Source organism: Callorhinus ursinus, unplaced genomic scaffold, assembly GCF_003265705.2.
Source record: "Callorhinus ursinus isolate GAN/ISIS: 27379988/994484 unplaced genomic scaffold, GSC_fseal_2.0 scaffold16, whole genome shotgun sequence".
Lineage (NCBI taxonomy): Eukaryota > Metazoa > Chordata > Mammalia > Carnivora > Otariidae > Callorhinus > Callorhinus ursinus.
Genome location: NW_027397078.1, coordinates 41,493,995 through 41,566,083, shown reverse-complemented (window position 1 = coordinate 41,566,083; position 72,089 = coordinate 41,493,995).

Below are 72,089 nucleotides of genomic sequence, written 5' to 3'. Positions count from 1 at the left end.
AAAATACTCATGAAAGAAATTGAAGAAGACACAAAGAAATGGAAAAACGTTCCATGCTCATGGATTGGGAGAACCAACATTGTGAAGATGTCAATGCTACCTAGAGCAATCTACACATTCAGTGCAATCCCCATCAAAATACCATCCACTTTTTTCAAAGAAATGGAACAAATAATCCTAAAATTTGTATGGAACCAGAAGAGACCCCGAATAGCCAGAGGAATGTTGAAAAAGAAAAGCAAAGCTGGCGGCATCACAATTCCGGACTTCCAGCTCCAATACAAAGCTGTCATCATCAAGACAGTTTGGTACTGGCACAAAAACAGACACATAGATCAATGGAACAGAATAGAGAGCCCAGAAATGGACCCTCAACTCTATGGTCAACTCATCTTTGACAAAGCAGGAAAGAATGTCCAATGGAAAAAAGACAGTCTCTTCAACAAATGGTGTTGGGAAAATTGGACAGCCACCTGCAGAAGAATGAAACTGGACCATTTCCTTACACCACACACAAAAATAGACTCCAAATGGTTGAAAGACCTAAACGTGAGACGGGAGTTCATCAACATCCTAAAGGAGAACACAGGCAGCAACCTCTTCGACCTCAGCCTCAGCAACTTCTTCCTAGAAACATCGCCAAAGGCAAGGGAAGCCAGGGCAAAAATGAACTAATGGGATTTCATTAAGATAAAAAGCTTTTGTACAGCAAAAGAAACAGTCCACAAAACCAAAAGACAACCGACAGAATGGGAGAAAATATTTGCAAATGACATAGCAGATAAAGGGCTAGTATCCAAAATCTATAAAGAACTTATCAAACTCAACACCCAAAGAACAAATAATCCAATCAAGAAATGGGCAGAAGACATGAACAGACATTTTCCCAAAGAAGACATCCAAATAGCCAACAGACACATGAAAAAGTGCTCCACATCGCTCGGCATCAGGGAAATCCAGATCAAAGCCTCAATGAGATACCACCTCACACCCGTCAGAATGGCTAAAATTAACAAGTCAGGGAACGACAGATGTTGGCGGGGTTGTGGAGAAAGGGGAACCCTCCTACACTGTCGGTGGGAATGCAAGCTGGTGCAACCCCTCTGGAAAACAGTATGGAGGTTCCTCAAACAGTTGAAATTAGAGCTACCCTACGATCCAGCAATTGCACTACTGGGTATTTACCCCAAAGATACAAATGTAGGGATCTGAAGGGGTACATGTACCCCAATGTTTATAGCAGCAATGTCCACAATAGCCAAACTGTGGAAAGAGCCAAGATGTCCATCGACAGATGAATGGATAAAGAAGAGGTGGTATATACACACGATGGAATATTATGCAGCCATCAAAAGGAATGAGATCTTGCCATTTGCAACGACGTGGATGGAACTGGAGGGTGTTATGCTGAGCGAAATAAGTCAATCAGAGAAAGACATGTATCATATGACCTCACTGATATGAGGAATTCTTAATCTCGGGAAACAAACTGAGGGTTGCTGGAGTGGTGGGGGGTGGGAGGGATGGGGTGGCTGGGTGATAGACATTGGGTAGGGTATGTGCTACGGTGAGCGCTGTGAATTGTGCAAGACTGTTGAATCACAGATCTGTACTTCTGAAACAAATAATGCAACATATGTTAAGAAAAAAGAAAAAGAAGAAGATAGCAGGAGGGGAAGAATGAAGGGGAGTAAGTCGGAGGGGGAGACGAACCATGAGAGAGGATGGACTCTGAGAAACAAACTGAGGGTTCTAGAGGGGAGGGGGGTTGGGGGATGGGTTAGCCCGGTGATGGGTATTAAAGAGGGCACATTCTGCGTGGAGCACTGGATGTTATGCACAAACAATGAATCATGGAACACTACATCAAAAACGAATGATGTAATGTATGGTGATTAACATAACAATAAAAAACTTAAAGAAAAAATTGGTTTTCTCCTACAGTATATAAAAATCTATTAGAAGTAAAAGTTACAGCAGAAACTCTAGTTCCTCTGTATTAAATCTTTTATAACCTAAATTGTTTAAGTAAATTTAGGGCTTCCAATCTATGTTTGCAAAATGAAATTTAATCTACCATTGAACCTTGACCTGGTGGCTAAAATAAGGAAAGAGAATCAAAATCCCCATGTAATGTATAGAACTACATATAATATCCATATTAGTAGTAAACTAAATATATATATTGCATATTTATGTATATTACACATATATTATAACATATATATCATATGAGTATATATAATGCATACTTTAAAGATATATCAAATTTATTAAACAACACTTAAAAAATCAATATATATAGTTTGATACATATATGTATCATTATACACGTATTCATGTATGTATCATTATACACATATTCAAATAAATATCATTATGCATGTATTCATATATATCATTATACATGCATTCATATATCTATCATTATGCACATATTATTGTATGTATCATTATGCAGTACATTTATGTATCATTTTGCACATATCCGTATGTAGTCTTATGTATGTACACACATATATGTAACATTATTCTCACATTCATATATGTATCATTATGCAAGTATACATATATGTATCATTTTGCACACACGTAGCCTTATGTATGTACACATATATGTAGCATTTTACACATATTCATATATGTATCATTATGCAAGTATACATATATGTATCATTATGCACACATAATACACATATGTATCAAACTATAGATACAAAATATAATTTTTTAAAATATTGAGATCATTTTCTATGTATTGTACTGCATCCATAAGTATCCTACATGTCATATGCTTGGAACTATATATCCATGATTTTTAAAAATATTGTATCATGCCTGCTCTAACATGTTTCTCAGTGGCCACTCCAGCTTTTGTGAACTCCACTTATAACAGTGAGAACATCTGGCAGCACAATTTGGGAAATGAACAGCAGGGAGGAGTGCACGCTTGGCAGTGCTGGGAAATGATACTTTTGACTCAACAATCTTCTGCATCAAGGGCTGGCAAGCTTTTTCTGCAAGGAGCCCGGGAGTAAATACTGTCAGCTTCAGTCTTGGAGGTAAAATCGAGGATATTACGGAGGCGCTTACACGCCCATTGACGGTGTAACCATCTACCAACGGAAAAGCCACTCCTAGCCACGGCTCGCAGACCCTCATTCTGCATTCCCTCTGTGAGGTAGGGTTGGAGGAATTAATGCATTTTTTCCCACTCACCCAAGCAATTCTGCAGCTCAGATGTGTCCGCACCTCAAAGCAGCTTCTGCTTCACAATGAGCAAGGCTGTAACCCACAGACCTTTGGGGGCATCGGGACAAGTCACCTTTGAGTTCAGGAACAAAGGTCAGTACCTGGGAAAGTTTCTGGGGACATGAAAGGTGCTAGTCGTGGGAACAGATACGTCAGGAATGTATTTACTCTCTACCAGAGGTGAGCCCTGGATCCCGTGGGACAGAGTTCCCACGTGTCCCTTATTAACCCCATGGTTTATTGATTGACTTGTGTTTGTCATGCAGGAGACCCTTGATGACATGAACCCCAGATCGGGGGCCTCTCCTACGCAGGTGCGTGGACTGTTCTGCAGAAAGGGATTTAAAAACATAAACGACAGTTACAAACATTTTTTTGTCACTATTCCCTGGCTCTTAATTGTATCTAAACTTCTTCTTCACTCATTTTTTAATAGAATTTTTTTAAAAAGATTGTATTTATTCGTTTGAGAGAGAAAGCACAAGCAGGGGGAGGCGTAGAGGGAGAGGGAAAAGCAGGCTCCCCGCTGAGCAGGGAGCCTGATGCGGGGCTCAGTCCCAGGACCCTGGGATCATGACCTGAGCCAAAGGCAGACGCCTAACTGACTGAGCCACCCAGGTGCCCCTATTCACTTTTTTAAAACAATATTTAAAATGAGGCAGCACTCCTTCGTGGTAGCTCTGAAAAGTAAATGATCTAGCATGAGAGGCTTCTTTCTCTCCCTGAGCAAGGAGGACCTGTGACTTCACATTAATTTTGGAAATTGAGAATATAAGGGGGGTTGGGGCCCAGAAGGTAGCGTGAATAAAGAAGGGCTTTGTGTGGGGAAGCAGGACTTTATATTCAGGAGTGAGATTCAGGGAGATATCCAAAGATGAGGCAGGAATGAAATTGGGGGTAAGTTCTCATTTACAATTTTCTGTACCTCGTAAGCACTCAGCGGATGCTTTCTCAATCAATCAATCAATCAAACATCGATCAACCAGTACATGACAGATAATATAGTAGACATATGTCACTGGTAAACACGCAGTTGCACGGAAGTTTCAAGCTGGGAAACACACACTGATATATATTTCAGGACATAATGTTTATTGGCGGCATCTGGGAGGTTTTGCTATAGCCTTGACAAGCATCCAAAAGCTCTGAGTTTGGCACTGCTTTGGGAGAGGGTGAAGAGGGGCAGGGGGCGCCTGGGTGGCTCAGTTGGTGAAACATCCAACTCTTGGTTTTGGCTCAGGTCATGATCTCAGGGTCGTGAAACAGCCCGCTGTCGGGCTCTGTTCTCAGCAGGGAGTCTGGTTGAGATGCTCTCCCTCTCCCTTTTCCCCTCCCCTGCTCTCTCTCTCTCTCAAATAAATAAAATCTTAAAACATAACAATTAAAATGAACAGTTGGTTTGCATATGAATATTGACCTTGCATTTCTGTTGATACATCATGGAACCCTTCCTCTGAGTCTTTGTGCACAGCACTCCATGGTGTTTTGTAGAAGTTGCTGAGATAGAACCATTCAGGGGCAAGGTGGGTGGAGAACCGTTTCCCTATGCTGACATACGTGACTTTGGTCCATGATGCACAGAGCCTAAAACCTTACCACACCACGATATCCCTCCTGGAAGGAAAGGAGACAGTTGGGCTCTTGGAAACCAGCACCCAGCAGTGTGAAGGACGAACTTTGTTAACCGGAGAGAGAAGGGAAATGTGAACGGTCCAGAAAATACCCTGCGAAGTAATATTGCTTGTGTGGATAACAGCTTTTTGAGCTGTGAGTCTTTTCCGGCATGGCTATTTAATGATCCAAGTCGCTCTGGACGTGCGAGAGACAGATGATGGGCACGCCCTGTTGGGAAGTGAGGGTGCCGAGCGGTCCCGTTTTAGAGCACTTTGGTTTTCAGCCAGGACGGCCTGTGTGATGGCGGGCTTTACGGGAGTCATTTGTCTCTGAGGCTCTCTTGGCGCCGGTCCATAGCTGGATGGAGTTGATGTTGCCATGCCAGCCATCAAAGGCCCTGGCATCTCAACTCCCTCTGGAAAGCGTATTCTACTAAATGCAACTTAAGAGGATGTCTGCCAACTTCCTAAGTAGATGTTCCGTGAGATCATGAGAAGCTCTCTCCTGCAAAAGAAGAACTCAAGAACGTTGTGCCTGCGCTCTCAGGAGGCGGAGGTCCGAGGGTGAGATTGTTTGCATTGAGTTGAGTGAACAGGCACTCCATCAACTTCTAATCCCGTACAGTGCCCGGAGTACAAAAACACTATTACCGTTAGCAGTGTTCTTCTCCCATCAGATTTTTGCCTTCCCAAAGTTATGACATCTCACCGTGGTTTTAATTTAAATGCATGCTTAAAAAATGAAATAGCAGGGAAGGAAGGCATATTAAAGATTGACATCATGTGTCTAAGAACGTGGACAGATGCCCCACTCGTTGACACATGTGGATTACGGCTTCATCTGAAGTTTGAACGGCATACCCACAGGTTATAAATCAGATTTCTCCAAGACCCCAGCTACTCCCAGAAGCGGAAGGCAGGGGGTGATAGGAGAGTGCAGAGGTGGAAACATGCAGGGTGAGTTTCTAATACTCACTGAATGTAAGGGGACCCCGGCCCCTGGTGTTCCATCAAAATTTGTATTAGGGAGCACTCCTTGGCTCTAGTGAGGAGCCCAAACCACAGATTGGATGAATCCTAAATCTCTTAGCATGTCATGTGATGATCTTGTTTACAAACCAACCCCGTTCACCGTATTTATGGCTTTCTTTAGTTAAATCTCAGAATCACCCCAAATGCAACCCCATAAAACAAACACCACCTGTAATGAATGAGATTAATAAGTTTATGCTCTTGACATTTGTGTGTGTGTGTTCATTGTTGCTGTTGTTAATTAATTTATTTATCTTTTGCTGTTAATGTATAAGACTGTCAACACTGTTTGTCCTCAGCCACCCTCTGATCTATTCTGTACCCAAACGCGAACGCTCTGCTGAGGCTTGTGTTCAGTTTCGCCATCCCTGATTTTGTCATCTTAATTGAAAAATGTTATACCTGTGTGTATGTTAATGAGCATTGGTTTCCATAAAGTTTTTCTTTCCCAACATCTAACAGTGATGAGGAATATTGTTAGAGGTCATTTATGTGTTAGATTGTTATACCTGAATTTGTTTGCTCCCAAATGGATGGATATTATATAAACATATATTAAAAATATATATGTATAATGAAAGGAGTATTAATGGAAGGAGTATTACAACAGATGCTAATTTGGGGGGAAGTGTTGTGGGTTGAATTATGTTCCTGCCTGAAAAGATATGTGACGTCCTAACCCCCAGTCCTTGTGAGTGCAATTTTACTTTGAAATAAGGTCTTTGCAGACATAATGATGTTGAAATGCCTTCATCTGGGTTAGCTCTAATCCAATATGACTTATAAAAAGGGAATTCTAGACATAAGGACAAAATTCTGGACAGAAATATTATTAAGCTTAGGTAAGTTTTTGGAGTATATTATGTATTCTTCAACGAGTAAGAGTTTGGGGAATGTGCCAAAATCCAGTAAAATCTTAAAAGAAAAAATAACAGAAAACATGCTAATGAATGGACAATTAAGAAATTAAGACTTAGAGTCACATTCCTAAGTAACTTTCCAGTTCTGTCCGTTTCCCTTAAATTAAAATTTTAATCTGTGCACCAGCCTTAGTCTCATCAGAAGGTAGAGACGAACACTTCCTTGACTGGTCGTGTGAAGCAAAAAGTTGGCGTCATCCCCCCCAAAGGTGGTAAAACGTATGAATTCTGAGAGATTGTTTACAATGAACAAATTTATTTCCACATTCCCCACCACTGCATAATTCAAAGCCACTCTGCGCTCAATTGGATATTTTAATCTTTAAAGCGAAGAGGGAAAATATAACCTTTTAGAAGCAAATCTTCAGGTGGGAATGTTAACGTGGCTGCCTGAAAAGCCATTCATTTTTTTCTCCAGCAGGCAATTTGCAGTGGGAAATCATTTTCATTTCAGCCAGGAGATTGGAAAATGAAACTGTCAATGGGGGTTTTTCACTTGGGAGTCCTGGAGGTGAGATGTGGCCACGGTGGGTGGGGGGGAACGGGATGATATTTTGGCCGCTTTTGTAACCCGGACCTCATTTGCAGGGGATGTGTTTGGGCTTTGTGCCATGAAGCTCTGTGGCTCACAACTGAATCAAGACCCATCTTCCAACAAATTTAAATTTTGGTTTTGTGAATTGTGCACATTTTTTTTCCTAATGGCTCCCAGATTACTCAACACTCTTCAAATATAAATGGTAATCAGTTTATTTCAATCTGAAAGGAGTTAGTGTTCACCTGTGAGCATCCTGGCTTCATTGGAGGGTCATCGGAACACAACCATGAGTCCACCGGAGGTCCAGAAGGATGCCGTGTTTGTCTCTGCCGTGTGAAATAAAATTCCATCCGGCGGTTCCTTTCTGGAAGGTGCCCATTAGCGTATGTGTAAATGGAATAACCACTTTGGTTTATATAATATGCTGTCGGAAAACGATTGCTCTACCTTCATACAGAAATCTCTTCCCTATGTTTTCTTCAAAGTATGCACCTTGCTAATTAATGGTTTGAAATATGTTGAGAACATTTGTCAGAGTCAAGCTTTGAGTGAGAAGAAAGGAGCCCTCTAGTCCTCTGGTATGGGAAGGATGTGCCTTTGAGAGTTTTACGCAGCGATGTTCTTTGAACCTACAAACATTTACCTAGGGAACATGAGAGCCACCATGTGCAGGAACAGCCAGCAGCTTAGTTTGTAGAGGACCCCGAGAAGCAGATGAAGTAGGAAGACGTTATTCTGAATCTCGAGAGTCTTTGCCCCCAGGCAAGATGTTTCACATTCTCTAAAGTTTAAGCTATGTTGGTTGTAAAAAAAAAAAAGGAGATAAAATATTGAGATGTGCTTTAGATAGTTGAATTGCTACCATAATAGGTTCTTTTTGGAGATTGCTCTTCTGAATTCACAGAGGACTTCAGGTGGTCAGGATGAGGAAAGGCTCCTCTGGGTGACGTCTATAAATTGGCTGCCCAGCAGGACTGAAGTTCAAGTGGATGCTCACTAGCTGCTGAGGATCTGGAATTTTCTAAACCGAGAGCTGATTTCAAGGCTGCATCATCTTTTTTTTTTTTTTAAGATTTTATTTATTTATTTGAGAGAAAGAGGCAGAGGGAGAGGGAGCAGTTGACTCCTCACTGAGCAGGGAGCCCCATGGGGGACTTGACCCCAGGACCCTGTGATCATGACCTGAGCCGAAGGCAGACGCTTAACTGACTCGGCCACCAGGCGTCCCCGGGGCCGCATCATCTTGATGGCAGGCACAAAGCAGAGGCAATAACTCTCTCTTTGTCTCTCTCAGATAAAGAGAATAATTCGCAGCTAACACCGAGGCACTGCTTCTGTTCTAGGTCTTGGGGACGCGGCTATGAGTGATCGGGCAGCGTTCCCTGCTCGTCTGTTCATACAATATCTTCTTTCTCTGCTATTAGGCAAGGAAGAATCTACATTCCTTAAAATTAAAGCCTTCCCCTTGTGCATATGTGTGTTTAAGGTTTTTGTTTGTTTGTTTGTTTTTGAAAAGTAGCATTTTGTTGACAACGAAACAGAGAGGCAGGCAGGGAGAGTTTCCTCATGCCGCCTCCTCCCACAGACACACAGCAGCCCCCTATGACCAGCATCACTCACCAGAGATGGTGCTTTTCCTATTTAAGCAGGGATGAACCTCTACTGACACATTATAAGACCCCAAGTCGACAGTTTACCTTCCGGATTCGCTCTTGGTGCTGTGAATTCTGTGCGTTTGGACAAAGGTAGAAGGACGTGTATCTGCCGTAATAACATCATACAGAGTACTTCTCCTGCCCCCCAAATCCTCTGTGTTCTGCCTGTGCATCCTCCCTGCTGTTCCCCAACCCCTGGAGACCCCTGGTCTGTTTACCATCTTCATAGTTCCGCCTTCCCCTGAATGTCAGCGTTGGAATGTTCTCACCCAATTCCTAATATTTAAGATGGAGAAATGCCCGAAGGCATGGAGACAAACATAGGACCAGTAAATGCCTTGAAGGGGGGTGTTTTTGTTTCTTTTCCTTAAAATGTATTCATATCCACGGTGGCCAGCGCATGTATGGCATATCTTAGATGGGTCCTATATGGCTGATAAAAAATATGATCTGGCAACATGGTATGTGCAGTGGAAAATATTTCAAAATTCCACACATTTATAAAAAAGCATGCAGTACCATACAGAATCTATTGTAGATTCTGCTCTAGATAGAAATGTTGTTGTTTCTAACGTGCAACGTGAAATATTTGAGGACAGGTCATTCAAATATGTGAGGATGTACTGTTTTGCCCGTGGCTCTCCACCTTGGATTTCTGGCTCAGCGGATTCATTGCTCCTGGTCATCATGGATACTATAATTTTTAATTAGCCCCTTCAAGGACGTTTATGCATAAATCCAGAATTTAGCGAGCTCACGAGAGAAACTGAATATGCATGATTTGATGTTTGGTCCTTCTCCCCCAGGATGAGTAGATGATTTGCATTTGATCATGACATCCCCATCTCTTTTGAGACCACACAAGACCCCTGACTATTGGGTTAGTGCCAGAGATACATTTCAAGATTTCAGTCCAAATGAGGACAAAAGGAGCAAGGGCTTCTAATGGTCAAATACATTTTCCTCTCGCATCCAATCCTGGGAATCAGTTAGGAACCTTTGAATTTAACCAGTGAGATGTGCTTCCAAATTAACAGCTTACACTTTGGTCGAAACACAGCTAATGAAAGGAATGCTGAGACACTTAGGCAAGTATTCGACGTTGTCAGTAAAATCCATCGGTCCTTCTAAACAGAGGGCCTTGGAGAATTTCTCTTATGGTATTTGCAAAAAATACATTCCCCGCCATCAACCCAGGCACATTTCGCAAAGCGGGAAGATACTGCATGTGAATTGACGGGCAACAGAGGTCTCCCATCGCTGACTTAAGATTGCTTTTTGGAACTTGGCTCCCAGCCACGTTGGTGATCTCTCTAGAGGCAGACCCCATGAGGCAGGGGAACCTCACACCAAACCTGAAAATAGGAGAGGGCAGTCAGAGCAGGGCTTTGAGCCATCAGCAACATTATGCAAAACACAACCTGGATTGCAACAGCACGTAGAAAATTAAATGTCAGCTTGTCCGTGCAAAGGGCTCAGGCATCTTGACCAAGCGCGATGCATTTAAAAAGAAGGAGCCACTGGGCACACAGGGTCCCTAAACCAAAGAGCTCTGCCATTCAAAGTCCCTCCTCCTTGGGGAGGGAGCAACAGAAGGGTATGCATGCAGTTTGTGATGAGCGGCAAGCTGCCCGTGTGCACCTCTCTTCAAGAACGGGGAGCTCTGTGGGACTGGGAGTGTGCAATGCTGAGCTCTGCAGCAAGGGAGAGTCCCCCGGCCACCACAGCCAACGTGGAGCTGAGCAAAGTTTCCTTTCTGCTCATTCAAGTGACAAATGCACAAACAGCTCAGAGCACTGTCCTACAGAGGAGATGAGCATGGACCCATGCGTGTGTGTTGCAGGTGCAGGATGGATCAATCACTCGGGTGTTGCAGGAGACAGCATCTCATGCCCCTGCCCCACCTGCCCTGCGATCTATGCCTACACATGAGCGGTGAGCTGCTCTCTGGTTCAGCAGACTGAAAGCTCCACCGATCCCCCCTTTCTCTCCACTGAGGGCTCCTCCCCACCCTTCAAGGCTCAGGACATGTATGACCTGCCTGAGGGAAGCCTTTTACAAAATTTGCTCTTGCAGAGGTGGCGTCTTTTAATTCATTAAGGACCGAACAAAGATGTATCCTCTACAGAAGGTGTTTTATTGGGAGGGACCGTTGTATCGCCATGTGGCCCACCAGCAATGCCCCGTTTCTTGCGGACCCAATCAGGCAGGGGTCCCTTGCATTCTCTTCGGACTTCGCCAGGTTTGCAAAGAGGGAGAAGACCCACTCGCGGGGTTTGCTATATAAGCACACAGACGTTTCTAAGAACTTTCTTTAACGCAGGCCAGCAACGATGTGTTATTTCCCAAGCGTGGCAAAAATTGTAGATTTTAGAAAAAAAAATCATCTGGAATGTGGAACTTCCTACGCAGAGAAGAACAAGGAGTGATTCTGTCTTTCCTTTATTTTCATTTAACCACACGCCAAATATTTGGAGGGACAGGAAGGAAAGTCATCGAAACACTAAAAAAAAAAAAAAAAAAAAAAATCAAGTTGACCTTTTACTGAGGACTAATCTGTGCAGCCCAAAGAAACAAGCTCAGTGGAGTTTATTTTCATTAAATGAAATTATTTGATCATATGAAACAGTCAACCTTCATATTCATTTAACCTTTTTATGATTTTCTTGCCTTCTGGGCATGCAAGGAAAAATGCCGAATGCACAGAAAAAATAAAGGGGTTTTTAACTTTGACATGAAGCAACTGGTGGATAGCGTTTCATGCGATTATGGAAGGGCCAAGAGCCCAGTCATGTTATGGGGGAAAACCATGACAATGTCCACCCCAGAACTAATTATTTCTTAACAGTGGAAAGATTCTTAAAATAACGGTCCTTCTACCCTTCTAGCCATTGCTTTGCACTCAGCAGGTGAGGGGCTAGATGTCTTTCACTGTCTTTAAAACAACGAGTCCATTGAATTTCCATGGGGAGGTGGTTTGCCCAAAGTGTTGCGTTATGGATGTGGGTCTCCCTGTTCCAGTAGCTGCTATAGAAACAAGCTCAAGTCACCATGGCTTCACCAACAAGAATCTTGCTAACCTCATGGTCTTGCTAAGCTCATGGTTTCTGGCTAACCTCATGGTCTACCCCATGGGCAGTTGCTCACACTGGGGAGAGACAGGTGTTTCTTCAAAGACGAAGAGGGGTTTTACCTGTTCAAGGCAAGTCGAGGCCACCCTGGCCGTTGGCGTTCTGCCATCGGACAGGATGAAGGAGAGGGCAGGTGCGTGGAGCTTGCCAATGGCACCCACTGGTCTTGCCCAGAGCCCACAGATGAGAACCAGCCCCACATCTTTGTGTAAAGGCTGACCTGGGATGGAAATTTCGGGGGGTGACAGGGACCAGGAGACAGGGGACCCTGTGAAGCCGAGCAGCCAATTTCTGCCACGATTGTACTCAGTGACTGGCCCCAAGTAATGCAACATTTACTGTATTTTGTTTTTATCTGCCTATCACGGTGAGATGGCAAACAGAGTGACTTACCATATCCCCCACCCCGCACCCTGTCGTAAGGTGCAGGACCCATTGGTCATGACCCCAATCCTGACCCCTGCTCTCCAGTTCTATTAAATATCTCTGCTGGATTTCTCTCTCCCTAAATGTGGCCCAGCCTTGTGGCAGTCAAGAATCGATATTTCTTGGAGATATAAATGTGTATCAGGGAAGCCCGATTTGCCTTCAGAAACCAATGTTTATGACAATTGAAAGAGGAAGAAGGGGCCCAAAGAGGAGAGGAGGGTACATTTTTAATAAGGATGGGTCCTCCCATTTAGCAGGAAAATGCCCAGCACCATGTTAAATAACTGGTATCTTTACATTTTTTGTTACGGTGATGATGAAATCCTTGTATTATTAAATTCTACCTGGTTGTCATTTAAATTTAAGATTACATAAATACAGAGGTAGAATATATTAATGCACAATAATATATTAATTTTGTAGTGAAAAACTTAACTTTTTTCCTATTGCCAAAAGAATTATTTCGGATAGTTATGGAGTGTCTCATTTATGCAAGTATATGTACATGATTATGTATTTGTCTTCCGTAAGTGGGACACATGTTTCTTATGTTAAATTGCTTTAGTTTATCTTTCTTTTTTTAAATTTAAAATCAATTGGCCAACATATAGGGCATGTTGGGCCAACATGTGCCCAAGGTGGGGCACAAAACCACCTTGAAGATCATCTTTGATGATGTGTTCGGTGATGATGTAGTGTTCAGTGACTCAGTTGCCTATAACACCCAGTGGGCATCACATCTCATGCCCTCCTTAACGCCCATCACCATGTTACCCCATCCCTCCAACCCGCTTCCCTCCAGCAACCAGCAGTTTGTTTCCCAGAGTCAAGAGTCTCTCATGATTTGTCTCAGTCTCTGACTTCTTTTCCTTTCTTTCTTCTTCTTCTTCTTCTTTTTTTTTTAGTTTATGTTTCTTTTTTTTATAATTTCTTTATTGTTATGTTAATCACCATACATTACATCATTAGTTTTTGATGTAGTGTTCCATGATTCATTGTTTGTTCATAACACCCAGTGCTCCACGCAGAACGTGCCCTCTTTAATACCCATCACCAGGCTAACCCATCCCCCTCCCCCCTCCCCTCTAGAACCCTCAGTTTGTTTCTCAGAGTAGTTTATGTTTCTTATGTTAAATTGCTTTAGTTACTATGTCCATAACAATCTTCATGGTGTGATGGGGAATGTTTTTTCAATCAGTTATGATTTTATGGGAATGTCTCAAATTTTATTTTTTTATTTGAAAATAATGATGCAATTCACAAATGTCTTTGCAGAACCTATTATGATACATTTTTTCCTCTCTGAATTATTAATCTGGAAAACTGAATTTATCAGTTTGTTTCAGAACAAATTATTCTTTATTTCTGGTATGAAAACCCTACTTCATTGCATGTCTGTTTTAAAACGTCATGCTGTATTATGCTTTTTTGATGTTTTACGTAGCACTGTCTGTAAGAGGGATCTCTCTAAAGCTTTCTTTATAGAAAGCCCTCACATCTTTGTATCTAGATTTGCATAAAAATTAATTTTTCTCCATTTTCAGCATCTTAGAATAAGTTAAAATAGCACTGGAATTATCCATCTCTGTAGGGATCAGTGGAACGCAACCTTAAATCCATGGGCCATTGGGAGTATCGACAACTTGATTCTCAGACAGCTTGATTCCCTGATGGCAATGATTTTGCATAGTTTATTCTGAATTCTCCTGAAAGTCAGTCTAGAAATTGATATATTTTGCAGTCTCATGATGTAGAGCAGAATCCTGCAACATAGCTTTCCCATTTCTGTGATTTCTACTGCAGTTTTGCACGCACTGTGAGCTGGTGGTGGAGTTGCCTTCTAGTTTTATTGGAGATGAGATTCCCAGCTCTGTGTCCCATGGACCTCGGTGGTTTCATCTTCAGGGAGGTGATGGGTCTTCAGGGTGAGAGATGAGTGAGTTCACCCACCATCAACTGCCCATTCCTTCTTTCTGGAAATTTCACTCTCTCTGTCCCTTGAACATACATGTTTCTTGCTTCTTCCACCACGGTGACTGTTAGACGTAGCTACACACATTGGGGAAACCATCCATCATGGCGCTTGACGTTTATCTAGTAGGACTTTCCAAATACCAGCATTTCCCCCAGTTCTGGGGTTGACCTGCCGCCCCATCTATGCTAGATGCCTCTCTGCAACAATCTCAATCAAAGCACCTGGGACTGGCCTACCACCAACGCATGATCCCACCACGCATCCATACATTTTCCCTACCCTGAGCTTGTTTGTTGGTTACACTTGCTTATATCCCCACCAAAAGGGTGAGAAACCTTTATTAAATCAGTTTCAAATCCCCTTCCTAATATGCGCATCTTCCTATAACACCCCCAGATGGTACCAACATATCTCTAAATCTCCTTTACCACCTCAGCTTCAATATGATCACCAAGTCAGTAACTGACCGTCTGATGTTTATACTACTGGAGGGGTGTCTACAAAAAAAGCATTTTTTTCAGATGCTGATTTTCTTTCTTTATAACATTACTAGGGAGGAAAATCAAAGGAATTCCATAAACGCAGTGGATCTGGCAAACAGAGGTTTGAAAATTCTGTGATCTCGGTGGAATGCTGAGATTAGTATGGTTGTGTAGTTAAGACCACATCCTTGTTTATCACAGGAACGCTCCCAAGAAGCGGGGCTTGATGAACAAAAGGTGTTCTCCGGGAAGCTTCCAAGTTTATTTTGAAGCAGGAAAAGGCTCTATATTTCACGTTACCTTTCTCAAGAATAAGGTTTCAAGGAAATTGCAGTTTAAGACTTTTTATGGAGATATGTATATATTTAAATTTACTTATATATATAACGTGTGTCTATAACATGTAGCATGTATTTAATATATATGTATACATATATATTATATGTATATAATATGTCGTGTGTGTAATGTACATATTATATATAATATATAAATGTGCGTATAATATATAGTATATATGTATATATCTCATACACATATAACTAATATGTATAATTATGTTAATGTATTTGCTATATGTTTATATACAATATAATGTATAACATATAAATATGTGTTACATATGATTGCATTAAATAATTGTTATAATGTTATATGGATTTCATATATATCAGTATCCATGTGATGTGTGTATATAATTATTATAGTATATAATAGTTTACATGTGTAAACATTTATAATAAATTAAATGTTTTAGTGATTTAAAGTTCTTTCATACACAGCATTGCACAAACCCATCTCCAGCATACACAGACCCAGGTACCGGAATTAGACCATCCCAATTAGATGGTTGACAAAGCAATCGGCAAAGCTAGGACATTGCTGAGCTCTCCGTGATTCCACTGTCCGTTCTGTTGGATTGGACCACATCAAAAGATACAGTTTGACTTGTATGTATTAGCAATCATTTTCTAAAATTATATATATAATAAACTAATATATATATATTATTTTAAGAGAGAGAGAGAACATGTGAGTGGGGGGAGGTGCAGAGAGAGCAAACCTTAAGCAGGCTCCATGTCCACTGTGAAGCCCGTTGCAGGGCTCGATCTCAAAACCTTGACATCATGACCTGGGCCAAAATCAAGAGTAAGATGGACGCTTAACCGACTGTGCCACCCAGGTGCCCCTAAAATGATATATTTTCTTATTTGGCAAGGAAATCTTTTGGAAAGCAATATATGTTCTCTCCACACGACAGCTACGTGTCTTCTATTCCTTCTTTGTTTTGCTCTGTAATTTATCATCCACTCCTGGACCTCAAGGCGTGAAGAGGAAATGGGTGTCGCATTTGCCCATGCAGACAGAATCCTATTATTCCACCAACTGTTGGACAACTCTTGGGAATATTAATTCTTTGTAATCATAACAAAACTCAGATCAGCAAATAGAAGACTATATACGTGCCTCCTAATGGCAGAGAAGACATTCTGGGTAAGATTTCCAGCCAACAAGCAGTGATTCTATCACTTTTATAAGACAGAGATTACGGAGGGAGATGAAGAACTAATTCCTTAACTGTACTGTGATTCAAGGGATGTTCAGAAACCCACGAAAACTCCTACAGTCTGTTTTCAACAATCGCAAGAGCCAACACAGGTCAGGACGGACGGCAGGGTGTGTCTTCTGTCTTGTAGGTACAGATGTAGGCTCCATCTTGAATGTACCCAATGTTATGCTAATACTGTTCTGTGTTCTTCATCTATGAAGCATCATTCTATCATATATCATTTTCATATTTTCTTCATTTCAAAGAGCCTGCATTTTTCTCTCCACCTTTAATAAAACCCATGCTTAACTTACTTCCTAGATGTTCTTTGGGTGGTGGCCCAGATCCTATGAGAAGAAAAATAATGTATCAACATGCCATTTCCACATGGAATTTGGGCAAGCTGATTTTTTTTTAAATATTCTATTTATTTATTTGATAGAGAGACAGAGAGAGTGAGCAGGAGCAGGGGGAGGTGCGGAGGGAGAGGGAGAAGCAGGCTCCTTGCTGAGCAGGGAGCCCGACATGGGGCTCGAAACCAGGACTCAGAGATCACGACCCGAGCCAAAGGCAGGTGCTTAAACGACAGAGCCACCCAGGCACTCCTGAACAAACTGAGTTTATCTAAGCTGCTTCCTGAGGCAAAAACCCCTTCCAAAATCATTGCAAACACCACCATTCTCAGGACAACCAATCACTTTAAAAATTAACGGGCTTTATTTTTTAGAAATGAGAAGTACGGAGTTCCCACCTACCCCTCTCCCCGCTTACACAGTCTACCCTATTAATAACATCTTGCACTAGTGTGTTATATTTTTTTACAACTGAGGAACGAATATTGATACAATACTATTAACAAGGGGTTATGGTTTACATTACTGGTTCCATCCTGGTTTTGTGTATTATGGGTTTGGACAAGCGCATAATGGCATGTGTCTGCCATTAGTACAAAATAGTTTCACTGCCGTAAAAATTCCCTGTGTTCCATCTGTTCATCCCTCCCTCCCCCAAGTCCCTGGCCACCACTGTTTTTTTTACTGTTTCCATAGCTTTGCATTTTCCAGAATATCATAGGGCTGGAATCGAACAAGCTGGAGCCTTTTCAGATTGGCTTCTTCTCCTTATCAGTATGCATCTAGACTTTCTTCATGTCTTTCTACGGGTGGACAGCTTATTTCTTTGTAACACTCAATGGTACTTCATTGCAGGGAGGCAGCCTAGCGTGTTTACCCATTCACCTGTTGAAGGGCATCGTGGTTGCCAATTCCATTCTCAGGCAGGCAAACCTTGCTGGCAGCTTTAGTCTGTTTTCTGACTCCTTCCCTACCTGGCCACCTAGGAAAAATCTGAAGCTCATAGTTGGGATTTTTCCTTTCCTGGTGTAAACTTATAAACCTGAGTTGTAGAACGTGAATAAAATAATGACAATTCTCCCAACTGCCCATCCTCTTCCATGTGGCTAAAAGAGATGAGGTGTCTTCTTCTTTGTTAGAAATGAATGAAAATAGGAACCTCCATACTGTTTTCCAGAGTGGCTGCACCAGTTTGCATTCCCACCAACAGGACAAGAGGGTTCCCCTTTCTCTGCATCCTTGCCAACACCTTCTTTCCTGTCTTGTTAATTTTAGTCATTCTGACCAGTGTGAAGTGGTATCTCATTGTGGTTTTGATTTGTATTTCCCTGACGCTGAGTGATGTGGAACACTTTTTCACGTGTCTGTGGGCCATTTTGATGTCTTCTTTGGAGAAATGCCTGTTCATGTCTTCTGCCCATTTCTTGACTGGATTCTTTGTTTTGGGTGCTGAGTTTGATAGGTTCTTTATAGATCTTGGATACCAGCCCTTTATCAAATAGGAGACTCTTCTGTCCACTTGTACTGTAACCAAAGGCTTAGAAAGAGGGTGTTTTCAGTCCTCCTAAAAATGAGAGCTTATTATCGTGTGAGTCACCTGCGATTCTGGACCTGAGTGATTTCTCAGGTCGTGTCAAGAGCCCGCTCCTCTGCGTCATGGACTCTTGCTTGCAGAGTGAGAATTTCCCTATCGCGTGGCTTCTAAGAAGGAAGTAAGTTTGGTGTTATTGTATCCTATGAATCATAACAGATGCCCAGATTTCTGTGTGTGTGCGTGTGTGTGTGTGCCACCTATGTCAATTGATAAAGAGTGTAAAGAGTGGGGAGAAAAAAATGATCAGAATTCATTGAACTGATGACTATTAATTCTGCACTTGTATGGTGATGTTGGAAATGCTTGCCAGGGAAGGGAATGTGGGCAGTTAGCTCCGGTAGCATGGAAGTGTCTTTCTAAACTGCCAATCTTGGGGGGATGGAGAAATATGTAGGATGGAGATGGAAATGTTTCTGTATTCTCATCAAGTAATGAATGAGCTGTCATCTTTAATAGCCACAGGGAAGGGCTGGCAGCTCGAGCAGAATGAGTAAGAAAAGAGCATGATAGCCTGTCCCTGCCTAATGAAGCCGAGAGATTAAAGATACTCAATCATAGCATTTTACCAGTACACCTGGATTCTCTTTATTAAAAAGGCATTTATCTAATGATCCATGGCAAGCTATTACCAGAAATGGAGAATGGTGTTATTGGTAGAAAGAGGATAAAAAGCCATTGAAGAAGGAATATTTCCTCACTGTAATAAACCTTGATAAAGTATTGATCTTTAAAGGAAAATTGTTGGTTTTGCGCTTTGCACTGGGCTGTCAAGCTTAGTTATAGAAAGAATTATTTAGCTGAATTCCCAGCACTTAGTGTTAATGAACTCAAGAGGTTTTATTTTTTTAAAATCAAGTAACTTTTATGCAAAATTGTAGTTCGATGATTGGGACAATGGTGAAAGAAAATTCTGCGTTATTAAAAAAAGGAGATAGTACTACTCTGAGATAATCCATTACCCAATGGATACCTTATTCTAGATTTTGTCAATGCGTCTGTTTAAAGTGATCAGTTGCAATTGTTAAAATCATCTTGCTCTTTTCCACCACCATTGGGAGGACGGGACAGGGGAATTCATGCATCAAACTAATTCATAATACTCCTAAACTGTTAATGGATTATTAAGCAATTCTGGGGGAAAATAAGCACAGAATGTCTTGGTGGTGGCATTTACACTTAATAGAAAAACAGAGAGAAGTGAGAAAATATGAGAAAGAGAGCAAAATAGACATCTGGAATTTGGTTAGAAAACTTCAAATGTGCTTTGGTTTTAGTCTCTGTTAGTTCATTGCTGCAACTGCTGCACAGAAGCTGAAACATAATATTCTTGGAAGCCATGTTCAAAACCACAGAAGCCTACTACGATGGTCATGAGCAACTATCAACCGTGAGGTTTGAGGAAGTGTGATTCTAGCATATTAGCTCAACATAAGGAGTATCTATTTCTGTGATGCACACAGAAATTGTACACACAGTGTCCTGCAGCAGGGGTGTGGTCCTAGCCTCCCTGCTGGAATTAATCATAATAGGACATATTTAAACTACAGTAAAGGAAACATAATGTGAAGCGAAAGCAGCCAATCACCAAAGATACAGTGTAGGAGCCCCTGTATACCAACTGCTTTGAATATGCAGATGTATATATAGAGAGAAAGTAGATTAGTGGTTGCCAGCTGGAGAGCTGGAAATCAGCAGGGACTAACCACGTGTAACAGGTGTTTTCAACAGTGCATTCTACAGTATATGAATTACATCCCAAACAAGCTGATAAAAAACATGAAAGGATTCCGTACCCTGGGTATGATGCCAACGTGTTCACATGGGTCCATGTCAATAGGTGGAAACCAACAGGTGTGCCTGGCTGTGACCATAAAACCTTTAAAAACTGAGAATCTAGGTCCCTGTGCCTCAGAGAATGGTTCTTGAATCAGCCACCTTACAATGTCGTGGGTGTGAATTCCATTGCAGAATCTCGGGGGCTGAATCAGAATCTGCATTTTGGCAAAATCCCGAGGGGGTGCTATCCACACTCACATTTCTGCGAGATCCCAGGGGATGGTGTGCATGCTCACAGTTACACAGATCCCAAGGGGGTGTGCATGCTCATTTATACCAGATCCCAGGGGGGTGGTGTGCATGCTCACATTTACCCAAGATCCCAAGGGGTGGTGTGCATGCCCACATTTACACAGATCCAGGGGTGGTGTGCACACTCACATTTACAGAGAACCCCGGGGCATGGTGTGCATGCTCACATTTACACAGATCCCGGGGGGTGGTGGTGTGCATGCCCACATATACACAGATCCCAGGGGGTGGTGTGAATGCTCACACTTACACAGGTCCCAGGAGGGTGGTGTGGATGCTCACATTTATGAAAGATCCCAGGGAGGTGGTGTGCATGCTCACATTTCTGAAAGAGCCCAGGGTCTTGGTGTGCACACTCACATTTACATCAGATCCCAAGGGGAGTGGTGTGCACATTCACATTCACACAGGCCCAAAAGGAGGTGGTGTGCATGCTCACACTTACACAGATCCAAGGGCTGGTGTGCACACCCACATTTACACAGACCCCAAGGAAGGAGGTGTGCATGCCCACATTGAGACAGATCCCAGGGGTGCTGTGTGCATGTTCACATTTACATTTATGGAGTCCTGAGATATACCCCATGACATGCAGGGATCGTTCTGTTGCATTATTTTCTTGTGGTTGGAACTCATGGGTTTCAGGTTCATGTTTGAACTAGAGGCACCACCTTTAAGAAATAGAACCGGAGACCCTGTCTTTCGCTTTCAGACCCCTGGCCACTCTGTGACACCAGCTGTATATGTTAACTCAACTCTCTTCGGAGGTGAGTAGGTTTTAATAACCCTGATGAGTAATAAAGTCTTAAGATGACATCAGTGGCACTTCGCTATGCAAGTGTTGTGTCATCCATACAGCTACATCTGTACAGCTACCCTCGTGTTTAATGTTGGAAACATGCATTTTGTGTGTACACCAGTGCAGCCACTGTAGGAAACAGTATAGAAGTTCCTCAAAAAATTAGAAATAGAATGCATGTGCCCCTTTGAATCACGTTGTTTGTATCCTTCGGATAAATACCTAATGTTCAGAGCAGCAACGTCCACAACAGCCAAACTGTGGAAAGAGCCCAGATGTCCATCAACAGATGGACGGATAAAGAAGATGTCGTATTACAGACAATGGAATATTACCCAGCCATCAGAAAGGATGAAATCTTGCCATTTGCAAGGACGTCATGGAACTGGAGGGCATTGTGCTGAGTGGCATAAGTGAGAGAAAGACAAATACTGCATGAGCTCACTCATATGTGGAGTTTAAGAAACAAAACCCATGAACATCAGGGAAGGGAAGGAAAAATAAAACAAGATGGAATCAGAGAGGGAGACAAACCGTAAGAGCATAAGAGACCCTTAAGCATGAGAAACAAATTGAGGGTTGCTGGGGGGAGGTGGGGGGAGATGGGGTAAGTGCATGATGGGCATTAAGGAGGGCACGTGATGGGATGAGCACATGGGTGTGATATGCAACTGATGAATCACTGAACTCTACCTCTGAAACTAATAACACAGTAAATGTTGATTACGCTGAACTTCAATAAAACATTTAAAAACCAGTAACACCGCAATACATTATCGGTGACAGATAAGGACTACACGTAGCGTGGGGAGCACTGACGAATGTAGACAATTGTTTAATCGATACGTTGTACACCCGAAACTAATATAAAATTGCATGTGAATTATACCGTCACTAAAACAACGAAGTGGAACCTTTATTATTTATTTATTTTTAAAGATTTCATTTACTTATTTATTTGAGGGAGTGAGAATGAGAGAGAGAGAGAGAGCACATGAGAGGGGGGAGGGCCAGAGGGAGAAGCAGACTCCCCGCTGAGCGGTGAGCCTGGTGCGGGACTCGATCCCAGGACTCCAGGATCATGACCTGAGCCGAAGGCAAGAGCCCGACCAACCGAGCCACCCAGGCGCCCAACGAAGTAGAACCTTTAAAAACACAACTGTAAGAAAACCATGAAGAGGAAGACTACCCCCGACGAGCTCAAACGCATGACTGGATGCACATTAGCCAATGGAAAGACTTAGCAAAAGTACAACCTTGTACAGAGATGGTATAAAATGATTCTAGGGTTTGTCTGTGGTTTCTCTCTCTCTCTCTCTCTCTCTCTCTCTCTCTCTCTCTGTGAATTTGACAAGTTTCAGTATTTATGAGCCCCCATTAGTCTTCTACAGATTAGAGATAATGCCCATGGCCTCCTTCCTTCAGAAAGACTTTTGATCAAAGAAACTAAGGTGTGTGAACATGTTCCATAATTCTATTATGATATAAAGATGACTCACCTTTTATCAACAAGGCTGCTGCATTCCAAACTTATAGTTTCTTTGTGGCCAACGCTTCGGACAATGATCTTGTGCTCACTTGGAAAAATTTCCTGCCCTTCCTGTTACAATTAGCTGGGGACGTGGAGTCTCCTTTCTGTATGTTTGTTAATTGGGATTATGAATTACCGCCTTGAAATTTATTTTCTCTAAGGTTTATTGTCTCATTTTTCATTGTGTTTACGTGCTCTATGGCATTTAGCTTTTCTTAGCTATCCCATGGGCTGGCTTTGGCAAAAAAGAAAAATCATTTAAGTGAAGTGGAAAAAAAAATCCTCGTGTTGTATATAAAATCACTACCCATAACCACCTTTTTCTTAAAGCTGGAACAATTCGTCTAGCTTGCCTTGCCACCTTGTACCAAAGTCTTCCTTCTCAGCTTTTCCTGTTGCACGGTGCAATCCACTTTATTCTTATGATGTATTTGCAGTTGCCCAAATGGGTTTCTTCAAGACGCCTTGGATAGATTATCTTCATAAATCCTATCAATCCTATCAGCAAATGTGAGCTTGCTTATTCCTGAATATAATCAGCCCATATTCATGGTGCATCCAAATATCAAGACAGCACAGATTCTCAGAAGGGTCTATATGACTTTATATCATAGGAAGTAGTACATATGATGTTGACGTTTCTTTCATTTATGCTTCCAGAAATATTGCTTAAGCCCATAGTGTGCAGTACAGTGTCTGATCTATTCTGAGAATACACAGGCAAACGGGAAGGATGGAACCTCTTCTGTTTTAAACATGAATACAGATTAAAAAAAAAAAACAGAGGTCTTTGTGGAAAAATATATTCAAGTGCAATATATTTGTGAAAAAATTCAGATGTGCAGAAAGCATAAAGGAAAATCTGAAAGTCTTTCAATGCTCTCTCTTTACACGCATCCATTTTGCAACAGGGCAATTTCAGTGAATAATGAACGACATCCTTCTGTGTCAGCCCGTGCAGAAAACCCTCACTTTCTTTTATAGGATCATGATCATACTCTTTCAGGTATTTTTAGACAGTCATTTGACTTTTTATAAATTTAGTGTGGTACTTGCAATTCCTGGCTTCATGGACGTACATACGTTTCTGTTTTAGCTTCTGGGAGCTGAGCACAGGTGAGGGTAGATCGGTTCATGGTGGGAGAGGTTATGCAGGCTGAGATATAGGTGCATCACGACGTTCTCAGGACCTGGGGACAAGGGCAAAGGGATGTCCTGCTAAATGCGGTGTTTCCAGTCTCTACAAGCCTACATGACTTTGGTGTTATTTACCCTGAGGGTAAGCACACAAATGAGGGTCTGGATGCAGAGGCTAATTGTGCACACGTTCTTCAAGAAAAGTCACGATTTCTCATGTTCTTGGAACCGAAGAAGATATCATCGTGAGTCCCTCCACGAGAGGCAGCCATAGAGTGCGATGTGTCACTGAGGGTGGGGTAGGAAAGGGAGGCACCAGGGCAAATGGGCATCTCTGAGAAGCCGGGAGGGCACAGGGGGGTCCCGACTGGGTGGGAGAGTCCCCCGCTTATCACTCTGTCCCCTTGTGACCTTCTTGTGATTGATGCTGGAACCCCGTCTGCTTCCCAAATCTGCACCGATGGCTCATGCTGAAGGCTGGAATGTAGGTCAAGTTGCATCAGGGTTCAGCACGCTTGAACTAAGCCCCAAGCCACCTGCATCTGAGGACTTGCTAATCCCACAGGGACACTGGCACCGGGAACCCCTGGGTTCCAGGGACATAGCACCCTCTCTTGCATCCCCGTCATAAGGGCACTCTCCCTTCGATCCAGCCGTTCCTGGAGTTCTCTCTCTGCTGGCCTCTACACACAGGCAGGTGTTTTGGGTGTATGCATATAAAATTTACCTTTTTCACCATTTTTAAGTGGACAGTTTGCTGGTGTGGAGTACATTGCCATTGTGTGCAACCAGGCCCATCCTCCATCTCCAGAACGTTTCGATCTTCCCCAAGATCCCATGACATGCTAACTCCCTATCCGTGTCCCCAGCTCCTGAGAACTACCCTTCAGGTTTCTGTGTCTATGATGGTGACTTCTGTAGGTTCATTGGAACTGGAATCATACAGAACTTGTCCATTCATAAGGGGACTATTTCATGGAGCATAATGACCTCAAGGCTGATCTGTGCGATTGCAAGGCGGGACTTCCCGCCTTTTGAAGGCTGAATCGTATGAGGCACCACATTCGACAGTGTGAATAAACCTCATTTTGCTTATCCACTCCTCTGTTGGATTTTTGGGCAGCTTCCACCTTTGGGGCATTGTGAATAACGCTGCAAGGAACGCTGGTGCACATGGGTTGATGAGTCCTGGCATTCAATGTGTTTGGTGACGACTCAAGGAGTAGAACTGCTAAGTCGTATGGAAACTCCATGTCTAACTTTTTGAGGAACTGCAATGACTGAAATCTATGGTTTTGAGAACGTTTGGGGTAGGAAAGGCAAATTCCTCCTTAAAAGTTCTGAGGGAGCTGGGGCGCCTGGGTGGTGCAGTTGGTTAAGCATGTGAGTCTTGGTTTTGGTTCAGGTCATGATCTCAGGGTCGTGGGATCGAGCCCTGCGTGGGGCTCCGTGCTGAGTGGGGAGTCCGTTTGAGGTTCTCTTTCTCCCTCTTCCTCTACTCCTCCCCCTGAAGGACGTTTGCGACCAAAACACCAAACAGAAACAAAAAAGTCCCCTAACTCAGCCTCAGGACAACCAGCGGCTGGTTCCTGGAAAGCAGCACCCTACAAACCTTGGGTAGAAGGAGGGTATGATTGGGAAAACCACAAAGATTACGACACCGGTAAAGTATCCTGCCATATAAACCATCCACAAACATATTAAGTGACTTACTTCCGCACATTGGAACTGTTCTTGCATTTCAGTGGGCACTGAAATATATTCCAATTCTAGAATAAAGTTTGGCCTTTCTGTCCAATTTTCTAAGTTTCACCCTGGAATCTCCAAAGGGGTTCGAAACCAACGTCAGCTCTTTTGACCATGGCTACCTTCCCATACGGTCATAATTCAGCGTTAATTGTGCTTCCATACAAAAGCATTTGGATATCGCTATGACTGCCTGCTTGCTCTTGGGTCTTGCTAGTTGAGATTATGGATTCTGGAGAAAGAGTAACTGGGTCCCCATGGCTTGCTGCCTATCAAAATATGCTGTGGATGTTTGGTGTGCATCGCCCAGCGGACAGCAGAGAGACAGAGGCACTGAGCGTCTTCTGGAAGTGGGATCCCTGATATTTCCTGTCTTTTCATTCTTGCTACACAGCCGCCAGCAGCCAGACGTGAGTCTGCCGATATTGAGCAGATGTCTTACAAATCAAGTTGCTGCGTCCTTTTTTGTTTAATTCACTCTCCTTTGATCGAACCGTTCAGAAATTTTATTTCAGAAGTCGCTTTTGCTGGTTGCCATATGCTGCCACATTTCAAAGGAGTTCAGCAATCCAACTGGGCCACAAAAGGTATATCTCTCCATGCCAGCTCTGTGAGACATATTTAATATTCATACTCTGAGTTGGGTTAGACATGTTAGACATCACTGGCTACATCGGAGTAGTAGCTTCTCCGTAAGCACGTGTGTATGTGGCTTCAGTTCTTCCTTTCTTGTGTCCGTTGCTGCCTGAAGAGCAGCCAACATGGAACCCCATTGTGCTTCTGCTTTTCCTATCAGGGGTCTTGCAATAGATGGTGACGTCCTCAAGGACAGAGAGCCCTTGTTACTCATCCCTTGACTTCCATTTTCTACAGAAAGCTTTATAGGAAGAATGCATCTAGTGCACATTGCATACATGTAGGGATGAAGGGGGGACAGAAAAGGTGGGGAGGGTACAGGTGGTGTTTATGGAGCAGCATCAAACATCTTACAGTACATTAGAGGAGTATGCTGGTTTGTCACTGTTTGTAAGCCATATATTTGAGCTTGTTGAAGCCAGTGTGACATTATTCTGCCTACCAAGTTTGTTCCCTGAAAAGAGGGTCCAGAGCTCATCTGATTGATCTCTTCTTTTCCTGTGCCCCCTAGAAGGGGTCACTGGTTTTGACAAAAGGGTGGATTTGGCTTGCCTCGCTGCGGGGGCGGGGGGGGGTTTGTCATCAGGAGTGGCTCTAGCTTTCCAGGCGACAGAGTCCAGAATGCATCTCAAAGCCATGGGCTTGGTGACCTGAATGGCTGGTGTGAGCTCTAGCTAAGCACTGACCCAGTGAGACAGAGATTACCCACCCTATCACCCTATAGCTGGTGTCTTCTTGGCCTTTTGAGCTTCAGTGCATTGGGAGACTGAGGTACTCCACGGAACTCTGTTCTACAACTGGTCAACCCACACGTAGAGGATGCCATGTGGTACCATGCACTCCACTTCTTGGCAAGAACATCTCCATCTGTCAGCTCCTACTGGGTCCACAACAACACCCATGAGACAACTTTGTCCATGGGGTGATGGGTGCCAGGCGTTGGGATGGCTGATCAGCCACATTTGTTCTTCTTCCTGATCCCAGGCAGGGGAAAACCTTTCTCTTCCTTTTTCCTTTCTTTTTACACACTTACATCTGAAATCTGTGATCACAGTCAAACTGAATTTACAGATTTATCTAACAGTGGTGTCTCCATAACTAGGAGAAAGGAACTGTTGTGTTACTCAGGCTTCCCTAGAAAAGTGGAACCAGTGTATGCACTGCGGGGTTGGGGTGGATGGAGGGATGAACAGGCAGAGCACAGGGGAGTTTTAGGGCAGTGAAACAGAGATTACTCTGTGATAAGATATGGTGCATACGTGTCCAAAGTCAGAAGGCCCAACACCAAGAATGAACCCCAATGTATACTATGGACTTTACATGATGATGACATGTCTCTGTGAGTTCATCGGTTGTAACAGAAATCCCACGTTGGTGGGGGATGTGGATTAATGGGGGAGGCCGTGCATGTGTGGGGACGGGATAGGGTGTACGGGAAATCGTTCTATCTTTTTCTCAATGTTGCCGTAGAACTAAAACTGCTCTAAAAAATAAACTCTTTCAAAAAGAAAAGTACAAAAAAAACTCGATTTATTTTTAAAATACAAAGGGCATGGATTTGGGGCATTGGAATGAATTATGTGCCCAATACTTGTCATTCTGACATACTTTTCCCAAAATTACCCTTCATGCCTGCTTAACTGAGTTGTTTATGTTGTAGCACACTTACCATAAATAAATATTCTCAAGCCACACCCTGGAAAGTGGCATCCATAGACTTTTGCTGGCCTGTTGCAATTATTCCATAAAAAAGTTCTGAAGAATTTTAATAAAAATTTGGCAGTTCCAAGTTTTGACCCAAACTGTCCCTGTGATTGGACAGTGAGTCTGGTTAGCATGTTAACGGCCATGTTAAAATTTACAGTTGAATCCTGGTTATTTTGTAATGCACTGTCAACCAAGTCAAAATAAAATCCTCTGTTTCACATCATGTGTTTGTGTTCATGACCGATCCCCGAGGCACCAAATTAAAGGGCTTTCTTGGAATTTTTGTCATAGTGTCTGAAGCCCCAAGTCTAAATTAAAGGCTTCTGAAGAAGGAGCCTCTGACTAAAACTAAAACAAACAAACAAAAAAAAGGAAAATAAAGCCTTTAAAAAGTTCAAGACAATTTCAAATGAAATTCCTTATAGTAGATTTTCTAGAAGTCAGTTAAATTTTATTGTGCACATTATCATCTTTATAGAAGTCGGAAAATCTCTAGAGAAGTGAATTAAAGTTGGTTCTTTTGCTTGTAATAAAATAAAGAATGTCCTATTTTACCTAAGGGGATGTCTTCAAAATGACTTTTAAAGTAAAAATCATAAAACTTAAAAAAAAAAAAAGAAAAGAAATCCAGGGAGACTGTGTACATCATTCTTTCTTTTTCTTCCCCCTGCCCCAAGAAATTACATAATTAATGCTGTGTAATAAATCTTGGGTACATCATTTCTTCACCTTTCATGGATAGTATGGTGCATCCGATCACAGATCAGAACAGGTGTCGAGTCAGAAATCCACAGTGGGCAGCTTGTAGGTGTGTTTGCTAATAAGCCAGTAGGCACGGTGCTCCCATGTCATTCCCAGCACACAAAGGGTGGACTCTCACAACTCCTTCCCTGACTCATTCACAGAGTCCTTACCCAAACAGACCAAACCCCCACAATTTGTGGGCTCTGCTCTAGCTGGCTAGGATGGAAATGCAGAGTATAGCTGTCATTTTTAGGTTCAGAGCTGGGACTGTGGGTAAAGATTGATTTCTGACCATTTGCCTGGCACTGGTCAATGTGTGGTGTTCCATTTTGTCACGCCCCTACTGTCTGTCCCTACAGCCACAGAACAGTGGGAGCACCTTGGTGTCTTGAGCGCTTTAGAAAGACTGGCTTACTTTCATCTCCCTTGGAACGTTCTCCTTGAGTTATGATTTTTCACGATGGTGCAAGTCACGATGGAATGGTTTTAACACAGGGGCCGATATAGGCTGGTGTCTCTGGATTCATTGATACCCATGAGGTGAGAGAATAAATATTCATTTACTGGGGGAGGGGGGAGCCTGTGAAAATAGAACTGACTAGTGTAGAGGGTTAATGGTGGTTCTTTTTCGGTGTCTGCTGGGATTTGCATTGTTGGCTCAAATGTTGCATGGTAGAAGAGATGCAAATTAAGTTTGAACCTGCTTGATGTCTACACCTGTATCTATGGCTAGTGGGGTGAGGCTGGGTTCACATCTTAAAGACCCCACATCACCAGGAACCCCTGCATAGAATACCTTCTCCTCCCAGTTACCGATCCCTCATCCTGCTTACTAACTTCATGCTGTTTATGGTGATGTCTAGTGGTCTTACTATGTGTTTTTCTTCCTGCTTCCTGCCAGTCTCTGACCTTGAGTAGAAACTCAGTGAACACACAGACCTTCTGTATTCAGCCTCTTTGCCTGGGTAAACCCTGGTAAGTAGTCCATACGGTTAGATAAAAGAAAAAAATATATATATACATATTGGATACACAGTTGCCTGTTTGCCTGGGTAACCCCTGGTAAGTAGTCCATATGGTTGGATAAAAGAAAAATATATATATATATATATACATACTGGATACACGGTTGCCTATTTGCCTGTGCAAGACCCGGTCAGTAGCTGGTATGTGGTTGGATAAAAGAAAAATATACATATGCATACTGCTATAGATTGAATGCTTGTGTCCCCCTGACACACCCAAATTTGTCTGTTGAAATCCTAACTCCCAAGGTGATGGTGTTAGGAGGTGGGGCCTTTGGGAGGGCATTGGGTCATAGGATGGAGCATCTATGGTGGGATTAGTGTCCTTATAGAAGGGACCCCAGAGAGCTCCCTCGCCCATTCCTCTGTGTGAGCACACAGTGAGAACATGCCGTCTATGTACCAGGAAATGGGCCCTCACCAGACACAGGATCTGTAGGTGTGTTGATGGTAGGCCTCTAGTCTCCAAAGTGTGAGAAATAAATGTCTTTTATTTATAAAAGAATATTTTATATTCTTGGAATATAAAATGGAAATGCCTGCCCTTCATCATTAGTGAAAGTGACAACCAGTTCTACTGTGAATTTTATGAAGCTAAGTAGAGATGTTAGGCTTACACAGTAAGAAATGAGAGAATTCATTCTCTCTTTTATTATCCATTTAACAAATATTTAGTAAGAGTCTTCCATATGCTACAGAGGGTGAGAAAGAGCAAAACTGGTCAGCTTTGGGCCCCAAGAGAATAAAAAATTCAGCAGAAAAGACAAAACACCCCACCTCCCCCCTGGGCCACAGTATTCTCTTACAGAAGCTGGGAACGGACTAAAATGTATATAAGGTAGGTTGTATTTGTGGACGATATATTGATGCCCTTCCTGATTTCAGAAAGTCCCCGGAGGGAATAAAGTAGAATTATCTCAAAAGGCCAGCTGTGGTCATATCCACAGAGATTGTAAGGGAATATTAATAATGTTAAATGGTGGGTCGTGGAAAATGGAAATATTAGGGAGCCTTGTTTCCATGTTCCGCGGCTTGCATTCAAGAGGCTCATTTTATAGAGCCTGACCCAAAAGTATTGTTATATTTCCTGACAACGTAATTCAGCAAAACTTCCACTCACATTTATTTGCCTTCGTCTTTTGAACAGTCTGAGGGGCAGACTTGATCTCAGCCAGTTCCTAGAATAAAGAACAATATGGAAATGCCTGCCCTTCATCATTATATCTACTTTTACTGCAAGAACTTGGGAATGAAACAAAAGGAAAAATGATGCCAGTTCCTGAAATATTTAATCTGGTGTCCTTGCCTATATATGCTCATACTCAGTCAATTCTAGAACGTGCAGATGCTCCACAGAGTGTCCTGCTGGGAACGGGAGTCTTGTTGCAACTCCTACAGTTGCACCCCAGACGTGCCCGAGCTCTTCACAGGAGACCCTTTTCATGATAGAGGTTACGAGTTTTAGCTCACGCAAGGTAGGTGGAAATCATGGGTGCGGTTCTAACTCATTTGTCTTTCAAAGGGCCACGTTTGCCGGCTGATTTTTCCCCTTCCGTGTGCTAGCATGTCTATGTGATGGCGCAAACCATCCTCCCACATCTGAACAAGACACCTTTCCTTTCGTGAACACGGTGCAGCAAGATGAGGGGCCTATCCCGGATGATTCTGGATGAATCCGAGCGCAGGGCTTTCATTCTTCCAAAACACCCATCTGCTCAAACGGCGAAGCGCGAGGAAAAAAAAAAAAGAAAGTTTCACCTTGGTCGATCCACTGTTGTTTGGTCTGTGGACATACATAACCTCCAAAACCATTTCATGATGCGTCGTAAAGAGCAAAGTCAGACGATGTGTTGAAAGGACATCAGGAACACACAAAAGGGTAGTTTCAGAGTGGATTGGGGTAAGAACTAAGATCAGAGAGGGCCCGGGAATTAGCTGAGCCCTGATGGTTAACCCAAACTGTATACGCATTCATCTAGGCAACAGGGATGTCATTAATCAGAAGGAGAAACTGATTTCAGAAAACAGCGTGCCCTTTATACTTCTGGGTTCCAAATGTGTACGATAGGCTCTTATCATACAGCGTCTCTGATTCTGCACTCGTCCGTTTTGCCATCCTATTTAGAGATCTCTTCAAGGTATTCGGAGACCCAGGGAAAACTCTGCAACTAGCCACGGAATGCATGCCCAGGGATGTGGGCACTGGAAATAGCATTATTATCCATGGAAGTTTTAGGCAAAGCAAAAAAGAGCATTTTTCCCCCTAACAAGAGGTTTCCCCATATATTGAAGTGATCGTTTGGTGTAAGGATTTCCCTTATCGATATTTACTGAGGGGTTTCCTAAGCAACTTAGAGCAGAGGAGCGTGTCTCAGCAAACTGACTCGGCATATTCTGCACACCTGCTCTTCCGTGGCTGACTCTGTCGGAAGACGCAGGAACACTGCCTACCACACTCCCCGTGAACGCGAGAGGTTCGGTTTTGTTATCGTACCATCAACCCTCCATCATTTGACTCCCTGGGTGGCTTCTGCAAAGAGGCTGGGTCACTCCGTGAAAATGTTCGCAGTGCAGTACACAGGAGGGTGCTGGTTAACTGTGAGAATCTCACTGTAAACGAAAACCACACATTCTGAGAGGTGGGGCGGCGGGGGGGCTTCTAAAATCATACCAAGCCCCTCAATGCCTAACTGGAACAAGGCATGTCCTTCTCAGAGCACCTGATTCCCCGCAGAGCTGATGGCACTGTGTGTCTCAGTGAGCCCTCGAGGTGCGTGGGGAGATGGATCTGCCTGACTGATGGCATGGTGTGTCTGTTAACGAGACGTCTTAAGGTAAATAGGCTCCATGCTGTTCTGTTTGCCGCTATCGAATGTAAATAACAAAAAAGGAGAGAAGAAAGGTAATCTGAATCGCCGTGCATTAATTTGTCAGTCTCTGTGAAGCTCAGGGAACACTTCCCTTACATCTGAATGCCTCTCCTTTGAAAAGGGGCGTTAAGACGTAGCCCACGTGTTTAAGGAAAGAGGGTGCATCTCCTTATAGCCTCACCTTTGTAAAAAATCTGCAGTTACCGAATTCATGCAGAAGATCAGAACATTTATCACAGGTGTGTGTTAATCTTGCTTCTGTGGCCTCTGGCACAGTTTTTTTATGAAAGGATACTCAGGTGTTCTAACAAGTCGAAGGCCTAAGGACATAGTATTTAGAGGCTTTCTTAAATGCGTATCCTTCACCGAACGCTCATTTCAATGCACTTTCAAATCAGCCTATGAATATTCTAAGTCTCCTCTGCACTCAAAATAAACTAAAAAAAAAAAGTTATAGTTCAGTGATTTGCTTATGATTTCATGCGTTAATTTGTGGCCAAGGGAATCTGATGTCATTAAAAAATAAATAAAAGGCAGGGCTTCACTCCATATAAAAAGAATAAGATAGATCTCAAATTGCACATGCATCAGAATATGTTTTAGCTGAATTCAGTAAATCAATCCAACCGTTTTATCTAATCCATAGAGAAGGCGCTTATGCATTGCTCAGCCCAGGAGAAATGAATAAAAAATATTTGTGGTTTAGTTTTTTTTTTCTTCATGCCCAAGAGCCAGTGGGTTTATGATCTTTCTTTCTATTTTAGAATATATTTTAGAATGCATGGTAAGCCTGTCAAAATTTTAAATACATTTGTTAAAATGTAATTTGTTAAATTAAAATTTGTTACATTTTAGAATGAAAGTATAAGTTGCAACTAAGTGGGTCTATGAGCTTTCTCATGAATGCTCTGTGTTCATGGAGAGTGTAATTGACAGGTACCTCTTTCTGCTTGGGTCAAGGTTCTCAGTGTCCCGCCTTCAAAAATCTGAATGTTTTTAGGGCGCCTGGGTGGCTCAGATGGTTAAGCATCTGCCTTCGGCTCAGGTCATGCTCCCAGGGTCCTGGGATTGAGCCCTGCATCGGGCTCCCTGCTCGGCCGGGAGCCTGCTTCTCCCTCTGCTTCTCTCTCTCTCTCTCTGTCTGTCTCTCACGAATAAATAAAAAAATAAAATCTTAAAAAAATATTAAAAAAAATCTGAATGTTTTGAAAGAGATGCAGAAACAAGCACTGGTCAGAAAAACCCAATGCTTTACATTATAAGTGATTATTGTAAACTTTGATAGAAAAGGAAAGAAGAGTGATTCCAGAGTTGCCTCAGAGAAGATAGGTAGGAGCATTCCCCAAATAAAAAACCCAGGAGGAAGAGAGTTTCCAGCCACTCTGAAGGAACTCACTTGGGATGAGGCTCCTGACAGGCAAATGATGCCATTAGTAAAAAGTGGACTGTGATTGTTATAGATTGATGACTTTGAAATGGTTCCTTGGAAAAATTCTGGATTGTGTTTTCAAATGCATGGATGATGAGCATGTAGAGAGACTGCATCTCTAGCGGTCAGTAGGAACTCCCCCACAAAAATTAAGATATGCAAGTGAGATCAGACTGACCTCATTTTCCTTTTCTAAAATAAAGTTGAGAAATGATCCCTTAAAAAAAAAAAGAAGCTGGGCAGGGATTCAGATCCATCTGATCTGGATGGAGGTACGAGTCACTGCCATTATGATCACTTTCAATACGATCAACTGATGCTTATGAGACAAGAAGTGCATTTTTTAAAAAAGATTTTATTTATTTATTTGTCAGAGAGAGAGAGAGCACAAGCAGGGGGAGCGGCAGAGACAGAGGGAGAGGGAGAAGCAGGCTGCCCGCGGAGCAGGGAGCCCGACGTGGGGCTCGATCCCAGGACCCCGGGATCATGACCTGAGCCGAAGGCAGATGCTTAACTGACTGAGCCTCCCAGGTGCCCCCAAGAGGTGCATTTTTATTTCTCATCCATGTAAGGACCTGTCTCCTGTATATTGAATATATATGTTTGTATTTAAAGACTGTCGTTATTAAAATTTTACCCAAAATTTTATAATCCGTTTATAATTGAGAGAAGGGAGTGATGAGTTGGACTTTGACATCCAAAAGTTTCTTCTATCAAGATGTACAAGTGTTTTTTTTTTTTTAAATCAAACAGGTAGGAAAAGCACTACAGATGGCTTGATAAAGAAAAGGCTTTAAAATATGTGGAATATGCCCATCAAGATGAGAGAGAGAGAGAGTGAGGGGAGAGGCAGGGGGAGAGAGAGAGAGTCTCAGACTCCATGCTGCGTACAGAGCCTGATTTGGGGCTCAATCTCACGACCCTGAGATCATGACCTGAGCTAAAATCACTAGTCAGATGCTTAACTGACTGAGCTACCCAAGCAGTCCTGAAATGTGATATTTAAATATATACATAGGTATAACACACACATACAGAAATACATTTGTTATTGTTACATGCAAAGCTATGATTGTGAATGGATATTATATACTATAACTGTACCTTTATATGTAACAACAAATGTACTTAAATATACAAACTTCAGTTATGACACAATGTAATTCTGGTATACATAAACCTAAAAAATACACCCTGTCTGTCACAATACCAAATGTATTTATGGCCTCTTTCCTTACCTGCCAAGCACTGAACAAGGCTCCTGAAACATAATGGTAACGTGCAGATTCATTCTTTCATATTTGTCTGAACCATAGTAATACAGTTCCTTTGATAACGGATATGTTGAAGGACATTTTTTAAATTAAAAAAAAAATCTATTTTATAGAAATGTTTGATTTTCCCTGTTGTGTAAATGCAGTATTTTCACTTTGCATCACAACTGTTTAAATACCACAGTACCTTCACTTCCTGTCAGGTGCATACTTTTTAAACGTGGTCGTATTAAATCTTGGCTTCATTTCTACACAGCTGGGAAACTTCTGGAGGTCCACTTTGTGCTCTGGTTCACTTCTGGTTCTTCATCTGAAAAATAAAAAAATGGGAACAGATATCATGGAGTCGCAGAGTAATTAAAAAGATAATGCATGGAAAAAAATGTCCGTGAGATCAAGAGCTCTGGCAAGGGCAAGTGTTAATGTGGACATCCTTGTATTTGTGAAGACCCACCAGAAAATCGGCGTAAGGACACCTAACACCTATTGCGGGCAAAATATATTCTGTAGGAGTTATAGGCTGATGGAGCCCTGACTACGTGATTGGATGCTGACTCAGCATTTCACATTTTCCCGCCATAAATACAGCAATTCAATGCAATTAAGGATGAAGACTTTTAAAGGCAAAGGCACTGTGTCTTAATGACATTGAAACCAAAATTAGAAATAATTAGTCGAGGCATTCAAACCCAAGCAAAATAATCCATGTCACTCTTTGCACAAATGTCCCATAGCGTAAAAATAGTGTAAAAACTGCTGAGATTTTACTGGCCGTGGGCATGGTATCCTCTGACGTGGGCAAGTAGCAATCAATGAGAGATGGTGAGTGATTGCAGTGGGAACAGCTCTTTACCAGAAAGAGGGAGAGTTTGAGTTGACCTTGAAGGGCAAGTCGGATTTGAAGATGTGGATATGACGGGGTCCGTTCCTGGTAAATAAAAGGCCATAAACACTGTTCCCTGAAACTCAATGGTCTTGACTCAGTGGAGTACAAGTAGAAGTTATAGAATCGGGAAAGTGAATTTGAGTCCAAGTGTGAATCGTGTTCAGACTCAGTTACTGCTGAGCAGGGAGCCGGATGCCGAGACTTGATCCTAGGACCCTGGCATCATGACCTGAGCCTACGGCAGAACTTAACTGGCTGAGGTGCCCGTAGCAGATTAAAATATTTTGAGTTTGAGTGCATAGGCAACAGGCAAGGAGTAAAGGTTTCTGCAGAGGTGGCAGACACAATCACCACACATCTCACTTGGGGAGTCTGAGCTCCCTAAGCAGAAAGGGGAGAGTAAAACAAATGTGCTCATTCAGTGTATCACAATATAAAACCAAAAACCAAAAAAAAAAAAAACACCAAAAACAAAAACCCACCTGCATTTATATAAAGTAAACTGGGGACATCTGTTGAGATACTCCAAACCGAAAAGCAATGATTAAATTTTTCATTTGCAACCTGAAATGGAATTCTCAAACTCATTAGAGAAACTTAAATAACATGAGAAATGATAAAAAAAAAAATTGGCTGTTCAGTAGAATTGGAATTATGTAGCTACTGTTATTATCTTGAAGATAAAACTAACCGTGAAAGTGACAACCAGTTCTACTGTGAATTTTATGAGGCTAAGTAGAGATGTTAGGCTTAAACAGTAAGAAATGAGAAAATTCATTCTCTCCTTTATTATCCATTTAACAAATATTTCGTAAGAGTCTTCCATATGCTACAGAGTGTGAGAAAGAGCAAAACTGATCAGCTTTGGGCCCCAAGAGAATAAAAATTCAGCAGAAAAGACAAAACATCCCAATGAGCGAAATAAGCCGAATGTCAAGCGTCCATCTCATGCACGCGTCTATATGTTGGTTAGAAGGAGAAAGGATATTTGTTCTGGTGGCTGGAAGTGATTCAAAGAAGGAAGAGTTGGGTTTTTTTTTTTTAGATTTTATTTATTTGACACAGAGAGAGAGAGAGCACAAGCAGGGGGAGCGTCAGAGGGAGAAGCAGGTTCTCCGCTGAACAGGGAGCCCAAAAGGGAACTTGATCTCAGGACGCTGAGGTCAGGACCCGAGCTGAAGGCAGATGCTTAACCGACTGAGCCACCCAGGTGCCCCAAGAGTGTTTCCTTTTTTTAAAATAAAGTTTGTCTTTGTTAAGTAAATAAAGCAAATGAGGCAGGCAAGGGGCTGCCAGCAGGACTGGCAGAGAAAGGGAGTAAATCAGCGGTGATGCGGTTAATAAGGGAGCCCGAGAGATGACGGATGGATTTGTGCTCAAGGAGACCGTTGGAGAAACTGTCAAAAAAAAAAAAAAAAAAAAAAGACTCAGTAGAGTCATGAGGACAACAGCTGGGTAGGAATGGACTCCAGAAAGAACAAAAGAGAGAAAAGGGAAGGTAGTGCAGTTAAACAAGTGACGGGGGAAATTTTCTGTGAAGGCGAGCAGAGAAAGGTGGGGAAGGTTACCCTGGAGACTACTTTTAAAATGAGAGCTGGTCCGGGGGCGCCTGGGGGGCTGAGTCGGTTAGGCGCGGGCCTCCAGCTCCGGTCACGATCCCAGGGTCCTGGGAGCGAGCCCCACGTCGGGCTCCCTGCTCCGCTGGGAGTCTGCTCCTCCCTCTCCTTTTGTGCTCGCTCGCTCTCTCGCTCTCGCTCTCAAATAAATGAATAAATAAAACCTCGGGGGGAAAATGCAAGATGGTACAGCTTGTGTGATCGCAGGGGAGAACGATGAACCTCGGAGACGTGTGTTGTGTCGTTTGGAAAGTTTAATTGAGGGTGAACTGAGGAGCGGCCGGCAAAGACCTTGGCTAGGGGGCTGTTACAACTGAGCAGCACCAGAAACGGCCATACGGGGTGGTTATGCGGGGCACAGCGTAAGGAAGGAAAGAAGGGGTTTCACCCGGGCTTTGAGGCTGGTATCGAGGACCCAGCCCACGCCCGGCAAATGCTCAGATCTGGCGGAGTGGTTGCACGCTTGGTTGTCGTCAGCAAGACGCTGCTGGCTGACACACGGTGGGAGGTGGGCAGCTTGATCAGTGTCAGCCCTCAAGGATTCCAGCTGGACTCTGAACATGACGAAGGCGTGAGGACAAGAGGGAACCTGGTGAGCACCTTGGCATCGGCGACGGATGATTAATGAGTTTTGAGACTTGTTGACGTTGAGGGGCTGGAGGGGCACCTGGCTAGACGCATCCGAGGGGCTTTGGGAGATGTCGGTCTGGGGCAAAGAGTAGACGTCATGTTGCAAATATCTGATGAGGGAATGACCCGGAGGCAGGTGATGATTCAGGCTGCGGAGGTCATATCAGTTCCTAGTAACAGAAACCAGACACAAGCGGGCTTCAACACGAGATGCCCTTGATCACCTGAGCCAGCTGGGAAGTCCAGCGGGCCAAGGTGGTTTCAGGCCGGGCTAAATGCAGGGACTCGGGGCCTGAACCGAGTATGGATTCTCTATTCTCTCGTCTCACGTCTCTGCTTTTCTTTTTTATTTTGCTTCTTCCACTTCCTACTCCTCCAACAGTTCTGGAGACAAAAGTCAAAGCTTTGTCTTTGGGCTTTGGTAAAATGGAGATCTTGTGGGATGACAAACTTGGGGAAACCAAAAAGTCAACTCATTATATCAGATGAGAGTTTAGAAAGGAGGACCTTGGGCATGGTAATTTTTTTTTTTTAATTAAGTTCAATCAGCCAACATACAGTGCATCATTAGTTTTAGCGGTAGTGTTCCATGATTCATTAGTTGCATGTAACACCTAGTGCTCATCACAACACGTGCCCTCCTTCATGCCCATCACCTGGTTACCCCATCCCTCCACCCACCTCCGTTCTGTGACCCTCAGTTTGGTTCCTGGAGTCCTGAGTCTCTCACGGTTTGTCTCCTTCTCTGATTTCTTCCCATTCGGTTTTCCCTCCCTTCCCCTGTGCTCCTCCGTGCCATTCCTTATGGTCCACATGTGAGTGAAACCATATGATCATTGTCTTTCTCTGCTTGACGTATTTCACTTAGCACAATCCCCTCCAGTTCCATCCATGTCGATGCAAATGGTGGGTATTCATCCTTTCTGACGGCTGAGTAATCTTCCCTTGTATCTATGGACCACATCTTCTTGATCCATTCATCTGTGGAAGGGCATCTGGGCAGAGCAATTTTAAAATTAATTAATATAGAGATGGGATGTAAGATGTGAGGGTAGATACAGTTACCTAGAGACACAGTACAGTGAGGGGAGGGCAGGGAAGTCCCCAGCGAAGCCAGTCGAGCTCCCCCAGTGTTAAAATTTGGAAAGAGACGCCAAGGAAAGAGATCATACAGATGAACCATGGATGACATAAGAAAATGAGTTCCTGCTCATGGAAGGAAGCCAAGACTCAAGGAGCTAATGGAGAGCTGGGTGGAGTGCTCCTAAGAAGAGACAAGTCCTGTGGGTTTGATCCACAATTATCTTTGCAGACCAGGCAATGTAATATCTCGTTAGTGGCAGGAGTTAGGCTGATGTGGGCTGCTCCGGAATGATTTGTGTTTGTAAAAGCCATATAACAGATGACTTTCTCAAGAAATGTAGACATGGTTAAGAGAATTGGGGTAGCTGGTTGGAAAAGGAAAGGCATTCTGGGGGGGAATCATTTTATTTTAACTTTTTCTTAAATGTGTCTGCCATATGTCTAACATATTAAACCTCTTTTATATGTATACATTGAATGAATGAGCGAATGGGAAATAATCATTTAGGGGGCAAGTTTCAAGAATCCCTCTCAGTTTTCTATGACTGCTACATCAAATCACCACAAATTAGCAGCTCTAATTGGCAGTCATTTATTACGCCAGAGTTGTCGTGGGTCAAAAGTCTGGGCATGGCACAGACCGGCTGGATCCTCTGCTTAGAACCTCACAGGGTCACCATTAAGGTATTGGCAGGACTGTGCTCCTTCACGGAGGCTCTGGGCTCTATGGCTTCCACGTTTACTCAAGGTATTGGCTGAATTCAGTGCCCTGCAGGTGTAGACCCAAGCTCCATGTTTCCTTCCTGGCTGTCAGTGAGGGGCCCAATTCTGCTGCTAGACGCTAGCCATATTCCTTCCTCATGCTCTGCATGTGGCCTTATCCACTAATGGCAGGTTGAGTCCTTCTGATGCTTTGGGTCATTTCCATTTTTTTTTTTTCCTGCCGTATCTCTCGACCCTCTAACCAAAAATCAGGGGCTCTCTGCTTTGAAGACCTCACAGGATTAGACTGGATGGGCTCCCATAATCCAGGTCACTCTCCCTATGGAAGATCCCTGACCTTAGTTCCTTCCATCTGTAGTCCATCTCTTTTGCCATGTGATAGCACTTATTCACAGTTTGCTGGGATGAGAGCATGGACGTTTTCAGGGGAGCGGTCATTCTCACTATTATTACAGCTAGAGAAGAGTCAGTTTGCTTCCAAGCATCCCAATGCATGTGCTGTTCAGAGTAGAATGCATTTCACCTGTAAGGTATGGCCAAGACCGTCCATACTTGTTCTCAGAAGGCAGCCCTTTGAGAATGAACAAAGGCAAAGGGGGCATAGCTGGGGCCGAAAAGTCTGTGTTGAGGTTCATCCAGATGGTATTTGTGGTCTTTGAGGTGGTATCACCAAGGAACATGTGTTTTTCCCCAATTTCCTCACATGGTGAAACTATTTCTTTATATGCATACATATCACATATTATATATATATATATATATACCCACACATATTATATATAAACATTTGTGTACATAAATATATGTTTTTGTTTTTTTTTTAAAGATTTTATTTATTTATTTGAGAGAGAGAGAGAATGAGAGAGAGAGAGTACGAGAGGGAAGAGGGTCAGAGGGAGAAGCAGACTCCCTGCTGAGCAGGGAGCCCGATGCGGAACTCGATCCCGGGACTCCAGGATCATGACCTGAGCCGAAGGCAGTCGCTTAACCAACTGAGCCACCCAGGCGCCCTAAATATATGTTTTATATATATAAATTTGGTAGGGCTGCCATAACAAAGTATCACAGACCAGGTAGCTTCAACAACATATTTATTGTCCTAGTCCTGGAGGCTGGGAGTCTGAGATCCAGATGTGGACGGGGCTGGCTCCCCCTGAGGCCTGTCTCCTTGGTTGTGTAGATGCCGTGTTTTCCCCGTGTCCTCGCGTGGTCATCCCTCTGTGTGTGCCTGTGTCCTCACCTTTCTGATAAGAACACCGGTCCTATGGGATCGGGGCCCATCCTAATGACCTCATTTTACCTTAATCCCCTCTTTAAAGGCCCCACCTCCAAATACAGTCCCATTCTGAAGTCCTGGGGAGCGGCACTTCAACACATGGATTTGGGGAGAACACATTTAGGCCCGTACCACATCCTTACTTCTTAATTGAAGTAAGTCATTGAAAACTTTTAAAGATGTCGGCAAAAATAGCCATCTTTTATCAACTCATTTGTCTTTTTCACATATTGTACTTGGCAACCTGGTGCTCAGTGAAACAGTTAAAATAGCCTGTTTCTCAACTTTACATAACCAATTTTACCCATTTTTGTGGTTGACTTGTTATCTCATATTTCTTGAGCATAGGAGGAGCTGTGTCCAGTGGTGAGTCATGAGATTAGGCGTAAATCTTGAAACACTGCAACCATTATCCATCAAAAAAAAAAAAAAAATAGAGCAATAGTGGGGTAAGATTTCTCTGGGCCTCCTGTTCATATCCGTCCCGTTTTGGACAGGATTCCAAACATTGAGCATGAATGGTAAAGTCTGCCAGATTTCTTGAAAACCAACACAACCAATTTTTACCCCAGTCAAGGTATTTTGTTTCTCTGAGCTATCGTTTGACTCGTGCATAATGTGGCGTTAAGATTAACAGCTCCCGGGTAGAGAACAGACAAACACGTAACGTTTTTAAAGGTGTGGTAGGTGTTAAACCATGGTGGTCATGGACACAACACATTTTGTTAAGTACAACTCCGTCTCATCCATAAGACCATGAATTTGAAAGCCACATTCGATCTTAGTCTGACTTTTATGGAAGGTCCTAGCTGAAGAGAACACCTTTTGTCACGTTGCGGGGAACCATGCCACTAATTCTCCTAGGGTACAAGGTAACATTTTTTTTCACCCACGATTACTGGCTTCTTCGCTGGAGCCCCAGTCAAACTTCTCCATGTCATAAAACTTCCCTGCCTCAAAGTCTTAAATTTTCTTAAGGCACTTGGTTCCCTTGACATGTCTTTTTAACAGATGATTATGATCAGAGCCCATGCAATTCTGTCACTGTTTTCAAAGAAGAACGTTTAATCTAATAACTTCTTATTAAATTTTTAGTTCTCACAGTAGCACGTTTGAAGGATATTCAAGGTAAACCACCTCACATCACAATTCCACTGCTGGATACCCTCATCCTTCCTAATGAAAATTTATTTCAGGCTAATAACCAATTCTGGTCTTTGTTATATTGTTGAGGATTTCTGCACATGAGCTTTTTTGATATGCTAAGTTTATAACCAGTAGTTTATGCTTGCCTAACTTATTTTCCATTTAAAGTGAATGATAAATAGATAAAGCCTTAAAGAAGAAAAATTGGATTTTAAATCGCTCAGTTGTCTTATAAAAAAAAAAATAACCAGGCAATGATTTACAGCTGGAGTCAGACCAGACATGTATTCAGTCTATTAAAGATGGAAATCATAATGCTATTTAAGTGGACATTTCTTTGCTGTCTTGCGCTGTCTCCCCTAGGTCAATTTAGATTTACAAAATTATTGAGTGTGAGAGCACTTGGTCCTTTGCAGTGTTTGGCAATTCAAATTCTTTTAGGGCTTAGTAATAGTAAGGGAAATGGTGGGGAATGTAGGGTTCTGATGAACGTGTCTCAGGCCTAAAGTACCTATAGGTTAATTGTTTTTAAAAATCCATTTTGCAGGCCAAATGAAATATACTTGTGAATTCAGAGAGCCCATGTGTCTCCTTCACTGGCCCCAAGTTCAAGCTCTACCTAAATCATCTCCCTCGGGTTTCCTAGGATGTCAAGGGTGAGACACTGGCCACTGGGGGGATGGGCATCCTTTGAGGGAGGGGTTACCTCCAGTTCTTACAACCTGTGTCAAAGGCACAAGATGGCGGTCATATGGCACAATCAATGTAGGAAGCGTGAAGCAGCATATGAGGTGACATGTAAATGCCATGTCTTATCCACCACTCACACTGCATTCTTCTTGCCACCCTCCACTCTCCCTTGAGATATCCTGGAGCAATATTTGGGAATTCCATCCCTTATGTATGTGGGGTTCTCTCTGTTCCTCTGTTGAATGGCTGTGTTGGCTCCTCACTCAGTGGCCATGTTCTCTGGCTCACTGCATCGCACCTGGCCAACATTCCTGATTTCCGTTACACACACACACACACACACACACACACACACACACACACACACAACCAAAGCAAGAACAGCAACAAATCTCCATTTTTCAGAGAGAGGACTTATAAAGACACCGTCTCAAATTCACATCTTGAAATGGATGTATGGGGAGAGTCATTTCTTCACTGGCTGTGGTTTCCTGATCTTAGGAGAGACACTCCCTTGGCCATTTCACAATATGGCACAAGACAGATGCGAAGGCCTCGTGTAGCATAAATTACAAGTTGATTTCCACTACGAGTGGCAGGGGCAACTGGATGCAGCCACTTCTGAGAATATATGCATAAGGCCTACATACTCAAGCCAGCAACTCTGGGTGGTAGCCCTAAGGATCAATTGATGTAATTTTTGAAGGCAAGTCATAATGCCCCGTGACTGTACCGTGCTTTACTCAGACATGGCTCTCACGCTACCACAAGCTTATCAGGGTGTGCTTTTCTTCCTCATTCTTGTTTTAGGTGTGTTTCTGCTAATGTTTTATATTTTCCCTCCACTGTCAGGAATTGTGGCCTGATTGGTACTTTTCCCATCCATTCCTGTCTGTGCCATATTGCGTGGACATTCCTAATATCTTATAGGTTTAGGTCTTATTTTTGTCCCCCCAATGCTGACAAATATGGCCTCCTAGTTTCACATTTCTGTGATTACATCTGTACGTATTTGCAAGGCAAGGAGATTAAATGAAGAGTAAATGATTGTAAAGCGCACGAACACTTACAGTGAAAGAAAAAGCTCCCCACAAATGGACAGTGTTGTTAGATTTGGAGAACGGTTAACTTAATGGATTCGTTGCAAGTGATTGCCCTTCGAACAAGACGGCACTATAGCAAGATGCCATTATTGGGCACCATTTCATCTATCTATCTGTCATCTATCATCTACTTATTTATGGAAAAGACACTTCCCTATGCTTTACATGTAGTTACTATCATTTCTAGATATTTTCCTGTGACGCAATAAACCGTGGTTTCAGACCCCTCGCTGCTCCCCCTGCTTGTGCTCTCTCTTTCAAACAAATGAATGAAATCTTTTAAAAAATAAAATAAAATGGAACCTTCTAAGTCTGCCTCAACAACACGACCATTTTCAAACGACAATTCAAAATTTGTCCTTGATGTCATTTCGGGATTTTTGAGTAAGTCCTACAGCTTTCCTTAGGTGTTTTTCTCCTTTACTTTCTTTCTATTATGTTCCTATTGTGGTAAGATAGTCGGCATTAGGAAGGAAACATAAATAAGCCCTATTTTCTCCATAAGACTGTCACTGAAGACAGCAGTATTTAAGATCTGCCCTTGGTGTTCCAAGAGAGCCTGAGTTACATTCGGCTTCCTGGATCTGAATGACCAGATCTATCTTAATATGCTTACCAATGTCTTCACACTCTTCAAAAAAGTGAAAATAAAAATTTTGTTATTGGATGCCATCTATGTTCTGCCAGTACCTGTATCTTTCCAAGAATGATACATGTCACAGTATTCCAATAAAAAGAACCCATGATTATCACGATTCAAAAATTATACCAGCCAGAGAATCCCCATCAAATCCTCAGCGTCAATTTTTTTTTTTTTGCACCACTTCTGCCCAAGATCCTATACTCCATGCTTTTGATACAATTACCCAATTTTGGGCAAAACTTACTGTCTGCCCTCCTATACCCTTGACCGGTTTTTAAGTGTCCTGTTCTTAGATTTTTATCACTGTTAATATTTTTTAAAAATCAAACTTAAGTTTAGATCAGCAAAATGAGTTACCCCCAATTTTGGCAAGAATCTAATACAGACTTAGGGTGTGTGCTTTCATATGATAACTATCAGATAATACGTGAAAAACTCTAAAGTACTAACCATCATTCTAATACCAAGGAATCTCATTTTTAAAAGATGGAAGAGTAGGAAGGGAAAAATGAAGGGGGGAAATCGGAGGGGGAGATGAACCATGAGAGATGAAGGACTCTGAGAAACAAATTGAGGGTTCTAGGGGGGAGTGGGGTGGGGGGATGGGTTAGCCTGGTGATGGGTATTAAAGAGGGCACGTTCTGCGTGGAGCACTGGGTGTTCTGCGCAAACAATGAATCAGGGAACACGACATCCAAAACTAATGATGTAATGTACGGTGATTAACATAACAATAAAAATGAAAATAAGATAAATAAATAAATAAATAGATAGATAAATAAATAAATAAATAAATAAAAGATGGAATATGGTTTTTATGTCCATGGAGTCTGTTTTCAAAGTAATTCATATCGTACAGTAATTTTTAAAATGTACCGTTGGGTGTTGTTGGGTAAGGCAGTCTCATTGAAATTGTACAAATCCCCCCTGCAGAACATAATTATGTCCACTTAAGTTTAAACCAGGAATGCTTTATTCTCTTATCATTTGTATCCCTCTGCCCCCTTCCCCAAAGCCATGGAAAACACTGATGGCATTTATTTCCTAGATGAGCAGACACAAAGATCAAATACGGAGAATTCAGGGTTACCTTGACTAATGAGTTGGTTTGTCTTAGGACCTGTGGGACCAGACACATCCTACAAGGAAACTAGGCTGTGCTCACAAAGGTTTTGCACATGATGAGGCCTCTGTTGTTCTGTTACCAGCATCAGTAAGGATATGGTGGTAACATGGAAGGGCATGGCTCAGGAGAGTCAGTTCAATAATTTCTGGAAGAAGGAAGTCATAAGACAAAGTATGTTTGAGTGTTTCAAATCCCAACCCAATTATTACCCCTACAGAGAATGCCACAAGACCAAAACCTGGCTTCATTCAACGGAGTCCTTTTCAGATATGTTGATTTGGAAACCACAAGTGGAAATGCAAAGTATTTCATAAACAGTGAGGAAAAGTCTATGAAATCCCCTTCTGGTGGCTTGGGTGAGAAAATGCAAGGGCAGAATTTGACTCTTAGAAATTGACATTTCCAATATGTAAGAAATAAATGGAAACAGAACAAAGAAGTTCTTTTATTTTTTTAAGATTTTATTTATTTGACAGAGAGAGAGCACAAGCAGGGGGAGCAGCAGGCAGAGGGAGAGGGAGAAGCAGGCTTCCCTCCGCAGGGATCTCGATGCTGGGCTTGATCCCAGGGTCCTGGGACCATGACCTGAGCTGAAGGCAGTCACCTAACCAACTGAGCTACCCAGGCGCCCCCAAAGAGGTTCTTTTTTAGGACAACTTTTACATTTTAGTTTAACGAGGTCATTACTCACTGAATGGTGTGGCCCTGAGGTTACTTTGGCACATCAGAAAATAGTTTGGATATCTGTGAAAATACTCTGGGCACCATGAAGCTTCAGGGAGTATCTTTTTAGAAATATTTAACTCAGATACACAGATGAGCAAGCCAGCAAAAATTCAGTCTACAATTAAGCTTTGCATTTTGAAATTCTGGAAATATTTAACTCAAATATACAAATGAGCCAACCAGCAAAAAATTGACTTTACAATTAAGCTTTGCATTTTAGAAATTGAGCTGGGAATCTCAAATGCTATCAACATAGGACTTTGCACTGGGTGTTCTAATATGATTTTTTAACTACATTTTCAATGGCTCAGACAAGGGTTGGTCTAAGAAAGCTGTTGCCAAGGGTAATTTGGGCATTATTTTTGTTAGTTTGACAAGGATGATTCTTCAAACCCTGTTCTGGTCCTTTCTTGGCTTTTCCTGCGGACAGTCCCTGTGTCTCGAGGAATGTTTGTCCACACACCCTATTCTGGTCAACCCCCAATTCTTGCAGCCACCTTAAGAAATCAAAACACACCAACTCCTTCAAAGCTTCCAGAATAAGTCTGCAGAACTTCTATAAAATGACACATCGGGCACTTCATCACCCTCGAAATGAAAATCACTCATTTTGTGTTCAGATTTTTGAGAGGATTCTAAAACCGTTATTTTAAAAACCACATTCTAATCTATTTTATTTAGTTAGACTACCATGATGTTATGTTCCTATCATTGTGCATTGAAAGTGTTGAGTATCTTATTCTTTTGGAGGCAGGCTAGAGAAGTGTTTTAAGGGTTGTGTGGGAACCTTGCCATTATTGATAATGTTGCTTTGCAGAAACAAATATTTTATTTTCTTCTAAACAAATGACTCAGAGTTGAACCTTGCAGGCACTGCATAGAAACATGAATAAACTTTGAACCCTATGAGGCCCATGAGTGATGCACCAGCCAAAGGCTGTGAGTTCCTTTGGTGCCCGCATGACGCCCCTCACAGCTGCAGATGTACCTCAGAATCCCCCTGCCTCAGGGAAGACTTCTCCCTTAAACTGTGTATTATCTTAAACTTCAATTAAAACTATGAACGATAACAATAAATACATGTTAAAACATTTATTTCATAACCACCAACACTGGCTTTCTTTTCAATATTGATTAGTGCCCTATCATAGGATGCTTTTAACAGGCTGAAAATATTATGTTGTAACAGATTTTGATGACAACCTCAGGCACCATATTTTTAAAAGGTCTCGCCGTGTTCAACAATTTGGTCCTCTGGTGGTTCAGAAATCAAGTGAATCCGTTTGGGTCTACACAAAATGAGAGAATTATGGCTCTCCCACAAATAATTAGATGCTAAAATACAGTGACTAAATTAAAGATTGTTATTATACATAAATTAATGAATTTTTAAATGAAATATCCCACAGCTTTAAAAAGCTGTGATTATCTAATTTAATTAATTTTCCACATGATTACAAATAGCTCAAGCTTTTCCTATCCACAATTATTTGGTTGTCTTTCCCTGTACATTTCTGTACTATCAGACAGCCTTAAAAATTAAATGAAATACATGCACGTTGCAGGCAAAGGTCTAAGACAGTCTACGACTCCTTGCCATCTATTTTTATAAAGCATGTGTCCTGCGAGCTTATTTATTTTTATATTCATAAAGTTAAACTAAAGAGGCTGTTCCCTGCTTGCCAAGGCTTGGAACTGGAGTAAGGGAAAGCTAGTCCACACAGAGATGTCTGGATGCGTTTCTCTCCATTGCTCGCTATGCCATTCTGTTTGAAACAGGTGCTGGTGGCTGTCTACTGAACAGACCTTCCTTCCTCCTTGGTTTTTAGGAGGCTCATATTCTTTAAACAACATGCTCTGGAAAGCTCCACCTCTCCCCAGCCCAGAGCATAAGGATCATTTGTGTTGGCCAGGAAAAAGACTCTCATTTTCCTTTGCTTGTGAATCATTTAGGAAAAGCCATGAGACGGATTTCTGATCAGAGGCACAGGAGAAAATCTCAAGTGTCCTGGAAGAATTTGGGTCTCTGACCTGAAAATGGTCATGTCTATTTTCGGGGTCACCCCACAGAGCTGGGAAGGGTCTGTGCCCCCAGATTTCGTTTGGTTGTTGAGATGGGTGACTGGACACAGACACCAAGAGGGTATGAAGAGTTTATTGCCTCCATAATGAGATGTTCTGGGAACAGAAGAGCTAGAGGGTTTTAGCTCATCTGTGCAGGGGCTGAGGGCAGGCCGCCCCAAGATGGGCCACTTTGCCATGAGGATCATGTTGACTTAAAAAACAATCAAAACCCACTAAATTCAAGAAAGATTCTTTACCTACCCCATGACTGCCTAAGAGGAATTCAGCTAGAGGACCTGCTCCAGGCACAGAGCTATTAGCGTGGATAACTACACTGTGCTATGAACTAGGACCAGTGCACAGGGAAGCCTGTTGGATCAAAGTCCTCTCTATGTCCCACTGTTTGTGAGTGGCTCAGCAAACACCCATTTACCAAACAGTTACTTCTTCATCTTCCTGTGAACTGCATTCCTTCCCTTCGTAGTTCCAGGCCCCTACCCCCTTTTCCTCAATTCAGAATGACATATATACCTCATTTTGCCTGTCTTTGGAATTTCCATGTCTGTGTGGGTTCCCTGTACATACAAAAGTAAATGTGGTTTCCTTATGTTAATCTGCCTCATGTCAATTCGATTCTTAGTCCAGCTAGAAGGACCTTGAAAGGCAGAGCAAATTCTTCCTCCCCGACATCCGAAAATGCGTAGCAGGAACAGCAAAGGAAGACGGGTTTGGGATTTTCACTGGGCTAGAGCTTGGTGCCAGGGTAAACCTCCCAAGGACACAAAAGAACAGAGAATGGGGCTTTTTCTTTTTATTAGTTTTCCCTGATGTGGAGCAGAAGGAGACAAGAGAGGCATGCAGCTAAAAAAACCATAAGAGGTATAACAGTGAAAAAATGGAGTCCCACTTTTTATTCCAAAGAGAAGAGAATTACAAAATATGATCACACAAGACCTGTGTGCAGATTTCTTTCAATATGCGAATTGCATATCTGTGATTTTAATGAAACTATCAGGAATTGGATATTACATAACATTTGTGAAGGTACAAATAGTGTGATTATTTTGCATGACACATTATGCAGATTTATCATGAACGGAACAATTGACAATCCCCACAGCAATGAGTAATAAAGATAAAGGTCACCGCGTGTTCCCGTTGAGAGTAGAGGTGAGTTGTTGCTGCTGTAAATGTATCAGCTAGGTGGGTAAGGTAGAAATTCTAAACAAGAAGGAGAATGACCTCTCCAGTGTTTGTGGTCTCACCCACGATGCTGCACTCTAGAATGTGGGTTTGGGCACGGGTGCACTCAGTCATTGATGCTGATGCCTCTTCCAGGCTAGGCACCTGTATAGATGGAATCTGAGGCCATATGGAAAGTGGAGTGTTCACTGACTTGGGAAGGGTCCTCCATCAACATATAGCTGCACACCTTGGTTGTTTAAGGTGACTTCTCCAACCACTGGTCCCTGAGATCATGCCCTGAGCCGAAATCAAGCCTGGGATGCTTAACTGACTGAGCGACCCAGACGCCCCCTGCTCCTGGCAATTTAGAGACTGACCTGTGTTCCACCTGGTCTTAAGGGTTAACTTGCTTCAACTGAACACACTCCTTGCTTGCTGACCTAAGGCCCTTGATCTGTAACGGAACTAATTTACTTTCTTTTGAGATTTGCAGACCACTGGCCTTGGGGAGTGAAGGACCAGAATGTTCCCAGGCCACAGAGGCCAGCAAGTCTGTTTGAAGACCCTTGGCTTTCTGATTAGCTCAGCAATCTATTAGCAAAATGTTTTTCTCTTTTAAGATCACACAAATGACTTTACTGACCAACCTTCGTGTATTTGTAGACCTTGCCCTCCTCTGCAGTAAGAACAGAGTACTCTTGCACAATCCCTATGGACCAAGGAACTAGACCTTCTTGCACTACCAACGCCTGAGCACCGAGGAACCAGACCTTCTTCTTTTCTTTTCTTTTTCTTTTCTTTTTTTTTTTTTAAGATTTTATTTATTTATTTGAGAGAGAGAGAGAAAGCATGAGCCGGGGGAGGGGCAGAGAGAGAAGCAGACTCCCTGCTGAGCAGGGTGCCTGTCACAGGGCTCGATCCAAGGACCCTCAGATCATGACCTGAGCTGAAGGCAGACGCTTGCCTGACTGAGCCACCCGGGTGCCCCGACACCGGACCTTCTTGCACTCCCAACCCCCGGGCACCAAAGAACCAGACTTTCTTACACAACCTTGAAGCACCAAGATAACTCTAGCTGGCATCACTGAGTCTGCAGGTAATGAAGAAATGTCACAGACCACTCATTGCTCTCCCTTAACTGATTAAACCCCTTTTAAAAATCCCTAGGTCCGGTGGACAAGTGTCTGCCTTTGCCCCAGGTTGCTGGCCTCCAGAATAAAGGTTAAGTTCCTTTCCAATCAAAAGTCATGTCTTGAGTGTTGGCCTTTTGAGCAACAGGTAGCCAAACACGGGTTCGGTAACAAATCCTGCACACCCTTGGAAGCACTGGGAAGGGCAGAGGGCACAGGTGAAGACAGCAGAAAAGTACATCACACCTTGTAGTGGGACATGCTCAGAGGACGCTGGGGAAGCACGGAGGGAGGGAGCGGGGATGTCGGGCTGGTTGGCTGGGGGTGCAGCACCGGGGCTGCTGTGGGGATCCTGCCTCCACGTCCCAGAAGAACTGAATTCTAATGGTGGACGGGGATAGTTCCTGCTACTGAGTGCATGATCCCCATTTCCATTAGTCTTTTGTGAAAAATGGAAAACAAAACCCTCTGCAATTTTGGGAGAGTTTTCCTTCTTATTCCTTGATTTGATTCAGATATTATTTTCGCCTAATACATTTTTCAATAAAATAAATCCACGTAGCTGAGTGGCTGTACAATGTTATGAGGGAAAGAATATTTCTGGAGTGCCCTGTGATGATTAAATGAGTTTATTTTTGATAAGCTTCCTGACGGCATCCTCGGGCATCTTACAGCAAAGTGCCCAAGAGTATCCAGCTCTCATTCAAAGAGAAAAGTGGAAAGGCCACAGACCACACCTCCCTGAAGCCTGGCACCAGTGGCTTCTTTCTTGCCCTCCAGACGTGGCTCTTGGTTTCTCCTTGGATTTTTATTCCACAAGCCCATGAGATGGAGCTTCAGATTCAGAGAAAACACTTCCCAGCATTTTCTATCTGATAATTTTCTCAATTTCTTCATCTCCTGATTGTACAGCCATAGCATCAGTGCTAATCCAGATGGGGTGAATGCAGATGAGGCGCAGCGTAAACACGCGCCTTGTTCTTGAATGCACCAACAAGTGAATGAAACCAAGTTGCCTAGAACCAAGCTTTCTTTAGACTAGCCTAGAATGTTCCGGTTCTCCAGCCAGAGCTGTTCCCAAATCCCTTTGGGGGCTGCTTCAGTTACAATTTTATCCTTCCTCTTGGTCTTTCTCAAGGCTAGCTACGTCCACTTGTAGTGAAATGTGTGAGGGATGAGGCTGACTTTGTAAAAATACGATTTACAATTACAAAAATGAAGTGAAATATTTCTAAGCACAAGGAAAGGGAAATCATATCTTTTTTCCCTGAAGAGCAATGTACTTTTTCTTTCAAAATTACTTTTTAAGAGATTGCAGATGAGCAGTGAAAATGGTACCAAGACTTTCCATAACCCCTGCACTCAGCTACCTCTACTAACATCTTACATTTGCCACAATGAATGCCTCATGTGGACACTTTCTTATTAACTCAAGTTTGTAGTTCATTCAGATCTCCTTAGTTTTTACTTAATGTGTTTTTCCTTTTTCTAAAATTCTAGCAAGGATCTCACACAACATTCAGTCTTCTTGTCTCCTTAGGTGCCTCTTGGCTGTGACAACCTAAAGTCTGAGGACATGCTTTTGGGTGTTGTTGTCCACACGTAAGAAGCAGGCAGTTACACTCAATATCCTTCAAGGCTAAGTATTTACATATATTGCTTGAAATTTCTTCTGCATGTGAGATTTGTGTCCTTTCCCCTTACTTTATCTATGTTTGTATGCATGTATCTATTACCTATCTCCCAATCTATCTACCTACTTATCTATCATCAATCTACCTAATCCTACCAAGCTACCTACCTATTCATCTATGTATGCACATAGGCATTTTATTTTAAACTTTATTGATATACAAAAAATTGCAGACATTTAGTGTAGGCACCTTGAGGAGTTTGGACCTCTGCATATACTTGTGGTCCCATGACCACAATGAAGATATGAAACATACCTATCACCTCCAAAAACTTTGTTGTGTTCTTTTGTGTGTTGGCTTTTCTTGGTAGTAAGAACACCCTCATCATGAGATCTATCCTCTTATTTTAAAATGCGGGGAAACTGTATGCCTTGATTTGGGCATATATCTGTGATATTGGTCCAGTTCATTCACCATTCTTTACCTCTGTTCTCATGTCTCATGATGCTATGTGCTGTTAGATGAACGACATGCATCATAGGATGTCTTAGTTGGTTTAGGCAGCTATAACAAAGTGCCCCAGACTGTGGTGCTTATAAACAACAAATATTTATTTCTGACAGTTCTGGAGCCTGGAAGTCCAAGACCAGGGTGCCAGTGTGGTCGGGTGATGGGCATCTTCTGGGTTGCTGTGTCTTCATATGGTGAAATGGGCAAGGGAGCTCTCTGGGGTCTCTTTTATAAGGGCCCTAATCCTGTTCATGAGGATGCCACCCTCATGACATGATCTCTTCCCAAAGCATCACCTCCACCTCCACCTCCAAATAGCATCACCTTGGAATTAGGATTTTCAGCATATGAATTTTGGGGAAACACAAACATTCAGACCCTAGCAGGTGATAACCCCAGTGCATGGTGCACTTATGCAAATAAAAACCAAGGACACATATGAGTGCTTAGTTTCAGAGACTGCTCTCCCTTTGAGCACACTCATAATGGAGACCAAGTCACAGCCAAGACCATTCATTGGCAAGGATGCAATAATAGCAGGCCTAAAGAGTGGGTTGATCCTTACATCTTGGTCACTAATGCTGATCCATCTATCTTTCACGATTTCCATGAAGAGTAGGAGATGATCATGGTCATGGAACCCAGAGTGTTCTCACTGAGAATCCACTCTTCCAAATTCAACATTTCATTCACGAAACTTTTATGGAGCCCACATTCAACACGAGGCCCCGTATTGTGAGTACATCACCTTATCCCTGGCATCTCATACAGACCCTGGAAGGTACTTGGTGCAATAAGTATTTGATGAAGGGAGGAAGGAAGGGATGGGCAGGCAGAGTAATTTAATTCAGCTGGAGGGTGGACAGGCAGGGAGGAGAATCACAGAGAGTCTTTCAGGTCACACTAACGAGCTAGCACCTTATCTTAAACAATGGGGTGAATGAAAGTTTTAACCTGGGGCATTCCATTTGTGGATGAGTTGTGCTTTAGCAACATTGCAGTGGAACTCATGAAAGGGAAGCAAAGAACATTTGTAGTGGTCCAGGCAAGGCTTGGACTGATGAATCATTGGAAGACAAACATGGAAGAGAGGAAGAAGAAATATGAGAAAAAAAATTCACAAGATTAAATGAGAGTGAAGGATGGGCTCCTGCAGGGGGGAAGGAGTATGCATATTGGGACTGGAAGTATGAAACATTTCAATCTGAGCAGGAGCCAATGTGCCTCCGATTAGACAGGGCTGGAAGATATTTCCAATATCTTTTTGCTTTCCAGGGAGAAAGTGAGATGATTGTGTGTGTGTGAAGAGGGAGAATTGTAGTCTCTTAAGCCAGAGAATCAAGAAAAGTCCATAAAATATAGTGAATTGAAGAATCAACTGAATTTTCTTGAACAAAAGGATTTCATTGGACATTATATCAAAAACCGATGATGTACTATATCTTGGCTAATTTAAAAAAAATAAAAAGAAAACCCCAAAGCGGTTCATATATAATCATAGGAAAAATTGGTCCAGGACATAGAAAATGCAGGCAAAAAGTAGGGTTATGAAAGACTAAAGAGTAGATAGAGCCTTTTGGGAAAAGCGATGACTTAACATTCCTGATGCATACACTCAGAGAATGACAGCTAAGAGGTAGGATAATCCAAAGGGTGTGGCAAAACTAGACCTATTTTTTTTTTTTTTTAATGCTGGCTAGAACGACTTCAGTATTTTATGAGGTTGTCAGCCAAAGGTCAGCTGACTAGAGAACACAGGTAGTTGGGAAGCAGGATCATCGACAGAATGCTTTTCTGTAGGCTTTAGCTAAGAGTGGGAGGGGTCCGGAGGGGCAGACCAAAATGCAAGATCCACACTGGGCGGACTACATTTGTTTTTGACTCTTTGTCATCAGTACAAAGTTCCTTGTTCTTAATTTAAAAGTTTAGAAATGAAATGTATGGTGTGTTTCTGTGCCTCATAGGAAAGGTCCACATTAAAAAATATAAAAGATATGTTATATAAGTAAAAGAAATATCAGGAAAAAGTTAGTTTCAGAGGACATTTCACATAATTGTGGTAATATTGCTTTCACAGTTATGAGAGAAAACAGCACTCGGGGAAGCTCAAAATCTCCCAGTGAAGTTTTAGTACATCTTCCAGAAATCTAAGCAATCAATTCTCCTCCTTGGTGGCATCCACTTAAAAGCCTAGCCCATTTAAAAAAATATATATATATATACCCACTGCCAAAGTGTCAGACTAATCACTTCCCAGGGCCCTTGTCCCTGCCATATTCCATAATAGCGCTGAAACCCCAACAGCCTTTTTATAGCTGACATTTGCCTTGGAGAGAAACTAACTCAGATCAAATCATCCCGGTCCATTTTGTTCGACAAAAAGGTAGTCATCGCCAGGCAAGTCTTTGCAGGAGCCCAGTGTGATCTCTCTTCCTCAACTCTATGTAGACACCAGTGCTTAGAATATTCTTCATCGATTAGCATGCAGAACCATCTTCTTTGCCCTACAGGTTGCTTCCTGTATTTATACATGTTGCATTTGAAGACTCTTACGCATGAATAAAGGCTGTTTACTGCCCCACATACGAGCTCTGGGAAGACAGAGCTGTCACTGCACTCTTTGGAGGAGCGTCTGCTGGCAATTAAGAGCTGAGGATAGAAGGAAGAGCGGAGAGGAATGTCAGAGGCATGCTGAAATGTCTCATCCTTTCTGCGTCTTGCTTTGAAAAGTTCTCGGCATAATGGCTCTAAATTATTTGTAATTTTGATAGACATCCCTCCTCCTCAACCGTCTATCTGACACATCTCATGTATTAAATATCAAAACAGCAGGCCCTGGAGATAAAGACTTTGGAGAATACCAGTTGAAAAACCATAAATTTTGTAATATCAAGAGGGGTTTTTTGTTGTTGTTGTTGTTGTAAATAAACGATTTTAAATCTCGCATACCTAAGTCTTTAATAATGCTTTGCCAATGCTTAAACAAGGGCCGATATTTTCCTAGTGAAACCAGGGACAAACTTTTGCAAAAGACATCTCCATCTTTACTCGTTATCCTGGAAGGTTCATTTGCAAGTTAAGTAGCACAGTGGAGGGTTTTAAATAAGATAGCAATGTGGATCGGTTACACGGGGAATGGAGCTGATTTCTGTTGCTCTGATCTTATTTCTGGTTATTCAGGGTGGTATCAAGGAAAAAAAGTTTCCATTGTGGAAACAGAAGACGCACTGTTGTCTCAACTCTCAAGATTCATCTTTCCAGGATCGGCAAATAATCATTTTTTTGCCGGGTGATTACATGGATGTCACAGGAGATTGGCTACCCACAACAGGCTCTCACAGCCCACTGTGATTCTGAATACATGCCTTCCTTGACTAGGTAATTATATATTATTGAAGTGGAGAGATGCATTTTATAGCAATACATTTTTATGGTGAGTTTACAATCTGCGGGGTAATTTGTTACATTATTCCATCTCATCTTTTTTATAACTCTATTAACATTTCATTTCTATTTTATATATTGACAAATTAGAGCTTGGAGGCACTCAGTAAATTGCCCAGAGACACAAAGCTGTGGCATGTGAGGATGTCCATTTATGTCATCAGGGCTCTCAACCACAAAGCCATTGACATTTTGGACTAGATCGTTCTTTGGGGGTGCACTCTCTGTAGGAAATTTTGTGGCATCCCCGGTCTCCACCTGCTAGGTGCTGGAAGCATCCCACCCTCACTCAAGGATGTGACAACTGAGAGGTCTCCTGACATTGCCAGGTGTCCTCTGGGGGCTGAAATGTCCCAGCTTGAGAATCACCACACTGGGTTATTCATGTAGACTAAAGCATTTCCCAAAGTGTCCTCCAAAGATCGGAAGCATCATTCTCCCATGAGAATTCTTGGTTCTTCAGATTCCCCGGGCCCCACCTCAGACCTACGGAATCAGAATCTCTGGGGTGGAGACAGCAGTATGTGTCTGATACTCCCTGGAGTTTGAGAACCACTGGCTTAAAATTTACGGTATTTTCTAGCTTTGCAACACACACACTTTACAGGGGGAGGGAAAGAAGGAGAGAGAAAGGAAGAAATTCATGTCAGTCCTCACGCAACTACAGAGGCTGTTTTGGGTACCTTTAGGTAATGTGTACTCAATGAAAACTGCCCAGAAGGAAATCTCCAATTTAGAACTCAGTGTGTCTTGTTTTCTTCTTCTCTAAAATGTCATGTTGAGTCACAACAACTGTGAGATGCTAAGAACTTGCGTTTTAGTTGTCTTTGGTGGACATACTAATGAAAAACTTAGGAATTCTCTGTTCCCTGGTTCTTCCAGGGAGGTGCCATTATCACTGGCTTGTTTCCTTAAGATGGATGTCTGGCCGATTGAATAATGTAAAAGGGAAATAATTTGCAAATTCCTCCACGGTGAAGGGGCAGCCAGGTTGGCCAAGGAGTGACGGTGTATGAGTTTTCCGTTGCTGCTGTAACAAATGACCATAAACTTGGTGTCTTAAAACAACACATACTTATTCTTTTACAGTTCTGGAAGTCAGAAGTCCAAAATGAGTCTGTTTTTGTTTTTTAAAGATTTATCTATTTATCTCAGAGTGAGAGAGAGAGAGAGAGGATGGGTGGGGAGGGGCAGAGGGGGAGAGAGAGATAGTCTTTTTTTTTTTTAAGATTTTATTTATTTATTTGACAGAGAGAGAGAGAGAGAGCACAAGTAGGCAGAGAGGCAGGCAGAGGGAGAAGGAGAAGCAGGCTCCCTACTGAGCAGAGAGCCCGATGCGGGGCTCGATCCCAGGACCCTGGGACCATGACCTGAGCCAAAGGCAGACGCTTAACTGACGGAGCCACCCAGGCGCCCCAAGAGACAGTCTTAAGCAGACTTGGCACTGAGCTCGGAGCCCAACACAGGGCGCAATCTCATGACCCCGTCAGGACACGAACTGAAAGCAAGAGTCAGTTGCTTAATTGGGTACCACCCAGGCACCTCCAAAATGAATCTTAAGGGGCAAATATCAAGGTGTCCAGCAGGGCCCGTTCCTTCTGGAGACTCAAGGGGAGAATCCATTCCTTGCCTTTTCTAGCTTCAAGAAACTTGTGGCAACTTCCTCCATCTTCAAAAGACATTACCTCACCTCCACTTCTATGATGATATCTCCTTCTCTCTACTTTAACCTTCAAGTCCTCCTCTTGTAAGGATGCTTGTGATAACAATGGGCCCAACAGGATAATCCAGGACAATCCCATCATCTTAAGATCCCTAACTTAATAACATAGTCAAAGCCCCTTTTCTCATGGCTACACACCTATTCACAGGTATCAGAGATCTGGTTGTGGACATCTTTGGGGGATAATTATGGAGGGTCAGTTCTCTTCCTTTTTCTTTTCTCAGATATAACCATGAGTCTGCTGTCTAGACCCTGACAGTTTTCTCTGGAGGCCACTGTCATTCCAAGTATTTGGGGCTGTATGTTGTTCCCGAGTTATGCAGCACCCCACCGCATCACCCAGCAAATTTCGTTGTGTGGTCCTCTGGAAGAAGCCCATCAGGCTCTCTTTCTGGCCACCACTTCGTCCTAAATGAAAGCAGGACAGGGGCTAGGAAGATGAAAGGAAGGATTTGCACATCCAGAAGAGCACTTATTCATATTTCCCAAGGATCTGGCTCTCACTGGATGTGGGGGCCTTTGTCTGAACCACAGCTCCACTACTGGCTATCCTACAGTAGGTGCCTTCTTCTCTGTGGACTTTCTCTCATAAGTAAAATGAGCATGAGCTGCTTCAAGCACGTCATTGTAACGATTTCATGAACTATTGAAAGAAACATCCTTAACGTGATGTCTGCAATACTACTGGCACTCAATGATCGATCATAACATTATTTTTTTTTAGGGATGTAAATGCCACCAACACAAGCCATTGAATCTTTGCTGTTTTACTGTTTGCTATTTATTGTTAGTAAACAGCTTTCAGGTGCCTCCTAGGCGGTAGGTCTCCAAGCACAGAAATGTTAGCCAGTCCGGGTCACTGACTTCAACAGCTACAATTCTAACCTTAAAAATTAGAGTAGATTTAATTAGCAAATATTCATTACCTAGTCATGTCCAGTGGGCTTGTAATTGATTTGAGAGTAAGGAAATACATGGGAACTGTCATATTCTATCTATTGCATGTCCCCAACAGCTGAGCCCCTGAAGGGCTGGCTTCTTGGAATCGCATTTCAGATAGGGAGATTTAGGGCTCCTAATGTGTAAAACCACGACCAGCTTCCCCTTAATCCTACAGGCCACACCCACTGTAGGGGCACCCCTTCATACATCCTAGGTGGGAAGGGAATGACTTTTTAAATTTTTAAAAATTATTTATTTATTTATTTTTTTAAAGTAGGCTCTGCACTCAGTGCAAAGTGCAACACGGGACTTGAACTCATAATGCTGACATCAAGACCTGAGCTGAGATCAAGAGTCAGACACTTGTTAGTTGGTTGGCTGAGCCACCCAGGAGCCCTGGGGAATGATTTTTTTAAACAATGCTTATGTCTTTCCATTATCAAAGCAATACACGTTTATAGAGGAAATCTGTCAAATGACCATTACTAGGGAGAAAGTGTATTTTTCAGTAATTCTATAATAAAACCAGTGCATTTGTTGACCCCATTTATTTTATGCATGTTTTACATTGTTTGTCTCATATTCTCCATAAAAGAGCCATGAAGGAAGGCCTGAAGTGGGAATTAATGAGAGTAAAAATCTCCTGGTGGTCCTTTTGTCTTCTCGGTTACATTTACCAGTGATGGAGGGCATTATAATATGGATGGTCCCACGGAAAAATTATGCCTCTACTTATAAATAGTAAGGCATCCTTCATGTTTAAAGATATGTATTCAGCACTCACGGGTGCCTACAACTGTTCTAGGTGCCAGGAACAGAGATAATCAATGTATTGGTTAGTTTTACAGGATAATTGGAATTGTGAAGCATCCAGTAGACTTCTTGGCTTCTGGGAAGCATTCGGGAAACGCCGATGAGTAACTGTGTGCAACGCAAGCAACTTTTGGGACTGGTTACCATTTCTGCAGCAGAAATCACTATAGATTAGGGATGAGATCTGTTTGTTATTTTCTTCCTTGTTTTTCTCAGTTTTACAGTTTTTCTTTATATTCAGGGAGAGACAGCTGTTCTCATGTGTTCTGTCTATACCAACAGTTTTATTTTTTATTTTTTTTCAAACTCTGTGTTTCATCTGGTGACTTTATTTTTTATCTGCTTGTTTGCTTCGGTCATCACTGCCTCACTTATGTCCAGTGGAAGCCTGTGATGTTCTTAGAAAATGACGTTTAACTTACCCTCCATATGCACAGCTCAAGGACTCTGCACCTGCACAAAGATATCTTCATCCATTTTTCAACATGTGGGATCTTTACATTTTTGATGCAGTGCCTCCATCTTCTGTGGGTGGGCTCGTTTACTACTACAGTGAAATACACAGTGGTCAAAAGCAATAAACCAGCCGTTGGCACAAATTATAAGTGAAACCTTGTCGTATTTGAACTCAACGAAATATTATACGGCAATCAAAAGAAGTCAGATAGGACAAAGCCTAATGATGTACATGAAATTTTGCAATGTATTAAATGAAAGAATAAGTCCTAAAACAGTATGAGCTGTACAACACACTTTTATTTTAAGACTTATAATATTCTCTTAAAGAATCCCATCCATAGTAAGACAATAAAATAAAATAATACATACAGAATTAAGGTGACAATGTATTTAAGGCACCGGAGGCAGGGGAATGGAATGAAGAACGTGTCGTATGTATTTACGGGTTGTTGTCAAGGTCATCGTGTGTGTGTGTGTGTGTGTGTGTGTGTATGTGTGTGTGTGTGTGTGTTAGGTGGTGGTGGGGAAATCAAGATAATGGGAGGGAGGGATAAAAGAAGCAATTTCTGGACCAGTAATGAGAATATGCCATAAATCAGAAGTTACTAGTTCATTTCCATTCAGTGAGTTCGAATTCTGAAAGGGGGGTCAGGTGCACAATTGAAAGCATGAAGCAATGGGAATCCTGATAGGAAGAGGGAGCTCAGATTGTGCAATTATCTAGTAGGTGAGATATTTCAGAAGTGTGGCTCTGTGTGGTAATTCATCACAGTCAATGGATGGGAGGTGTTACAGCACAAGGAAATTGTCTCAGCAAAAGGAAAAAATCATCTAAATAAAGAGCTGTCTTGAGCAAACATGGTTTGATCTCTAGTTTGTGTGGGTGTCTGAGTGTTTACCTCGCATGTCCTTCTCTTCCTACTCCTACATATAATAATGTTCACATGTCACCCACACGCATGTAGAAGGAAAGGTTGGTACACCTACTATCTTTGTCTGACTTGTAAGACAATTTTGTCTGACTTGTACAAAATTATTTGTGAGATCTTTCCAATTCAACTAATTGCAACTATGTGTTTCATATTTGTACGATTTCTCCTATTATACTTTGTTCTTATAGAAATGTTTTAATTCATGTCTTAATTTATCTGCGTCTAAGCTTGTCCAAGGAGACGCAGAACGTTTTTAAACCTGTCATTAGACACATCTATTACACGTTTTGACCATATGTAATTTATTTATTTGGTAAATAAATAATTTTTTTTTTTTTTTAGCCAGCCGGGCGCCCCAACCATAAGTAATTTAAATATAAAGCAGATGTTTACCTCTCATTTGTATTTTAAGGATCCTTCAAATGCTAGAAATAGTTTTTCTCTTAACGCCATCATGGAATTTTGGAGTAAAGGGTGAAATTTCTCTTTGGATGTTGTGTTTTTGATGTTGGGAACTGCAATTAATGCAATATAAATATTTTAACCAGCCCATGTGAGTTTCCATGTTCTATTTTGAGAAACCTGATTGACAAGCTGGTAATTGCACTGGACATGGGCTTTCAATCAACGCGGGCACATGCTGTGCTTCAGTCATTTCCATGATAATTAATCATCGACTTTCCCATAAGATAATACTCTGACAGCCCCAGGAGACACCTAGGTATACATCAACCTTTTCCTGGGAAGGGTTAGTTACTCAGAGAGCACAAGCCTGTAATTGTATCTTTTTGAATTTTACAAGTGTGCCCTGTCAAAGGCCTCCCCTACAGCGACCTCTCTTTTCCCCTTGGAGGAGAGTCAGATTAATTACCGTCCCATCATCTTCCTGCCGGGTCCCTAACACGTAGGGAGAATCCACCAGTGGAATTCTACTTACACATTTTCTTCAAGCCACACTCAATCTGCCCAGACCAGTTTTAGCATTGACTTACCACAGGTTCTCCAGAATAAATGAAGATATTATTTAGGGTTACTCTGAATGGGGTGATGATGGCTGAGAGAAGTAGAGCAAATGATACAGAACTGCTCCAGCTTCTCCCCTGTCAGGGACCATGATAGTCTGGGAATGGGATCCTGGAACAGCGAAATCCAGAGCACAGATGGAAAGCAAGACAAGAGAGGAGAGAGGACATCCAGATTCACAGTGTTGCCTGATAAAACATGTTATCGATGGAGACAGAGGGAAATAGGGTGCCAATTTCGCCAGGAAACCGACCATTCTGAAGGAAGCGATAAGGTGGACAAATGCGTTTGCAAACCAGTATCAAGGACGGGGGTATGCATTGAATCCATTCATCTTTGGTAAGTATTCTGTCTGCCACTTTATGCATCATTCATCTGCTTGAATGGAGGGCTTTTGATTTGTTGCTGTACCCACCTTCCACCTGCAGGCTTTGATGTCCATTACGTTGACTGAATGATAACACTCTTTGTTAAAGTATTGACTCTTCGTCAGACTTTGTGGGGAGCCACGTATATTTGTTACCCACCAAGAAAGCAAGTTGGAAGGAAATAGGGCATCTTCCTCTTTTGACATCCAAACAATCCAAAGAGGTGAGGATAGTATATATTATCCTCACTCTATACATGAGAGAGGTGTGTGCAGTTTCTCGGTATGTATTTATAGAAGGAAGGATGGAAGGAAGGAAGGACAGAAGAAAGGAGGAAGGAAGGAAGGAGGGAAGGAAGGAAGGAGGGAGGGAGGGAGGAAAGAAGGAATGTGGGAGATAAAGGCAGAAGAAAAATTAGGAAATTTCCTTACTACCTACAGCCCGTTGACAAGTCCTTGAAACAGGCAGAGTGACCTTCCTCTAGGGACTCAACTGCGTTGATGTTCACACTTTGCTAAGGGCAGGAGGCAACCTTAGCCCGACCCCCAGGATCCTGTAAGTCTACTGTAACATAAAAATTCCTTTACAAATTTCCTTTATCTCTAAACCCCCAAGATACATGTCAGCAATCATCCCCCAAGCATACGGCCCACCGATAGACATCTGAAGGGTCTCATGACTCAGGTGTTGTTAGACGGTAATAAATGTCCTTTCCCCAAGAATAGCTAGGCCCCCTCAAGGCCCTGGAAACCTTGCTTCCAAAATTCCCTAGAGACTTGTGCTCTCCCTAACCCCCTCCCAACTTGAAAGTATATAATGGGCCTCTCCTCATGACCCCGGTGCAGCTCTTTCTGCCCACGGGTGCTGTCTCCATGCTTCAGTAAAACCACCTTTTTGCACCAAAGATGTGTCAAGAATTCTTTCTTGACCATCGGCCTCAAACCCTAACATCTTTCCTACATCATAAGGCCAGAAGGAAGGATGGGAGGAAGGAGAAAGGAAGGAAGGTGGGAAGGAAGGACTATATTGGTCGTCCAGTGAAAAGCCAGGAGAAAGAACCACACTGGCAATCAGAGTAAAATGAGATGCTGGGAGGATCCACAGGAGCAAGTCAATGAATCAGCTGATTTTCTCAGACATGGGGAAATGTGGCAAGCATGGTGGCTGGTCCTCACGGGGGAATGCGCACAGCTAGCTGTGAGCAAACTCCTGGAGCACCAGTGAACGATCAGAATAAAACAGAGAGAGGAGGAAGCTCCAGTTTCATTCCTTGTGACTTACGAGCCAAGTGTCCTTGGGGACACGCGTTGCTTGGTACTGTTCCAAAAACCTCTTGAGTCGCTAAGATTTCCAAAGACTTTCTTTGGCTGCTGACGGCCAGGTACATGTGGTTCGGGGACTCTGTCCGGTCAGGAATATTCCACTTTGAAGGGGCTTCATGACATGCGCCATCTTTAACCAGGCAGGCAGTTTCTTTCTTTCTTTTTTTTTTTTAAAGATTTTATTTATTTATTTGAGAGAGAGAGAGAGAATGAGAGAGAGAAAGCACATGAGAGGGGCGAGGGTCAGAGGGAGAAGCAGACTCCCCGCCGAGCAGGGAGCCCGATGCGGGACTTGATCCCGGGGCTGCGGGATCCTGACCCGAGCCGAAGGCAGTCGCCTAACCGACTGAGCCACCCAGGCGCCCACCAGGCAGGCAGTTTCACCCTGCGAGGATCTGCACTGAGTTCCCACTGATTTGTCCAATGTCTCTGAAATAGGGTACCATCTACGTGCGAACTAACAGACAGGGACAGTGTGAGCTGAGACACATTTCCAGAAGAATTAGAGGTAACTGCCTATTTGATACGTCCTAACATCAGTGACCTCACATATAACTCCTACTTTACACCCACACTTGCTTAAAATTATAACCATATAATAAGAGGGAGAAACACAGAGAGGATACAAACTAAAAGCAAATATTTCTAGCCCCCGATCAGTGGGCAATCCAAAATGTATTTGTGATTTTAGTTCTTCAACTGGATAATCACCATAAATCTGCATAATATGCTGATACGCTTATTTTTTGATGTGTGAACTTCAGCAAGGAATGCATTGCATTCATGCTACCTCCCACCAGCCCTGGGGCCCTCGCCTTCAGACCCAGAGTCACCGAGAATTATTTAGAGCACATGATACACCAAACAACAAGGGGCTTTTTCTGAAACATTCGTCTCCTCTTGTTTATTTCTCATCCTCATTTTCACACAGATTTGTTGCCAGGGCAAACATTTATCATAGAGGTGTGACTCGAGGGTTTTCTCTCTGATTCTGGTGGCAGATTTCCCCCAGAAGATGCACCTGTAGCTAGAGGCAGAGGAGAGTCACCTGGGAAATATTTTCATTCTATCACCAAACAAGAGGAAACGGGGGTGGGGGGGCGCTGGGGGACGGAGTAGTTTTTAGAGTAGTTCGATGCCTAGACCTGTAGGTAGAGAATCGAGTTTCACAGCAAAATATAAGACATAAAACATGTTTTGCAGTATATGTGTAACTAAGAGGCACAGAAATTCCCAGCACCGTGCTGCGTCTTCACGGGGGGAAGCCAATTAGACTGTGGGGCTGAGGGATGTAATCACCGTAGTCATGTAGATCATCAAATACGCGGTCGAAGGAAAGGGGCCAGGGTGTCGTTTATTTTGTATTCTGGGCTCATATTGTTAAGGAGCTTTACGCATATCCATCAGATAGGTAAAGAATATTTGCTTAAAGATCACTTTGATTTACCTAAATAACCATAGCCTGTGGGGCAGAAAAATCTAGTCTCTCCTTAAATCCTGCTGTGATGCTTTGAATTGTGCCATCCTCCCACCCTCACCAAAATAATTGGTATGTTGAAGCCCTAAGCCCCAGGACCTCAACATGGGACTGTATTTGGAAGTGGGGTCTTTAAAGAGGGGATTATGGTAAAATGAGCTCATTAGGGTGTGCCCTAATCCCACAGGACTGGCATTCTTATAAGAAGAGATGACTGTGCAGGCACGCACTGGGGTACGACCAAGTGAGGACACCGGGAAAACTCGGCGTCTACACGCCAAGGCCAGAGGCCTCAGGAGGAACCAGCCTCAGCCCCGCCTGGATCTCAGACTCCCGACCTCCGTCCCGCCTGGATCCCAGACTCCCAGCCTCCAGGAGCAGGAGGGAATGTGTGTTGTTTAAGGTGCACCATCTGTGATACTGTACTACAGCACCCCAAGAAAACTAGCTGACTTGCTCTTTAGCATAATATTATATGTAAAAAGAAATCATGTTTGTAGGGGAAAGATGACACACACACACACACACACACACACACACACACTCAGCACATACAAAGCATGTCTCTCTCTGATTCTTCTTGCTTTGTGGAAAGACTGTATTCCCACTTGGCAATGAAATGAAAGGGGAAGGGTGCTTCTCCCTGAATTTCCTTTTCTGTTTTGAGTTAACTGCATTTACGGGGTTTAATTTTTACAATTCTAAAGAGAGAGACACACTTTTTGAGAACCATGTATCAGCAATCCACGGTAAATAGGAAGAAATCCCGTATCCATTTCAGCTTCTGCTTCCAAATCCTTTGACAAAATTGCAGAATCCTTTCAGGATCCCCAAACGTTGATGTAGTCACAAACTACCGCAGTCGCCGCCTCCTTGCGATTCTCTGGGCACACTTACAGCTAATGCGACGAGTGAATACAAATTAGCAGATGAAAGAGATACCGAGCCAAAGTTAAATTAAACTGAGCCAGAACCTTCCTGTAGGGGATGCTCCCGCACTCCCCACAAGGATCAGGAAGCTTCAACAGGGACGCGAAAAAGTCGGGGGGGAAGGAGACTGTCTTTCCTGCCCTTCCTGATTCAGGTGAAGACAATTAGAAGCACAACTGAAGATGCTCTCTGAGTTTCTAGGGCACACATCTATTCAAGGCTTTGAAAGGAAGTATGCTTTCAAGGAAAGTCTTTGACTTTTCCAATTTTATGCATGAAGGTGTTTTTAGGGCATCATAAGCTAAATGATACCACGTTGATAAGTGTTAAGGTCGGTTGACTGTTGAAACGTCTCGAAGGTGACATCTGGCATGCATAATGACGTGGGCTAACAAACATCACAAGCCACTCATGAAATAACTAGGTGTAAATGGGATGTTCCCATACGACTGAAACCAAAAGGTCACAGAAAGATGTGGGACACATAAGACTCTCACGTGCACGATACAGTTAGATCATGAGATAGAACACAAGAGTCCCCCCTCCCCCAACCATGCACATGCTGTTTTGAATTTTAAACCACCTCCCATCTAATTAGGTAGGTATTCTGCGAACTAACTTGGCAGAGATGATTTTCTATCCCTGGAGTCATGTTTTATGTTTATTCAGTTCTCATTCTTACTTCAATGATCTAGAATTTATTTCCTGGGTAAAAAAATTTTTTTTTAATTGCAGATGTTACAAATCAAGGTGTGCTGCTATTGCCATTCAATCTGGGATTTTTTTTTTTTACATATATACACATTATATAATTATATAGAAATTAACATTCATATATTATATTATATAGAAATCATATTCACATATTACAGAATTATATATAAATTAATACTTATGCATTATATTATATAATTATATATAAAATATTTCTAGATTCTATTACTATATAAAATTAATATTTAAAATACTTATACATAATTACATGTGTTACTATGATATATTAATTATGACAATACATAAATATATGTAATATAAATTATGTATTTTTGTTTTATATGTATATATACACTTTATACACATGCATATGGAGGAACTCAGATGTGTATTATATACTTACATACTTATATACATAAACCCATCAATAGATACTTTTCAATGAAGAATATGCAATTCTAGGTAGTTCTTAGCTATAACAATGAGTAGATGAACTTTTGATCATGTCCCCAAATACCTGATACTTTCGTTCCTAGGAGACTAGAACTAAGAGTTATTTGTGTTGTTTATATCGAGCATGGGTCTATTCCAGGAAAATATGGTGGGGTTTTAACCAATAAAGCATGCATATGACGAGGTACCTGTGGGGTTTTGGTCACATGCAGGCACAGATATCTGACACTGGATGAAGTCTGGGGTGAATCAGAATCTCAGGGAGACGTTGGGAATCTGATATAGTGTGGGAATGATCCTATGGAAGAGGTGATCTTTCAGCTCAGTTGTTGCCCTGGAGACAGTCTGGAGAAGGAAGGGGGAAATGGGAGGTGTACCTGCGGGAACACTGGCATAAACCAAAGAAAGTTGAAAAAAACCAACAAAGAAGCCATTGGGAGATGATGGGTCAGAAAGGGAACAGTGTAACAGGCTGACTCTGGAAAATCACAGTGAAGTTCTAAGGTAAAAAGTCACAGTGGGGGACAAAGAGGAAATGCCGAGAGTGCCATTCTTTTCTACTTGAAAACTCAAGGGCATTGAATGTTATTTTTAAGTCACAGTGGGGGACAAAGAGGAAATGCTGAGAGTGCCGTTCTTTTCTATCGGAAAACTCAAGGGCATTGAATGTTATTTTTTTATTATTTGGAATAGTATTTATCTAGTTATTAGGGAACAGAATCGTTGTTTCTGTATATTCTTTATTCCAAATTTTCTATTATTACTTTGGCTACTCTATTCCCTTTTAATTCCCTTATATTGTTTCTTTTTTTTTTTTTACTTTGGGTTTGATGTATTCTTTTTTATTAATATATTATTCATTTGAGAGAGCGAGTGCACGAGCAGCGTGGGAGGGGCAGAAGGAGAGGGAGTAGCAGATTCCCCAAGGAGCAGGAAGCCCAACAGGGGGCTCGATTCCAGGACCCTAGGATCACGACCTGAGTCAAAGGCAGACACTTAACTGACTTAGCCACCCGGGCGCCCTGATGTGTTCTACTTATTCCAGTTTCTCAATGTGGAAGTAGGGGTCACTGATTTAAGACCTTCCTTCTTTCCCAACATAGTCATTTAAAGCTATACATTTCTCCTAAGTGATGCTTTGCCTCATCCTACACATCTACTAACTGAACTATCATTTTGTTCAAATATTTTCTGATTTCTCTTCTCATTTCTCCTTTGACCCATTGGTAATTTAAGAGTGTGTTATTTCGTTCCCAATATTGGTCGATTTCCTAGATGTGTTTCAATTTTGATTAGAACTTAATACCACTGTGGTCAGGTAACATATATGAGTTCATTTTTTTTTTCAGTTTACAGAGATTTGTTTATAGGTCCAGAATATGATCTAACTTGGTTAATATTCTGTGTCCATTTGACCACATATATCACATATCTTAAAAGTAAGCTCAAAAAATACCTATAGAATACAAAAGTAGGCAATACCCAACAAGGAAAATTTGACAACGTCTGGCATCCAAACTAAAGTGTTCAGGCACAGGAAGCAGTTGGAGAATAAAACAGGTAAGGCAGAGGAAAAGAAAAATCGATCAATAAAAATGGACCCTTAAATGACAGAGCAGGTAGAATATGAACAGTAACATTAAGTAATTATTACAGCTGTATTGCATATGTTCACAAAGCTAGAGATAGTAAACATATCTAAAACACCCACGCCAGACATCCAGATGTGAGAACTACAATGAGATGACCAGTTCACTGAGTGGAATTAACAGTAGATTAGGCTCTGCAGGAAGATACGGTTAGTGACCTTAAAGATCAGGAAGATACGGTTAGTGACCTTAAAGATATGGCAATAAAAACTCTACAAAATAAAACAGAGAAGAGATTAAAAAAAAATTAACAGAACTTCTGTGAGCTGTGGAAAAACTTTAAGCACCTTAATATACATGCAATTGAAATTCCTGATTAAGGGGATCACAGGAACAATACTTGAAGAAATAATCACAAATCATTTTCTGTTTTTGATATAAATTTATAATCCCAAACTTCAAGAAGTTCAGTCAACCCCAGTCACAAACATCATGAATTAAACTCCAATTTACTGAAGCTGTAAGATGACGTGAATGCAGTATTTTGGAGAAATGCATAGTACTCCATAATTGAGTGGCCAAAAAGTAGTGCTTAAGAGAAAAACCTTAAAAGGTTTTTCCAGACATAAAAGACAGGTTACATACCATGGGGCAAAACGAAGGATCGAACCGATTTCCTGTGAGAAACAAGGCAAGCAAGAAGATAGTGGAATAACATCTATAAGGTATCAAGGGGGGAAAAAGTCAATCTGAAATCATATAACAAGCAAATATATCTTTTAAAATCAAAGAAGATGTAGACATCTCAAATATGCAGAAGCAGAAAGAATTCATTAGCCTAGATAGCCCTGCAAGAAATATTAACAGCATCCTTCAAATAGAAAATATATCAGGTGTGATTATGGAAAGACGGATCTATGCAGTGGAATGCACAGCATCAGAAATTGTAACTACGTTGATTAAGTGTAGGAATTGTTTTTATGATTTAAATGTCTTTAAAAGATAATTGAATGTTTCTTTAAAGATCTTATTTATTTACTTAGAGAGAGAGAGCACATGAGAAGGGGGGAGAGGCAGAGAGAGAATCTCAAGCAGACTCCAAGCTGAGCACAGAGCCTGACCCAGGGCTCGACCCCACAACCCTGAGATCATGACCCCAGTTGAAATCAAGAGTTGGACCAGTCAACTGACTGAGCCGCCCAGGGCCCCCAAAATAACTGAATGTTTAAACAAATAGGATACAAACATGAAAATTATATACATGTTTTTCTTATTACTTAAACCTCTTTATTTTTAAATTTTATGTATTTATTTATTTTTATTTTTGAGAGAGAGACAGCATGCGCATGTACAGGGAGGGGGCGGGCAGAGGCAGCAAGAGAGAGAATCTTCAGCAGGCTCCACGCTGAGCATAGAGCCACATGCAGGCCTTGATCTCACAACCCTGAGATCATGCATGACCTGAGCCGAAATCAAGAATCAGACGCTTAACCAACTGAGCCACCCAGGTGTCCCCTACTTACCTCTCTTTACAAGACAAGTGATTCTTTAAGTAAGGCTGATCTGCTTTGAGGAAGAGAGAAATGCAAGTAAATTTTGGTAATATTCTCATACTCTATGTGAAATGTAATATCATTTGAGTGTGGACTGTAATAGGTTAATGGTATATACTAGGAACCTTAAAGCAACCACCAAAATAACAAAAGAGGTATAGCTAACACACTTACAGAGGAAAAAAAAGAGAATCATAAAAAAATATTCAAATAATATAAAAGAAGGCAAAAAATAGGAAAATGAGAGCAACAGCAACAACAAAAAACCCAAAATGAGACAAAGAAGTAGAAAACAAATAGCAGATCATGTTTTAGACCTTGCTACATCAATAATAACCTTAAATGTGAATGGTCTGTAGAGTCCCATTAGAAGCAGGGTTAACCAAGATGGACAAAAGCAAAACCCGGCTATATGACATGCTGCCAACCACATATGCTGACTCCAACTATGTGTTTCTTGTAAAACAGATTAAAGATAAACACACAAGAAGGTTAAATTTGGTGTGGTAACATTTCTATCACATAAAGGATGTTCCACAGCAAAGAATATGACCAGTGATAAGGATTATTTCTTAACAATAAAAACGCCAATTTATTAAAAGGATGTAAAATCCTAAATGCTTATGCACCTAATAACAAAGCCTCAAAAAATGCAAAAACCATAAAC